Genomic DNA, 72,089 nt, shown 5'->3' with positions numbered 1-72,089 from the left:
GGAATGTGGCTATCACTGTTAGAATCTTCCTTTCCATCTTCAGCCTGTTCATGAAAAATAACATCTCTACTTGCAAAAACTTTATGAGTCACAGGATTATATAACTTGTATGCTTTATACTCAATACCATATCCAAAAAATATACATTTTAGGGCTTTGGGGTCTAACTTCTTCCTATCTGCTTTCGGTATATGAGCATAAGCTTTTGACCCAAATATTCTTAAATGACTAACTGCTAGCTTGAGTCCAAACAATGCTTCAAAAGGGGTTTTGAAGCCTAGACATTTAGTAGGACTCCTATTCTTTAAATAAACAACAGTGTTAATAGCTTCTGCCCAAAGACCATTTGATAGACCCTTACCTTGAAGCATACTTCTGGCGCACTCCACAAGGGTTCTGTTCTTCCGTTCTGCTACTCCATTCTGCTATGGAGTGTGTGGCACTATGAATTCTGCATAATCCCATGCTGCTTGCAGAAGTTCATGAACTCTCCTAACCTGTATTCTCCCCCTTGGTCCGAGCAGAGAATCTTTATCCTTTTTCCTGTTTGGTTCTCTATCATAGATTTAAACTCTTTAAAGTAACAAAAGGCTTGACACTTTTTACTTAGAAAGTACACCCACGAAAACCTAGTGCAATCATCTGCAAACAACAGAAAGTAATATGCTCCTCCTAAAGACCTAGTTTGCATAGGTCCACAAATATCTGTATGCACTAGTTCTAGAATGTCTCTTTCCTTTCTGTTGACATGCAAAGGGAACTCTTCTTTATGCATTTTCCCTAATGCACATCCATCACATTCTAGCTTGACATTATGAAAGACAGGGAGTCCATCGACCATACCTTTCTTCTGAAGTAAGATGAGGTCTTGCAAATTGAGATGGCTGAATCTCTGATGCCAGAGATTTTCCACTGTTGATTCAGCTGCAACCATTGCTTGTCGTGGCATACTCTTTGCATCCAATCTATACAAGTTCCCCACGTGCACTCCTGTTGCAACTGTTACCATCTAGCTATCCTTAATGACACAATTATTCTTAAAGAATTGCACTTGCATGCCCTGGTCTATAATCATTGAGACAAAGATCAAATTTTTCTTAATTCCTGGAACATATAATACATTTTTAAGATGTTTAATGTCACCACTAGGTAGCTTCACAGGAATGTCACCATATCCTTTGATCTCATACCCACTGTCATCTCCTAGATAAATTTTTGATCCACATGCAATTTCTTCAAGAAATTCAAAACAGTCCTTCTTACTAGTCATGTGTGAGGATGCGCCAGAGTCGACATACCATATGTCGTCCTCATCTCCCTTTGATGCTGAAAGAGCACAATCGACTATGAATAGTCGAAGATCATGGCTGTGGTCCTCCTCTTCTCCAGCAAAACAGCCCTAGTGTTTCCTCTGTTTGCTTCTTCTTTCATCCGCCTGCCTCTTATAGCATTCTTTAATCTGATGACCAGGTTTTCCATAGTAAAAACATTTCTTAACATAATTATCAGTGATACCTTTAAATGATCTCTTTTGAAATGTGTTGGCTCCTTTCTGCTACTGCTGCTGCGGTTGCTAGTGTTGATGTTGGTGCTGGTGTTGCTTCCCTCTGTACTGTCGCCTTTTTGCCATCAGAGCAAGATCATTGCTCTGAGTTTTTAGATTCTATTGTCGCTCCTCCTCCTGGAGCAGAATCGCTGTCAGCGCATCAAATGAAGGGGATTTTTCTCTTGCTGACAGTCTTGTGATGAACGTCTGGTATTCATCAGTCATTCTGTTCAATGTGAGTGTGACCAGATCTGAGTCGGACACCTTCTCTCCAATAGCTCCCAATTTGTCACTCAAGTCCTTAACTCTGGCCATGAATCCAGCAACGGACTCATTCTCCTCCATCTTCAATGCAAATAGTTTTCCCTTGAGTGCCAGAACACGATTTGTATTCTGAGTCTCATACAAGTTCTTGATCGTTGTCCAAATATCAGCGACCGATTTGGATTCTCTGATATGTGGGATAATATTGTCCTTGACGGACATCTTTAATATAACCTTTGCTTTCATTTCCCTTTTATCCTAGTCTTGTTCTTAGGTCGTTGTTCCAGATCTCTGCTCATCTCCCATGATGATCGACCATTCATTTACGCTCTCCAGCAAAGTTTGCATTTTGAACTTCCAGTTGGAGAAATTCGTTCCATCGAGTTTGCCAGACTCGTGGAGATATGATTCTATACTGTTATTCATTTCTATCCAACTGAACACTTCAATCGACCACCACTGGGCAAGTCCAATCTGTTGCCACCAAACAGATCAGGAACTTCAATGTGCCACCACCGGGCAAATCCGATCTGCTACCACCGAACAGATCAAAAACAACTCCAATGCGCCACCACTGGGCAAATCCGATCTGCTGCCACCAAACAGATCGAGGAGCTGCACTGCGCCACCACCGGGCAAATCCGATCTGCTACCACCGAACAAATCACAGAGCTCTAATTCGCCACCACCGGGCAGGTCCGATCTGCTACCACCGAGCGGATCACAGAACCTCAATTCGCCACCACCGGGCAAATCAAATCTGCTGCCACCGAGCAGAAATCTCCACGTGCCACCACCGGGCAAAACTAATCTGCAAAAGATTGCAGATTTCTCAAAGAGAAAAAGGTTGGCACTTTTTTCTAGTCAAAGGCGCTTCTTCACAGCGAAAAATCTGTGCGAGGCAAGTTTTCTGGCGCAACTATCAGCTAAAAATCCGTGCCAATGTACCTTTCTGGCGCGTTTATTCTCGTAAAAAACCGCACCAGCCGCTTGTTCTGTTTTTTATTGGCGCGACTGTCTGCAAAAAATCCGCGCCAACTGCTGCTTCAACCCTTTCTTCGGCTCAGAGATGATCAGTGATCTGAGACCCTTCGCTCCAGGTGTTGCTGCAGTCCACCTGATCTTACAGATTCTCCTAGCATGCTCTACTGCCACTACAACTATGTAATTAATGATGCATCCCTAAGAAAAAAAAAATTAAGGCTACCTCTACCCTAAGCTCTGATACCAAGATAAAAATCAGACTTTGAATTAAATGAAGGAGTTGCAGCTCACAGGTGTGCACTGCACCTGGAGACTGCACTCAAACAAAGAGGAGACTCTCTCTTTCGTTCACTCTACATCACATCAAATGAATATTACAATATTAAATACATCACTAGAAATCAGGTAGTTGTAAACAAACTCCTAAACTCTAGAAACAAATCCTAAACTAAGGAGATACGTTACAACTATGTAACCATTTCTCCATTAATACAAAATAATATTGGTTACTTTTAATATCAGTGAACTGCACTGCTCATCATTGGTGTCTGCCACTCCTCAATCCCACAATTTAACACGCTAACTTCCCCTCATGAAAGATGTTTTTGCTGTATTCAGTTGATGTAACACACAAAGAGACATGTCTCTCGAATCTTCGCAAAATCGACCTTTTTGAAAAAGCAAGGCCTGCGATTTACATTTACCTTTATTAAAAAAATATGAGCTGTGGACCCTCCTCGTACAGAAAGGTTTTGGTATGTTATAATTTGCTTATTTATTTTTTTAATGTTGCAACGTCAATGAAAATATATAATATATATTTTTATTGGAAAAATTATATATTTATAAGAATGTATAATATTAATTTTATGAAAAATAATTTGATATTTTATATGAATAAGAATACGTATGTTTTGATTCCTGTGGTATCGTTTAAATTTACTAATAAGTTTAAAGGTATTATAATAAAGTATTTTTTAAATTTAAATTTAGAAAAATAATAATTATTTTCCAACTATTTTTAATATATCTAATTAAAAGCAAATATAATATGTAGAATTGTTATTTGTATTTAAGTTTTATGTAAAAATTAATTAATTTTACATTTAACTTTTTTTATTACATAAAATAAAGTTGAGACATTATTATTATTATTATTGTTATTATTTTTAAAAATATAATAAGAAACTGTGACCATAGCAATCTAGGACGATTATTGTTTTTTTCAAAAAAAAAATTGATAGTTTTTCAAAGTGTTTAAAAACATAAATTTATGTTTAGCTACCTTATTGATATCAAAAGAAATGTACAACATGTTTGTGATGGTTTTTGTTACTCCTCCTCTCTCCTACCGAATATAAACAAAGGGGTTTAACTCGGTTGCCCATTCTACCAATATCAGTTATCCCTCTAATCATCATATTCCTCATCTAATGAAATGGTTTTGAGGGATTACCTACAGTAAGATTCCTGAGACAAAATATGGTAGAATAGAAAGAAAATATTCAACTCTTTAACACCCAACCTTTTTATTTTATTTTATTTTAATTGTAATTATGATAAGCATTTAATAAACCGCTATAAAACCATACAATGGACTATAATGCAACGGCATCAAAATTTATTTGACTATGGCAACCCACTACGCCAATCCAACAATGGACAAATGATATAACATTAACCACTAATAATTTCACCAGAACATATGAACATTCGAATGGCTAGATTTTGTGATGCGTTCAATCCGCTTACTCCAAATAAGGATCAACCTTTGCTGGGCAATGTGGTAGATCTGATAAATAAGGGCGCCATCATCTTACCTCCCACAATAGATGGAGAACCTTTGGCTAAATGGCCTCTTCGCCCTCGCTTCCGGTGCTTCACGACTACACAAATCAATGGATGGCCTTTTAGCCTCTACAACCCAAATTTATGTATGGAACGACCCTTTATTCATACGTTGTGTCTATGAATGACCCTTTATTCATACGTTGTGTCTATGTGGCCCTCACAATAGAGAAACATGCTTTAGTGGGTTAATGCACGTTAATAAAGCATGATGGCCCCACCCTCCAATGACCAGAGTGGTCAAAATCTCAGTAAATGGCGACCTTATGCAACATGATCCACTCCTTAGCGATGGGCTCGTGGCCTTCCAAGCATGTATGGAAAATGCTCCCTAATACTAGTGCAATGTATATATGGCTCTGCATCCCTCAACGTATTAGATCTTAGACCCAACCCTTACGCAATTCGTCAACATGATAATTCACAGATGCAATCTTTTTGCAGTGATAACGAACATGCCAAACTTCTCTGCGATTAACCTTGCCACCTTATGTCGATGCTTTTAACCAATGGCCCAATAATAATAATGTATTTGTTTCTTCAATAAAAAGAAAGGAATTAATATCTGCAAAAGATCTAGATAAGTCTTCTCGTCCTTTACAACTTACATGAACAAATCTCATAACCCTTCGATGAAATCAAAAAGATGGGAGAAATTGAACCAGCTAAGGTGGTATCTAGTATCACTCAAGTTGGGTATCCAACTAGGGTGAGATAGGATCCCATCGAAGCTAGCCTGAGGATCTCACCTAAAACCCTCACTTGTAGAAAACTCGTCTAGCTTCCAAATCAAATGCCAAGAGAGAAAATCAAATTACATACCTTCCCTTCGTCCTTCCTTGTTATAGATTTCGATTGGGTTGTTTCCAAATTTATACAACTGACCATAATACCATCGACTAATACCACCGACAAATACCATCAAAAAATACGTTATGAAAATACCACTTCTTACCTAATTATTTACTAAAATCCATTATTTTTCCCTTTTTTATTATAAATCAAGGATCCCCTTTTTCCAAAACTATCCCTGTCACTAGACTAAGGGAACAAAGGGCTAGTAAGGGTGACATATTCCAATAATCAGTTGGTTGGGGATATTATATTCCTTGCCACCCAAAATTGCTTTCCCTTAAGTAATTTAAGTGTTGGATGCTACAATATATGCTCTCCCTTCTACTTCAAAGTGGGTTGTCAGTAAGGCTGCATACAGATATATACTATATCTCCCACTTTGAAACTCCTCTCCACTCTTTTAAGCTGCTCAAATGCCTCTTGTGCTTCCTTTGACCATACAAAGGCTCCCTTCTTAGTGGGGTCGGTAAGCGCGACTGTCAGCTGTGAATGCCCTTTGACAAACCTTCTATAATGTGTGTAGATACCCAAGGAGCCCCACAACTTTGTTACATTCCTAGGAGTGGGCCAATTAGGGATGGCCTCAATCTTCTCCTAATGCACTTTGACCCTCTAGCCTTCGATCATGTGCCCTAGATACAACATCTATGTCAAGAAATGCTCACATTTGGAGCTTTTAGCATAGAAATACTACTCTAAATGTCATAGGTACATCCAACTATAGATCATGATGAGTGCTTGGACCCCTTCCTCTAGCTCAAATCCCCTATCCGGTGGCATATCTCTGAAAACCTTTTGGTGTGTCTGTAATAATGCCATGTTGTCAATATGTTGTTATGTTGTCTTCCCCTACATAACTCAATATTCTATTGTCCATGGGATATCCCCATGTCAATGATCTACCTCCACCCTGTTGGATGTCATGATCTTGGGCAAGTACTAATGGATCCTTTTTTGCATCACCTTCTTACCATATGGCCCTGTAAATCCATATTCAATCTCTTGATAGTTAGTTATATGTGTCCCAATTGAATATAGCCATTGGACCCCTAATACCACATGGGAATCTAGGCAATCTACTACAAAGAAGTTATCAGTAACTATGTAATTTCCCATAGTTAGACTCATGTTGGGAACTATTTTGGTGCAGGACATGTGGTTTTGTTCCTTCTTTCCAAGAATCAAGGCTGTAAATCCTCCATCAATTGTCAACCCCCTTCTAGCTTCAAACTCTGCATCAATGAAATCGTTGGAGGCCCCACCATCAACTAACAAATTCACCTTTTTCCCATGAATGATACCCTTCATCCAAAGAGTGTGATACCTCATAACTCCTGTAAGTGAGGAAATAACTCCTTCATGGGTCTCCTTTGGTAACTGCTCTACCCCCATTCCTTGTGATTCTCCCTAATCCTCCTCTGGTACTTCTCCCTCATCCTCGCTATTAGAAAATACTTCAATATAGTGGGATTTCCCTTTGAGATATCGATGCCTTGGCACCCAAGTTTCCTGAGAGGAGAAGCATAGTCTCCTCCTTCTGATGTTTCACCTGGTCTCATCATCCATCTAGTTCTTCCCTAACCATTCCTTTTGTGACTATCTAATATCTTCATCCTTCTGAGAAAAGGTTGTTTTGGGAGTGGACCTGGTCTTTGGTACTGCATCCTACATATCCTTTGCCCTGCTAATTTCACCTTGTAAGTTTTTGTGCTTATAAACTCTTACCCATCCATGCAAGGGTTCTGACAGACCTTCTATGAATAAAATAATTTTCTCGCCCATTAAAATATTAATGACCATTACAACCAATCTCTAAAAATTAGTGATATAGGCTTTGACACTTCCTATCTGTCGAAGCTGAGTTGAATCCCTAGAGTCCAACTCAAGGTCCTTCCTATCGAATCTCTCTATCCTCTTGTTGATGGTGTTGGACCCACCAACATTCAAGGGGATCTCCCAGGTAAGAAGTCCCAACTAGACCTTGGACCGTTTGTAGTAGGAGTCCCAGTAGTGGGTGGTAATGTAGTGCCGTGACCGTGGTAGTGCGTAGAGATAAGTATGATGACTTTCGTCAGAAGCAAGTGTGTGACCTTTTAGCGAGTCAAGTGAGATGCATGGGGGTTCTAACACACGAAGGTGAAAAGGAAGTGTGCCCCTTAGAAGCCTATAATAGTACACAACCTGAAAGGAACACACGAGCGAAATGACATCGCAAATTGAAATGCAGAATAGTCCACAAAAGAAAGTGACAGGTTAATCCAATAACAAGCATTTCAATAAGATTCATACAATTGCATACAAAGAAGTCCATAAGAAAAATCGTAAGTTAAACAACATACATTGTTAAAGAAACCAGAATAGTCCAACTACAATAAAAACATATGCATTAAAGTGTGTTGGATCAGTTATTATTCTTATAAGTGAAAGGTCCATCCATACATACACCATTGACAGCTACTAGCCCCAATAGTGGAAGATTACAATCAAGAACACCTGCTCCTCCAAAGAGGTATACTCGCTCTATGTTGTGGAGAATCCAAGACTCGTCACAATACTCCCAACCCTTCTCTAAGCCTAATCCTAGGCAAAATTTTGACTCCCAAAATCCAATTCTATGAGTTATGAGGTTCTATTTATAACAAAGGGTGGGGTGACCCTTGACATTCCCCGTGTGACTCTTTGACTACCCTCGTGACTCTTAACTTCTTTACAAATAACTCATTACATTACATAGTGATTGTTCACATTCCATTAATGACACTTGGAATTTCACTTACAACATATTTACAAATAATATACATTTTCCACACGTACCCATGTGAGACAAAATAGGCTAGAGAAAACCTAACAAGACAAAACACTATGACTCAAAAGTTTGGGGAAATACCAACTCGGCAACATCCACTTGATGACTTTCGGTGACATATTGATACCAAGCTTGGTAATGTGCTATGGTGTCCCCATACTGCTTGATAATGTCTTTCTCATAACGGACTCTTACCTCCATAGCCTCTGGGTATATAGTCTTGGAAACCTTATCTAACTCATCCTGAAGCATGCACAACATGGTCTTGACTACAGTAAGACCACAAATGTACTTCTCCATGTTTTCTGCGCTCAAATCCAAGTCATCGTTGGTGGCCTCTCGCTTTATTTGCTCCATGTACCTGTCAATCTCTAGCTAGACTTGGTTCTTCTTCTTAGCATCGATGAGGGAACCAATTGATAGGATCTTGTGTGTTCTCACCATGACATCCAAACTCTTATACAACCGTGCATATGAAGCTTGTATGCTATTGATGAACGGAGCGAGTTGCTCATAGTTTTGGATCAACATCTAGATCCTTTCTTTGTCTAGCTTTGCCTGCAACATAATCATCTTTGACAAGTGAAGCGCGGCTCTCTTGTACCTCATTGTCCATTCTTACACATGGGCGATGGCAGCATGTATGTCCCTAAGAGTCTGGACAATATTTTTGTGCTGCCACTGGAATATGAGTTACAATATGAGTTTATTTTTTGCTTTATATTCAATTTACCTTTACCCCTTTGAACCATTACTAATAATAAATATCTTCTATTATAACTTTTAATTTCAACCAAAATGTAGTTAACACTAACACATCCCGTGGGACATCAAATTCCAGGCAAACATGAAAATATCTAAAGACATCTATTCGTTTTTAAAGGTTGGTGAAACGTTCGTCCCTTCCGGAAGAATCGTTGAATGAAAAGCACAAAGTGTGAGAGAATATTTAATAAATAAATGTGTAACTTTTACATTTGTGGCCTTGGGAGAATGATAAATTGATTGATTAAAGAGAGTATGACATTGAGGATACTTGAAGGAGACGGCAGAGCCGAGTGGAGGAACACTACGAAAGCAACCAACCAGCTCTGTTTTCTCACTGCGCCATGCCGATAGTCGACCTATTGTCATCATACAGGGGCGCATCAATAGGCTGCGATATCTATAGAACCTATGCATGTCAGTTTTAACTATTTCTCGCCACGTTCCCCCTGTTACACTTACCGACAGTCGAATCTTGTCTGAACGTGGCGCCATATGCATGGCTGCATTGTGACTCGCTCATGCTCTTTTACACCTATTATAGTTTGCCTGCATAGTTTTCATTTTTTTTAACACCTTATCAGAAGCTTTAATATTCTATAAATCCTCATCTCCAACAGTTTTAGAAGGTTTGGCTCGGCCTTTCCTACTCTGCGCACTTTAGAGCGGGGTTGGCTCTGCTCATTGGCTTGTTTTATCTCACTCTATATCCCCCATGCTCAGAGAGTCATGTTTTCATTGTCCTGAGTTTTTTTGACGATTTATGCACCTGGTTCAAGCCTTCTGTTTCAGGTTTGCTAGCGTTCCTGCGGCGCTCTTCCCTCGGCTCTTGCTTGGTAAAAGGTCAGTTTTCGAATATCTCGTTTTATATATGGTAATGCTAGATACATTGAAATACATAATCCAGAGTTATATTGCTATCAAGAATGATAGTGCAGTGCTTATAAAACGTTCCTTTAATTCCTTTCCTGGATTTTCTGTTGGCTTAATGTGCAAGGTATAGGCTATTCTTGGTTATTTTTACCTTGATGAATCTTGTTTAAATTTGTGAACGGGCTATCTGTTGTTTGTTTCATAAATCTTATTCGCCTCCCATGTTCTGGTCTATCTCTTCCGAATGGTTTTGGATTTCCATGAAAAATTTCAGGAAATATTTTGTTATTACGAGACCATGCTCAAATTTTCGTTTTAAGATAGGCCCTTGGTGGTGCATATACGAAATTTTTTGTTGCTGTATTGTATGCCCGGGTGCATCCTCATGAATTGTATACATCTCCTTTCAATGTTTCCTTCCAATATCCTCTGCTTTTCGTACTTTTAGTACTGCCGAACCTCATCTCTTCTTTGACTATTTATGGTCCTTTTTCTCAAACCTTACCTCTTTCTATTAATACCTGGAGATATCTTGTCCTGGTTTTTTTTTCTCCTCGGTATTTGTCCTGCTCTCACGGGGATCTGAGTCGACCTTTTTCATTACTCTGATTGATGACTATATCCCGAGGTGGCTATATTATCTGAAATTAGATATATCTATCCTTTTGGCCCGTGCCTATTTTAATTCCTTAATCTTGTCGCCCTTTGGGAAGTTGGGCTATTACTGTCTGCTGAGATGGAGATACTCCACGTGGAATCCGACACGTCGGATTTAGTAAAAGCTGCCATGGAGGTAGAAGCATTAGATTTTGGCACTATTAAATCATCATGCTGGCACTCCAAGCTGGTGGATCACTTGCAATCTTCCCTACATGTTCCTAGTCTGAGCGCATGCAAACCATGAATGAAAGATTCACCAAACAGATCAACGTGCATGTGGGTGAGGCAGTTCGTCGGTTTGGTGAATGTCTGTGAAAAGCAGTTTCATGCATGTGACAGCAGTGAGATAGCAATGAAAGCTAAAACAGAGCTAGGAAAAGCTAGTATATATGTAAACGACAACAAGCGTTCAAAGAAATCAAGCAAACAATAATCCCACAAGCGAAAACACAAAAAGTGACAGAAATGCAACAGAAGGCATGGGAAGCGGTCTTACCCCAAAACCGCTGAGCTGAATGTGCCAACTACTCCTAGATATGATGTAGGATGTTAGAGCTGCAAGGTTGATGTGAGGAATGAGCTCTGCAGCGTCCGGTTGATGAGTTTTGATAACATCGAGGTTGTGATGCGCATGACACGAATCTAGGGGAAGCGACACTTGGTGGGAGGTTTCGGAATTGCTCCTTGCATGTACCCTCCATTTGCTAAACATAGATCTCTGAAACAAGGGATGCCTTTGCATGCTGTCTTGGGAGAAGCAAACCATGCATGCAAGTTTGTTTTGCTCAGTCCTAGAGGCAACCGGTCAACGCAGATGCACATGTAAGAGATTGCTCGACTCCTCGAGAAAAATGTCCATTTCTAGCTGGGAGATAGGCTGGCCGCCCAGGAGATTTGCACAATTTTTGGGCAGAGCAGCTCACTACTGCCCAGATTTATGAAAATTATGGGTTGAGCAACCTTGCTGGGGAAATTTGCACAAATCCTGCTGGGAGTGTTGGCAGGAAAGATTGTGCAATCCTGGAGCCCAATAGGTTGCCAAAGAGGATTGCACAATTTCTGGAGGGAAGGCTGGTTACCCTCCATAAATGCGTAATTTTCAAGGGGAATATGCTCAGACTGTAGCTCGACCAAGTCTAGGTGAACAGCTTGTGAGGGGAATGGATCAAGCTGTGACCGACAGGCTGCCTTTGTGCAAGAAAGACACTGAAGCTTGTGAACTTGATGAAGCAAGGAAAGCTGCTGTGAAGGTTGGAAGGGAGGCTCCTAAACGAGGCTAAGGAAAAATTTTGGAGGGTGGTTGTAGCTGCTACAATAGGGCACAAGTTTGTATGTGTGTTACAGAGAAACCTAAAGCTTATGTGGGAGAATTGGGGTGTTGATATCTTGGCATGTTTACATTGAGGTCATTTACTTATATATCTCAGTTTTCAGTATATATCACATTATGCTGAGTTTAAGCAAAATGGTTAAGTAGTAGCAATAGTAGAAGGGCCCTTGGCCTTCCTGTAGCCACTGATTCAATTTCATGCAGTCATAGTATAAATTTAGTTTTGAAAAATTGGGTTTGCTCTACTGGTTCAACAAAGCTAAGGTTTCTTCCATTGCACTATACTCGTCCAATTTCCATTGAGTTATCATAGAACCCTAACCCTACTAGTAAGATGTAGCCATTCCAAAAGTGAGGCCTTTAACAACCTGATTCATACTGGCATCTAGCTTATTTGTCAGTTTTTCAAGTTGCGATGCTCAAAAGTAATATGTTTGTGCATTTCTTCCCCGAACAAAATCACATTCTATTTTCCATATTTGCCAAACTTTCTTGTCAAGATATTTGGTTTAAGGAAGCTCGTGTTGACCTCCCACGCTATGTTGAGAACGTGGGGCTAAATAAGCACCAAGAAATATTTGAGCCCTGATTTTCACTAGATCAAAATGAATAAAGCTCTTTTCTATGCCACTCTGAAGCAGGTTTAAAACATAATCCGCAAGTTTTTTCACTTTCTCTAGTAGCTGAAGTATGTAGGAATTGCATCAGCAAGTGTTCTAATGCTAAGGACTCAAGAATCCAAGGCCACCACCACCAGAGAAGACAATTTTTCTAATATAAACATGGTGTGCTTGGCTTCATGATAAAGAAAGATATATTCTGGGAAATTCTATACATCAAATGCTCATTCTGTTGATCCTAATGGTGTTGCATCATTTCCATACACAACAATACATAATTTCTAATTCCAGAGAGGGATTTGCGTTAGTAAAGAAATTGGGGGTATATGGCGAGCTTGCTTAATGCAAGGGCTTATATAAAAGTTTTTTGAAACAATAAAATCTACAAATTATATCCTTCTAGAGAGTAGTTCCATACTTTGTGTCAGCATGATTGAGGTTTTTCGGGTCGAACTTGAATTCCAATTACATCTAGATGGGAAAACGGTATTGACTAGTTTCTTTCAAATTTACAATTAGTGCAATTAGACCATCATTGTTCACGCCTATGCTTGACATGATACATGAAGTTTCAACGGAACAAATGCATGCAGGATGAAGTTGAAGGATTCATAAAATTAGTATCCAGTAGGAATATGAAGGCCAATGTAAGCTGGAGTATGCTTGATATTTTTTTCTATGCCTAACAGCAAGGTAACCCTAGGCCTACCCTGTCCTGAGTTTCAGAGCAGCAAGGAATGGGGAAGCAGGCTTTGAACACACTAGGAAGTTTCCTCTTTATTTACATCCCTATTTTTCAAATATGTGTCATCATGCATGCAGAGTCTCCTTTGTATATACCTTCATTTTTCTTTTGAGATTATTTTGTCTTCACTGTCATTATTCATGAAACTGCAACAAATATAAATTGTTTTTCTTACTGTTATCTATGAAGTAATTTTGTAAGATTTCCATTATTAATGAAGATGAGTGATTAATAAATTCATCGCTGAAGGATTCTATCTTGATATGCAATTCAATATCCTTCTAACATTTTTCTCTGGTGATGTGCATAATAAAAAAAAAACTTTGTTCGTATTAAAATGAATCCTCGATGTTGCGTGAGGAGAGTATTGTCTATCACGCTATTTAGGTCCATGATTACTGAGATGTACTAGCGAAAAATTAGAGTTTTTCGCCATGTGAATATTTTATGAGATTTTATGAGAGCTAACGAAGTTGTTAAGATTAAAACATTCAATTTCGAAGAATGACAAAGACCATCGTAAAAGTCATTATCACATAACTACACGAGTCATTTTTCAGTTACTCAAAATACGGTGATCCTTCATGGGATCATGTTGAACACCAAGATTGAACTGTCATTTATGTATTTTGAGCATCATATTCCTAATTGAGGCTTTCATGTTGTTTCTCTCGCGAATTAAAGTGAACCGGAAGATATGAGTTCTATCTTAGGTTTCAGTGTATATGAATGGTATGTTTCGATGTAGTTTTTGATAAATGAAATTAGCAAGGGAAGTGGAAGTTTAGGTTAAGGTTAATTTTAATGTTGGATGGAAAAATAATTTATGATTTTATCAAAATTTCATGAAAATCTATTTTAAAATATTATTTGTTAACTAATAATCACTCAATACAGAAATTATGGATTACATGCATTAATAATTATGCTGAGAATGGCTTAAAACTTCATCCACTATATTATTATTATTATTATTTTGATATTGCTTTCTCCATCATATTATTATCTTTTATTATTGCTTTATTTCTTACCATATTATTATCTTTTGTTATTGCTTTATTTCTTAACCTAATGTCAGTGCACATTCTAAATACTTCTTGCATATAGTTGCTTATGTTGTTGGCAAGTTGAGAATTCACAAGCCTTGAACTGATGTGTTTTAGATGTTAGTGGGAAAAATGGGGCATAATCACTCAACTACAACCAACAACTTAGACTTTAGAGGAATTAATGACACAAACTAGAATAATTTTTCTGTGGTCTATTTTATCTCACCAACAATATCAAGAATCACGCAAAATAACACAAAAGCCATTGTAATAGTTCGTCGCCCATCTTTCACAAACAAAACAAGAATTATAATAAGAAATATATCATTGGTGAGTCACAGACATGGTTTCTTTCACAAACAAAACAAGAATTATAATAATAAATATATCATTGATGAGTCACACACATGGTTTCTCAAAATGACAATGCTATGGAAATGTTTACTTATTGTAAATGTCTTTCGTAAATGTGATGGTGGCTTTTCAAATATAACGTCAATGGCCTCGATACACATCTCTTAAGGCCCTTCCGTGACTAGCACACCAGTGTCAAAGAAACCCTGGAGTATGCATTCACACTATGTAAAATTAAACGGGGTGAAATGTTCGCATGTAAAATTGTGAAAATTTTGATTATTATTTTGAAATTCTATATTTAAAATTAAACAGGGTATAAGATTTAGAGTTTTTTTTATTACAATTTTTTTGTGCATGTAAAATTTTAATAAAAATGAATATTTGCTTGTCATTGTTATGGTGCATGTAATTAAATTTATTTAGTTATTTGTATTTTATAAATAAAAATTTATGATTATTTGTATTATTAAAAGTTTTTTTTTTTTGAAATGATGTAGTTGATTTCAAATTTTAAAATTTAATTATGAGTTTATTTTTTGCTTTACTTTTGGGGAGATGATTTTCCCAAATATTCTATTCCTTCGCTATACCTTTACCTTTTTTAGACCATTACTAATAATAAATATCTTCTATTATAACTTCTAATTTCGACCCAAATGTAGAGAACACATCCCATGGGAAATCAAATTCCAGGGAACGTGAAAATATCGAAACACAGTTATTTGTTTTTACAGGTTGGTGAAACGTCCGTCCCTTCCGGAAGAATTATTGAACGAAAAGCGCGAAGTGTGAGAGAATGTGTAACTTTTTACGTGGATAGCATCCTCGTCTCAATCACGGGCCATATGCCCACCTCAGATTAAACCATGGTCTGATCTGTTTTCTATACTTCGTCTTCTTGGTCCTTTTTCGCACAATGTCGGTGTTTTTATAGGTATTTGGCGTGCTGTTCTGTCTAAGTGATTCAATAGTTTTCAATTCAGTTTTTGATCCATCCCCTGGAGGCGTAATAGGTCCGCTTCCCCTTATGAAGCGCTCTGTCAAGTTTTGATCCATCCCCTGGATGCGTAATAGGTCCGCTTCCCCTTATGAAGCGCTCTGTTAAGTTGATGATGGTCTTCAAGCGTTTTAGTTTCACTCAGTTTCGCGATGGGTGATTTGTCATTTTTGCTGGTTTTATTATGATTGGATGCAGGGGTTTATATGCTGTCGCAACAGCCAATCTTGCTGGTTTTGTTTTAGCTGTTTATCTCTGATTTTGATATGTAAACAGATCATTATATTTCCGGAATATAACATATTTTGATTTTTCGTCCGAAAAAAAGCATTGCGAGAATGATAAATTCATTGATTAAAGAGAGACCAATTATTTATGGTTATGATTGTTTTGTTTCTTTGAGTGTAGGGTCAACCCTGTGCCGTAAGGGGAGATATGGTGACAACTGAGACACATAAAGCTTTACTCCTATCTTCTTTAATTTAAATATTTTAATTCTAATTTATTAACCGTTATGTTTTTTTTTAAATAAGAAAATTCATTAACACAAAGTATTTTGTAAGAGTAAATAAACCAGTTTGACTATGTTATGTTTTTTTTAATTTTTGGGATCTTAATATTGTGATTTTTTATTATTCTTTACAGAATAAATCAGTTGACTATGCTGTGTTATTTATTTTTTGGTATCTTAATGCCAAAAAAATTATAATTGTGATTTTTTATTATTTTTACAAAATACACTAGTTTGATTACGCTATGTTTTTTCATTTCTATGGGATTTTAATAAAAAAAAAAAATATTTTTAGTTTTTTATTATTCAAAATGAAGTTTAAAAAGTGTAAACTTATTATTTCTAGAAGTATAAAATTTACATAAAAATATTATTGAAAAAATTAAAAAGATGTAATAATTAAATAACATAAAAATTTAAATAAATTATTTCATTTGATATAGTTTTTTTTAATAGTGATGATTTTATATTTTCATTTTTAAATAATACACAGTAATAATTATTTAATATTCATCTTTTTACTATTTAAAAATAAATTATAATATATATATTTTTTTTAATTTAAAACTTATATTTTATGTAGAAATAAATTAAAATAAAGGAACAAAAATTATGAGGCAGCTATAAAGATTTTAATAAATTTTTTTGGCTGTACTTTTATTTTGATATTGAGTTTAAAGTGAAAGTGGAGAAGATAGGGGAGAAATTTTATAAAGTTGTTTCCAATATTTTGGAATAGTATAATTTTTTTAAAGATTATTCTATTTTGATATTGAGTTTAAAGTGAAAGTGGAGAAGATAGGGGAGAAATTTTATAAAGTTGTTTCCAATAATTTGGAATGGTATAATTATTTTTTAATGATTATTATTATATAATTATCATTATTTTTTTTGGAAAAATTAAACATAATTTATATATTTTTAATTATTTATTAAATCAAATATTATATTATATATTTATTTTATTTAAAAAAAGGTAAATATTTATTTTTTATTATTAAATTTAATTAATTGATTTTTTTTATTATTAAAATCCAAAATTTTATTATATTTTAATAATCAATTAATAACAATAAATTTAAAAATTTTACATTATTATATGTTTTTAAATATTAAATAATTAATTGTGAATAAGAAATATTTTTAATTAGTTAAAAATAATATTAAATATTTTTCAAGAATAAAAATAAAAGATATTTTTATAATAAATTATACAAATTTTGTTTTTTTATAATAATACAGATTATTTTAAACATTATAACATTACTTTAAATAATAAAAATATAATATTAGTATTACACATTTTAATATTATATATAAAACTTTGTTAATATTTAAATAAGTTTTATGGTTAAATATGTGGGGATGTTAAAAGTTTAAATTCAAAAACAAATAGAATAGGTTTACTTTTACAAAAAATCATCGTGCAGAGGGTCCTACGAATAATTCCCACCCTAGCAAAGCAAAGCAAATTATTTAAAAGCCTTTTTTTTCTAAATTAAATAAGATTTGTTTTTATATAATAATAAAGCTGAACTGTGGTGCTCAGAAGACCTGAGGTAATATAATATAAGTAAGGCTCACTTGTCCAAGCACTTCGATTGTATTCATTGCCCAAATTCTGCATTGAAGCGCTTGCCATACTGTCCCTTGGTATACAGTCTGAAAACAGGTTGCTAGTTGATGCAGACATTTAAAGAAGTAGAGGTGGACACTGTTATGGCGGAACCTGTTGCGTTTCGTAGTGAGTGGGTTGTTCAAATTAAAGCGATGCTCCATGACGACGATGATGAGAATTGTGAAGCAAATGGTAATGGGATTGGCCGAGCAAAGGCGGATGCGATCCTGCGAGTGCCCACGCCTCTGCTGAAGACGAAACCAGAGGCTTATATTCCGCAGTTTCTGTCGATTGGGCCTTACCACCATTCCAGTCTGGAGAAAGATATTGAATCTTCATGTGCTGAACGTAAGATCTCAACGGCGGAGATGTACAAAGCCAAGTCCGCGGCCAGGCTGTCGCAGGAACTGCGCCAAGGTGCAGGTAAGGGTTTCAATTCTATAGTTGACATGATGGAAGAGATGCGGGCAGAGATAGAGCGTTTCTATCACTTGCCACCCAGTGAGAGTAGAGACGCGGAGAATTCCCAGAACTTCGCTCTGATGATGGCGATAGATTCATCCTTTCTCTTACATTTCTTAATCTTCCTCTCGACTAAGACTTGTGATGAGAAAAAGAAAATCTTCCGCTCTACACCTCGTGAAGAAAATGAAATGATCGAATCAGCTTCCAGTCTCATGATCGAATTAGGTCCGCTTCATGAGTGTATAAAGTGTGATATTCTGAAGCTGGAGAATCAAATTCCGTTGGCAGTCCTCAAAGGAGTTTTCGAGAACATCGATGGAAGTGATTTCGATCAACTGTTGCAGAAGACGACGATGGAACTGTCTCCTTTCTGGGCACACGTTTGTAATGATGGTGACAAAGCAAATAATGATGAAAAGCATTTACTGGGTTACATGCACGGCAGCGCCTAACGAGCCATATATCAAGTATTAAATGCACCCGGAGATGCACGCGATATAGCTCGTTAACACGCAAAATGCCTTTTTTTATTTAGTGACGAGTTTTGCATTTTGCGTGTTAACGAGCTATATCGCATGCATCTCAGGGTGCATTTAATACTTGATATATGACTCGTTAGGCGCTGCCTTACATGCACGCATTCATTGCGCCAATTCTACAAATGCCAAGTGAGGATGAGAAGCAGAAGCCGCGAACTGCATTGCAAAGTTTACAGTTCATTCTGGATTTCCCTATTATAGCGCTCGCTTATTTTCTCCCCACTGCAACCTTTGAACGCAGGTATGAAATCGCACTGAACGCGGAGAAGTTGGCGAAGGGTAGGATTCAATTCAAACCCTTTCGCAAGTGGCCTGACAAGATTCGTTTCGACGAATACTCAGGTACGCTGTACCTTCCAGAGATAAATATATGGGAAACCCACATGGAAGTGTTGTTGAGGAACATGGTTGCCATGGAATTCAACGATCCCAGTCGTGGAAATGCCGTGATGCGTTACGTGAGTTTGATGAACTGCCTCATCCAGACTCCTCAAGATGTTCGCGTCCTCCGGGATTGTGGTGTCATTCGTACCAACACAGATGTTGGCGTCATAATGAACCGCCGCGCTGTTCGTACGAACATGTTAACAGACGAATGCATAGCCAAGATGTGGAACGAGTTGGGTCAGCCCTTCTTTACTGGTCACTTGGGACCTAAATCCGACGACCTCGGTAGAGGACTGTTTGCTGTGCTCAAAAAAAACGATCGAAAAACCAAAATCAAAAGGATGATTTGTGGACTTTTCGACTACTTATCGAGCTGGAACTTTCTACTTCCTACCGCTGGGTTCTTGATTTTCGCCATGACTGTCATACAGACCTACTGTGAGTTGTACCAAATAAACAATACTCCACCTTCGCCTCCTTCTCCTGCTCCTCCTTAGTTTGTAATCACCCATTTCAGCTTTTAAATTGACCACTCTATTTGACATGCTAGATTGGCCACTCTGTGTATCTTTTCTATTATCCACCATATATATATATATTTCATGTATGTTTTGTAATGCCCGACGTCAAGGTTGAGCATCTTCATTTCCTTTACCTTTGTTGTAACACAGGTATATAGCTATTTCCATTATTACAGGGAAGCTTTTAATTTGTCATAGATTTCTGTCTCACATATTATTATGTGATGCGAAGGTTTATATACTTATTTTCATTATTGTATATTTTGTTTTAAATTTCTCGGTGCACAGCTTCATCCTTTATTTTATTATTCATGCTTTTTAATTCGCCTATAAGCGTCGACACCTATATTGGAATCGCTCTTAATTTTTCTTATAAATCCCAAAAAAATATTGACCTTAGTGTTATAGAAATTGTAGAAAGAAGTAAACAATTAGGAAAATTACCAATTTGGATTTTTCATGGGCTGAAATTATACTAATTCACACGGAACTATAGTTTTTAGTCATATGTTTTTTATACAAGTTAAATATTTTGAAGGTTGATGTAGTTTATATAATCTTAATAGACAAAATAATATTTTCTTGGTCAATTTTATTTAAAATTGGGTACATATTTTTAAAAAGGATTAGTTTAAATTGCAAAAATTAAATGCCTCAAAGATTTTTTAGTGTGTTGAATCATTTATGCATTCAAAAGTATATTTTCAACAGCAAAAAAATCACCATCTCATAACAAATTGTATTGTTTGATTCCTATCAAGAAAATCATTTCATCTATTTGTTTTTTTTGTAAGCTTGGCAGGACTACATCTTCATCATGTCCAATATGTCATCCAGATCAAAGAATTGAACTGACTTCATATCAAAGAGTGCCTTAACAGAGACCCCATAAACCATTTCATCTATTTGTTAACCTACACCATTAAAATTATTTACATAACTAAAAATACAATTTAAACAATAAAACATATAATCTCATACATAATTATATCATCAATTTTTATAATAAAAAATAATCAAAATATAAATCACTTAACGTAAAACATTACAAAATCATAAACCAAAATTAATTAAAATAAGTATATATCTTATTTTACCAAATTAAATAATTTCGCTGACACAGACCTTACCATATCTCAGCGCATCCTTATTATATTTATATTTTCTTCAGTATCCACGTCATTGTTGCAACTTGCAGTGTATCATTTAAAAGGTTAAAAAAAATTAATTTATGCAACAGATAGCATCACCATCTTTAAGTTTGTTACAATATTTTAGGAATATGACATTCCTGCTATTTAGGGGAGGAGATTTTGGTGGGAGTTGTCTTTAGTGTGATTTTTTGGAGATTCTGTCGGTGGAAAAAATTGAGGTTAAATCTTGATTTGTATTATTTAAAATGGTTTTTTAACTGCATATTTAGATTCAGCACCCTGAAAAACCCCTGGGACGCTTTGATTGTGCAGAAATTAGCTATCAAACTTACGATTTCAATAAATTGTTGCCAGATTTTGACCGGAAAAACCCATTAAAAAAACTTCCAAAAAATCTCTTTAAAGACAACTCCATTTCGATACAATTGCCTGCACATTCCAAGTTCATTTCTGAGGTGATTTCTGGGAATGTGGTGCCGTGCTGCCCGAAGTGTTTGTACCGCATCCCGCGTGCTCACGGGATCTTCGTGGGTCCCAAAAGAGGACGGTAATATGGTGTGAATAATGAATGGATGGACTCTCCATGTGGACAAATGGGTGTACAGGTACCACAAAACCGGCTAGCCCGAAACATTTTTCAGATATTTGTATTGTCAAGGTATTAGGTAGGGAACTTTGCATTGTCAAGGTATTAGGCAGGGAATCTATCACTTCTTCACAGTACAATGTTTTGGACTCTACATTTTTTTTTTAAATTTTTGTAATTTTTTAGCATTTGAATATGTACCATGTACAAATAAAAAAACTATGCCCACTTGAAAGAAAGCTATGCCCACTTGTAATTTATATGGGGATGGGCTTTCACCCCTGCCAAATGCCTCTAGGTCTTGGGCCATTAACCTATTTCCTTAAATCCTAAGAAAACAACTTTTAAACGAAGCAAATGTAATTTTAAAGCATACTTTCAACCATAAATTGATGCAACTTATAAAATCCCCATCCTAGATCTATCTTAACTTTGGATCTACCAACGGCCGAGAGGGATCAAATCTCTTTTCACTCTAAAAGAGGTTTGCATCTCAAAATATTTGATCCCTCTAGGCTTTGTAGAGTCAAAGTTAAGATGGATTTAGATTGGATTAATTATTAATTATAAATATAATTATTAATTTTATGTTTTTTTATTTTAATTTAATTTAATTTAATTTTTCATTAATTTTTATGTAATTTGACACAATCTAAATGTTAAACAGACATGACATTATAACATCTCTACCATACTAGACTCTAAAGTGTAGCAATAAGATATTCGATCCCTCTAAATATTTAAAAGTGTCAAGATATTTGATCCTTCCTTCTAAATATTTGATCCCTCTCAATACTTATAAAATCTAAATTAAAATAAATATTATTTATTTTTTACTTTTAACTAATTTTTATATAATTTAATCAAAATAAATATTAAACAAAACATTTCATTATATTACAACATCTCCACCATTGAATTAAAGAAATTCTGTAAAGATTTGTATTATTGACCGATGTTTTTGCTGTATCCAGTTGATGTAACACACAAAGAGACATGTCTCTCGAATCTTCGCAAAAGCTACCTTTTTGAAAAAGCAAGGACTGCAATTTACATTTACCTTTATTAGAAAACTATGAGCTGTGGGCCCTCCTCGTACAGAAAGGTTTTGGTATTTTTTTGTTTTTGAGTTTATCATAGGAGTGGTGATAGAGGCTCCAACAGTTTGTACATTATCATATTTGCATGTCTGTGCAGGTGGCATAAATGAAATTATAAATAAATAATGCATGTACAATATATTTAATGTTGCAATGTTAATGAAAATATATAATATATATTTTTATTAGATAAATTATATATTTATAAGAATGTATAATATTAATTTTATGACAAATAATTTCATATTTTATATGAATAAGAATACGTATGTTTTATGTAAAAATTATATATATATATATATATATAGATATTAAAAATTAATATTTTTAGTAAGAATTTAGTTATATTATGTGGTGTTAAAATGATAATATAAATATTACATTTGAATAATATTATGGTTTTACAATTAATTTATTTTATTACATAACAAAATTTTTATACAATTTACAAAATAAAAAAGTTTTATTTTCACTAATTAAATGTTAATGAAAATAAATAAATGTATAATAATACCATATGTTAGCACACTTATCTCATATAATATTAACATCCACTATAATATTAACACCCCTATATCTTGTGGTGTTAAGCTATACTTTCAAATAACATTGTTGTCTTACGTTTAACTTTTTTTATTACCTAAAATAAAGTTTATACATTGTATATAATACAATAACTTTTCTATTATATGGGGTTAAAGCAATAGTATAAATACCACATGTGTGTAACATTATGGTATTACAACTAATTTTATTTTATTACGTAACAAAAGTTTTATATAATTTACAAAATAAATTAACTTTATTTTCAATAAATTTGATTATTATATAAAACACGAGTAACGACTCTTTAAATTTTATACATTTTACATAATAAAATAACTTTTTTCTTATTTATCCCTGCCGCAAGTAGAGGATAAACGCATTCGATTCATGGTCAAACGAGGTATTAATCCATTGTTTACATCAAACAACTATTTATAAAATTAACCTTATAAATATAATAAATTTATTTTTTTCAAATATTTTAAATTTATTTATTTAAATCATGATTGGTTAACTGCGTTTTATTGTTATTGTCTAATAATGGTTTTTTATGGATACAGAGCGTGAACTTGCATTTATTCCTTGGCATGTGTGATTACAGCTTCCATTTATTCCGTGGCATGTGTGATTACAGGTTCAACGAACATGTTGCCCTGTTGTTACAAACTTGTTGTAAGAAGCCTCAGCTGAGAATGGTGAGATGCCGTTAAAATGAGGGGAAAGCATTAAAGATCGAAATAATCCATTGATTTGACAAGGTATTATGGATGTCAGGTAAAATGGACATGAATAGATGGAAAATCAAATTATTTATGTTATTTTATTATTAAATTTTATTTTAAATAAAAAATATAAAATAGAAAGTAACACTCCAAATTCTTACTTCGCATCAACGTTGAAACTTTAAAAACCATTCACGGTACAAATTAGATTATAACACTTTCATCAAATTAATTGTGAAACCATTAATATCGATATCTATTTAAATTTATTAATTATTATAGTTAATATCTATACAAAACTATTAATTATATCAACAATATCAAAATGATAGAATCTATAATTACATAGATATGTGATATAATGGTTTGCGAAGAGGCTTTTAATTGATGTTACTTATGTATAAAGATGAAATTTGACAATCAAATTATTTATTTTAATAATATTTAAATTTAAACATTTTTCAAAATTAACAATTATTTAATTAAATAAATATCAAAAATAATAATACTATTAAATCTAATAAGTTATTTAGTTTTAAAATTCCAACCCTCCAGGATATAATGTCTAATATTAAAGTGAATTAAAAATGTGAAAATTCCACATGTTCTTTGAATATTAGTAATATCCACATACTCGAACATACACGCTGTCACACACTTTCGGTGAATTTTGAGGGCTGGGGATTTAATTGCCAAATTACATTAATGCTTACATTTTTATTATTGGACCGTGTTTTGTATCTGATTGAGTTGATGCCAAGTTGTGCTTTAAAACTGGAAGAATATTGGATGAAGAGAAAGGCTAATTATAAAAATAATAATTTATTTTTTATTTTTTATGAACTCGAAAGGAATGGAATGTTTTAGAGTAAGATTAAGAAGAAAAATAATGAAAAATATAATAATTTTGAATATAGACTTCAATACTTTTGCTTCACCAACTTAATTTTAAATATAAATGCATTTTTATTTTTACAAACTCAAGCATTTTTGTTTTTACGAAAAAGAAGAAAATATATTGTAATTATTGAAAATCTTATTGGAATCTTTTTAGAGACACGTCAAAATCTTATTTGAAGTTTTTAGTAATGTGTTTAAATTGCAAGTAATTCTTTCTTTTATTTCTCAATGATTTAGTAAAAAATCCAATATTTTTATATCAACTTATAAATTGCTTTTTATATCTGTAGTCTTTCATATTATTTATTTTCATCTTAATTAATACTTAATCATGATTACACTTTGAATAAAAAAATATTCAAACAAATAAAATAAAATATGTTACTTTTAAAACATATTTTTATTGTTCTTTAAAAGTGTTACAACTTACAGCATGACCATAGAAAATAAATCTTTTGTTATTTAAATATTCATGACATAAAATTAAATTAGTTATCACTATTCAACATCAATAGCCTAGTGTTATTGTTTTAAAAGTTCCTCTTCATCCATGCATAATCTTCCATTCACATCCATGGATGGGGTTTGTTGAAAAAAGTAGAGATTTTCCATACAAATTTATACATATAATAAATTAAAATGAACAAATATGGCATTAAAGTTTATAAAAAAAAACCATACACAAATAGAATTCTTAGTATCTCTACCTTGTCAAAGATAATGCAATTATGAACTATCTTGCTATAGAGCTTACAAAAATACATAAACACTACTATACAAAAAGTTCTAAAAAAAAAACTCACATTGTATTTTTCCCAATGCCACCCAAGAAAAGCACTAAATTTCTTGAACCAATTGGCTCCTTAGATGACACATTAAAAGAAAAAGAGAAACTGTTATATAGCATCTTGGAAAAGAAGCAATATGACAACAACTATACTTTTGACCAATTTTTAGACAAATTACATTTAACCAAAACTAATTACATCATAGTAATACAAAATAAATTAATAGCTAAATCTATGCGGCCTTGTATTCTTGTATTATATGGTGTTAAAGCGATGGTATAAATATTACATTTGTGTAACATTATGGTATTACAACTAATTTTATTTTATGACATAACAAAAGTTTTATACAATTTACAAAATAAATAAAGTTTATTTTCAATAAATTTAATTAAATAATTGTATATTAAAATAATATTTTAGCACCACTCACTTATAAAATGTGTGTCAAAGTTGTGATATTAATGCCACTTATATCTTCAGTAGTGTTAAGTGGTATTAACACAACACTTTCCAATAACATCATTTTTTTACATTTAACTTTTTTTATTACATAAAATAAAGTTGAGACATTATTATTATTATTATTATTATTAAAAATATAATAAGAAACTGTGACCATAGCAATCTAGGACGATTATTGTTTTTTTCATAAAAAAAAATTGATAGTTTTTCAAAGTGTTTAAAAACATAAATTTATGTTTAGCTACCTTATTGATATCAAAAGAAATGTACAACATGTTTGTGATGGTTTTTGTTACTCCTCCTCTCTCCTACCGAATATAAACAAAGGGGTTTAACTCGGTTGCCCATTCTACCAATATCAGTTATCCCTCTAATCATCATATTCCTCATCTAATGAAATGATTTTGAGGATTACCTACAGTAAGATTCCTAGACAAAATATGGTAGAATAGAAAGAAAATATTCAACTTTTTAACACCCAACCTTTTTATTTTATTTTATTTTAATTGTAATTATGATAAGCGTTTAATAAACCGCTCAAGTGTATAAGCCAAATAACCATACAATGGACTATAATGCAAAGGCATCAAAATTTATTTGACTATGGAAACCCACTACGCCAATCCAACAATGGAAAAATGGTATAACATTAACCACTATTAATTTCACCAGATCATATGAACATTCGAATGGCTAGGTTTTGTGATGCGTTCAATCCACTTACTCCAAATAAGGATCAACCTTTGCTGGGCAATGTGGCAGATCTGATAAATAAGGGCACCATCATCTTACCTCCCACAATAGATGGAGAACCTTTGGCTAAATGGCCTCTTGGCCCTTGCTTCCGTGCTTCACGACTACACAAATAAATGGATGGCCTTTTAGCCTCTATAACCCAAATTTATGTATGGAACGACCCTTTATTCATACGTTGTGTCTATGTGGCCCTCACAATAGAGAAACATGCTTTAGTGGGTTAATGCCCATTAATAAAGCATGATGGCCCCACCCTCCAATGACCAGAGTGGTCAAAATCTCAGTAAATGGCGACTTTATGCAACATGATCCACTCCTTAGCGATGGGCTCGTAGCCTTCCAAGCACGTATGGAAAACGCTCCCTAATACTAGTGCAATGTATATATGGCTCTGCACCCTCAACGTATTAGATCTTAGACCCAACCCTTACGCAATTCGTCAACATGATAATTCGCAGATGCAATCTTTTTGCAGTGATAACGAACATGCCAAATTTCTCTGTGATCAACCTTGCCATCTTATGTCGATGCTTTTAACCAATGGCCCAATAATAATAATGTATTTGTTTCTTCAATAAAAAGAAAGGAATTAATATCTGCAAAAGATCTAGATAAGATCTTCTCGTCCTTTACAACTTACATGGACAAATCTCATAAGCCTTCAATGAAATAAAAAATATGGGAGAAATCGAACCAGCTAAGATGGTATCTAGTACCACTCAAGTTGTGTTTCCAACTAGGGTGAGATAGGATCCCATCGAAGCTAGCCTGAGGATCTCACCTAAAACCCTCACTTGTAGAAAACTCGTCTAGCTTCCAAATCAAATGCCAAGGGAGAAAATCAAATTATGTACCTTCCCTTCATCCTTCCTCCTTCCTTGTTATAGATTTTGATTGGTTTGTTTCCAAATTTCTACAATTGACCATAATACCATCGACTAATACCACCGACAAATACCATCAAAAAATACGTTACGAAAATACCTTCTTACCTAATTATTTATTAAAATCCATTATTTTTCCCTTTTTGATTATAAATCAAGGGTCCCCTTTTTCCAAAACTCTCCCTGTCACTAGCCTAAGGGAACAAAGGGCTAGTAAGGGTGACATATTCCAATAATCAGTTGGTTGGGGTTATTATATTCCTCGCCACCCAAAATTGCTTTCCCTTAAGTAATTTAAGTGTTGGATGCTACAATATATGCTCTCCCTTCTACTTCAAAGTGGGTTGTCAGTAAGGCTGCAGGCAGATATATACTATATCTCCCACTTTGAAACTCCTCTCCACTCTTTTAAGCTGCTCAAATGCCTCTTGTGCTTCCTTTGACCATACAAAGGCTCCCTTCTTAGTGGGGTTGGTAAGCGGGACTGTCAGCTCTAAATGCCCTTTGAGAAACCTTCTATAATGTGAGTAGATACCCAAGGAGCCCCACAACTTTGTTACATTCCTAGGAGTGGGCCAATTAAGGATGGCCTCAATCTTCTCCTAATGCACTTTGACCCCATAGCCTTCGATCATGTGCCCCAGATACAACATCTATGTCAAAAAATGCTCACATTTGGAGCTTTTAGCATAGAAATACTACTCTAAATGTCATAGGTACATCCAACTATAGATCATGATGAGTGCTTGGACCCCTTCCTCTAGCTCAAATCCCCTATCCGGTGGCAGATATCTGAAAACCTTTTGGTGTGTCTGTAATAATGCCATGTTGTCAATATGTTGTTATGTTGTCTTCCCCTACATAACTCAATATTCTATTATCCATGGGATATCCCCATATCAATGATCTACCTCCACCTTGTTGGATGTCACGATCTTGGGCAAGTACTAATGGATCCCTCTTTGCATCACCTTCTTACCATATGGCCCTGTAAATCCATATTCAATCTCCTGATAGTTAGTTATATGTGTCCCAATTGAATATAGCCATTGGACCCCTAATACCACATGGGAATCTAGGCAATCTACTACAAAGAAGTTATTGGTAACTATGTAATTTCCCATTGTTAGACTCATGTTGGGAACTATTTTGGTGCACGACATGTGGTTTTGTTCCTTCTTTCCAAGAATCAAGGCTGTAAATCCTCCATCAGTTGTCAACCCCCTTCTAGCTTCAAACTCTGCATCAATGAAATCGTTGGAGGCCCCACCATCAATTAACAAATTCACCTTTTTCCCATGTATGATACCCTTGATCCAAAGAGTGTGATACCTCATAACTCCTGTAAGTGAGGAAATAACTCCTTCATGGGTCTCCTTTGGTAACTGTTGTACCCCCATTCCTTGTGATTCTCCCTAATCCTCCTGTGGTACTTGTCCCTCATCCTCGCTATTAGAAAATACTTCAATATAGCGGGATTTCCCTTTGAGACGTCGATGCTTTGGCACCCAAGGTTCCTGAGAGGAGAAGCATAGTCTCCTCCTTCTGATGTCTCGCCTGGTCTCATCATCCATCTAGTTCTTCCCTAACCATTCCTTTTGTGACTATCTAATATCTTCATCCTTCTGAGAAAAGGTTGTTTTGGGAGTGGACCTGGTCTTTGGTACTTCATCCTAGATATCCTTTGCCCTGCTAATTTCACCTTGTAAGTTTTTGGGCTTATAAACTCTTACCCATCCATGCAAGGGTTCTGACAGACCTTCTATGAATAACATAATTTTCTGGCCCATTAAAATATCAATGACCATTACAACCAATCTCTAAAAATTAGTGATATAGGCTTTGACACTTCCTATCTGCCGAAGCTGATTTGAATCCCTAAAGTCCAACTCAAGGTCCTTCCTATCGAATCTCTCTATCCTCTTGTTGATGGTGTTGGACCCAACAACATTCAAGGGGATCTCCCCGGTAAGAAGTTCCAACTAGACCTTGGACCATTTGTAGTAGGAGTCCCAGCAGTGGGTGTAATGTAGTGCCTTGACTGTGGTAGTGCGCAGAGATAAGAATGATGACTTTCGTTAGAAGCAAGTGTGTGACCTTGTAGCGAGTCAAGTGAGATGCATGGGGGTTCTAATACATGAAGGTGAAAAGGAAGTGTGCCCCTTAGAGGCCTGTAATAGTACGCAACCTGAAAGGAACACACGAGCGAAATGACATCGCAAACTGAAATGCAGAATAGTCCACAAAAGAAAGTGATAGGTTAATCCAATAACACGCATTTCAATAAGATTCATACAATTGCATACAAAGTAGTCCATAAGAAAAATCGTAAGTTAAACAACATACGTTGTTAAAGAAACCAGAATAGTCCAACTACAATAAAAACATATGCATTAAAGTGTGTTGGATCATTTATTATTCTTATAAGTGAAAGTTCCATCCATACATACACGATTGACAGCCACTGGCCCCAATAGTAGAAGATTACAATCAAGAACACCTGCTCCTCCAAAGAGGTATACTTGCTCTATGTTGTGGAGAATCCAAGGCTCGTCACAATACTCCCAACGCTTCTCTAAGCCTAATCCTAGCCAAAATTTTGACTCCCAAAATCCAATTCTATGAGTTATGAGGTTTTATTTATAACAAAGGGTGGGGTGACCCTTGAGATTCCCGATGTGACTCTTTGACTACCCTCATGACTCTTCAACTTCTTTACAAATAACTCATTACATTACATAGTGATTGTTCACATTCAATCACTATGGTATTGTTAAGACAATACCATGATGGTGATCCAAACTATACTCCTAATTTAGACCAATAAGGTTTAGTTATGTGCCATTATTAGATTCCAAATCGTGCTATTATAAGGTTCTGAACTACCTTCATTGAACCACAAAAATCACCAAAAGGGTATCATAGGGATGATTGAGCTTGAGTGTCATGATAATCCTCTAAGAGATCCAAACTTATCTTGTCAATGCAAGACATATCACGGTAGTGTATGGAATTACAAACTTTGTATCTACTAATCATTTCTTTTTACATTCACACATATACCATGAAGGTTAATATTCTACACATAAGCAATTGTCCTTGAAGGGTTCTTAAGGGATTTCTTTATAACTGCATACAATTTGTATGGCATTGACACATTCCTCTAATGTATTTTCATTTTTCAAGTATTTTAAACAGACCTTTGGTATATCAGAATATTATGATGCAAGCCTTCAGACTTATGACATAGCTTCTCTTATGATGATAAGAGATTATCTAAGAATACTTTAAACTAGATTGTAGTGATGATGCATACCTGTCATTCCAATGATTCGAGAATTCATTGATATTTAAACTTAATTATCACATTATAGTGGTCACAGAGGTTGGTGAAACCTCTGTGAAGAATGGTAAAGCGCGAAGTGGGAGAGAATATTTAATAAATAAATGTGTAAGTTGTAGGTTCATAGCATTGCGAGAATGATAAAATCATTGATTAAAAGAGAAAGCAATTATTACCTTTTGATCATCACGGGAGCAGAAGCATAGAATCTATGCTTTCTTTTCTTTTCTCGTCATCATCACGGGAGGGGAGGGGAGGGGAGAAGCATAGAATGTGTTGCCAGAAAGAGTCTTTGCTTTCTTTTCTTTTCTTTGAGAGTAGGGTCAATGATGTGCCGTAAGGGGAGACAAGGTGACCAACACAAAATAAAGTTTTATTCCGATCTTCTTTAATTTAAATCCCAAAAAAATATTGACGGTGAATATTTAACCTTTACAGAATATTTTTGGCAGTAGTCTTCCCAGGTGGATGTTTAACCTCTGCAGAATATCTTTGGCAGTAGCCTTCCCATGGTTATAGTTAAAATCTGAAACAAAACTTAATCTTGAACTTTAATTTAATAGGATGAAATTTTAATAGCATTCTTTCTTCCTCACGAACCGTCCCTTTCCATCCGCAAGTAAAATATTTAATTATAACATAAAATTCAGTTACATAGTTAATTTAATAGAATGAAATTTGCACCTATAATAACTTCTATTCCCTCACTAATAATAACTAGCATTTGCACCTTATGTTGCAAAGGAAACGCCGTAAGGCATAGAGTGATGAAGAATAGCATAGAGTGGGGATGAATAAGGACATGTATAGAGTAGGGAAGAATAGGGACATGTGAAAGGACATTGTTGAAAGCAAGGGTGGATGATAATGAGTTACAATTGCAATAGTTAGTTATGTGTATTCTGAAAATGGATATTTTGTAAATAATAATAGTTTGTGAAAGAATAGCGACATGTGAATGGACATTGTTAAAAAAAAAGGGTGGATGATAATGAGTTAGAGTTGAAAGTAATAGTTATGTGTATTAGATATCATTTTTGGGATTCAACTGCGTTAAGTAAGTCATTCAAACGTATGACCATTTCCATGAGAGGTAGTCGTAACTGACTAATTTCTCATGATTTTTGAATAGTTCACTTAGCACTCATTGCATCGGGTGATGCTCACAGGGGTGAAGAAGTGGGATTGAAACTAGTGAAATGTGGAGAACGAATCACATAGCATCAATCATCACTTCCGGGGCTTGCACCCGGTAACCAGGACTTCCCAGGAGGTCACCCATCCCAGAACTCCTCTGGCTCAAGCGCGCTTAACTGTGGAGTTTTCCCCACAATCAAGCCCACTTAGCTTGCTACCCCATTTGCAAAACCTTAGCAAGTATTGTGCCTCATGAACCATTCAAGTAGAGATCCCTTGACTCTTTTTGAATTTAAGTATGGGGGATTTACGCAGTGCATTATATTAGATATCATTTTTGGGATTCAACTGCGTTAAGTAAGTCATTCAAACGTATGACCATTTCCATGAGAGGTAGTCGTAACTGACTAATTTCTCATGATTTTTGAATAGTTCACTTAGCACTCATTGCATCGGGTGATGCTCACAGGGGTGAAGAAGTGGGATTGAAACTAGTGAAATGTGGAGAACGAATCACATAGCATCAATCATCACTTCCGGGGCTTGCACCCGGTAACCAGGACTTCCCAGGAGGTCACCCATCCCAGAACTCCTCTGGCTCAAGCGCGCTTAACTGTGGAGTTTTCCCCACAATCAAGCCCACTTAGCTTGCTACCCCATTTGCAAAACCTTAGCAAGTATTGTGCCTCATGAACCATTCAAGTAGAGATCCCTTGACTCTTTTTGAATTTAAGTATGGGGGATTTACGCAGTGCATTATATTAGATATCATTTTTGGGATTCAACTGCGTTAAGTAAGTCATTCAAACGTATGACCATTTCCATGAGAGGTAGTCGTAACTGACTAATTTCTCATGATTTTTGAATAGTTCACTTAGCACTCATTGCATCGGGTGATGCTCACAGGGGTGAAGAAGTGGGATTGAAACTAGTGAAATGTGGAGAACGAATCACATAGCATCAATCATCACTTCCGGGGCTTGCACCCGGTAACCAGGACTTCCCAGGAGGACATTGTAACTTGTTGAATAGTTCAGTATACTAACATAGTAAATTCTGATATACTATAGTATATACCATATTGCATTTCCAACAGATAGGAGGCATTTGATTGAAATAAAATTTAAATACTAAAATCTGAAGCATTCATAGGAGACAAAATAGTTCAGAAATAGCCCACATTTTGATTGAAATAAATAGTAGAGTATACACATTTATAAGAAGCATAACATTCCAATATTGGCATTATATTTCAGTCAGTTTTGAATTTAACCAAAAATACGTGGATTACATTCATCTATCATGAATGTATCTGAACATTGGTAAGTAATACCTTCAAACATTTTATAAATTGAAATATGATATATCAATGCACCACTCACTATAAGATGTATTGTGATTCAGAATATTTTTTCATAATTATTTAATTTATAGTATTGCCACTCCCAACCTGACGTTTCTTGTAAATTTGGAAGGAACTTTAATGTTCTAAACCCTCATATCCACATTCCCAATGTTCCTGTATTCTTGATACTTGTGCAATGTGAAGAAAATTTGATGTTATAAACAATCATATCCACCTTCCCAATGTTCTGGCATTCTAGATGCTTGTGCAATGTAGCTATTATTTTATAACAACAATATTTCAAAGTACCATTTGGCACTACCAAGAGTGTCTAAGAGTACAAAAATAAAAAGGCCATCACATTTCCCTTGCAAGAATGTCTAAAGAGTACAAAAATTATAAAGCTATCGCAGCCCATACAGTGCACAAAATATGCAAACGTATGACAAATTTGGATGAATATATTACTGTAAGTGCTAGTATGTGGTTGGGCACATCATCATTTAGAAAGAAGAAACAAACGACACAGCAAAAAGAGTCAACATCCGTTTAGTTCCCAAGGTTGAAGTTCAACAAATTAGATGTGTAGCCAGCTCATTGAAATAGGATTTAAGTTTGGAACTCATAATTTTAAGCCAAGTTCCCCAATTTGAAATAAGCACCACCTTCAACATGCACATAAATTCTATGGTGGGCTGGGAAAAATTACAAGAAAAATGTGTATGTATTAAGAATAATTAATGATATAGCCGTGGGTTGTTCTCAATGGTGATAGTCAGCAACATTTCATTGTATTATTACCATACAAGGGGAGGCCACACTTGCTGCCGAGTTAATAAAAAATTTGCTGGTATAATCACCTTACTTACAATGACAATAACCACTCTTACACTAGTAGCACATCAAATCATATCTAAACACCAGTACACAAGAAGTTTATTATATCAAAGTAAATGTAACCTGCATGTCTAATTCAACTCCATTACCAATAGTTCATTCTATCAATTTGTGATTCTTATATGACATATATTGTCTAAAATGACGCAAGCATAAAAGTTCAATGCAGTACTGCAAGCCTCCTAGTCTGGTTGAACTCATTATGTCAATTTGTGATTCTTATATAACATATAGTCTTTAAGGAAGCAACCAAGAAAACTTTAGTACAGTCTCGTAAGTCTCCTGCTTTAGTTGACATTCCATGGAAAATTGTAAAGTTATAACTAAAATTGTAAGTTGGTTTGGATGGCCTAAGACCCGACATATCAAATCAGCAAAGGTAATTACTAAAATTCAGGTTATAAAGTCCCAAAGCCATTGGCATTGCTCCATTATGAAAATTATTGATCTTAGTGAAACCGCATATTTATGATAACAAAGAAAGTGTAGATACAATATGATCTTTGGATGATAAGCCTTCACCTAAAGGCTAAAGAGTCAACACATCCTTAGCCTCAGATATCTCTAAATAGAATGGACACAATAAGTTTTAGAACATGACATTCACTAAACTCGTACTTTGAAACCAATTTCAAAGTATTCTCAGTTATTAACTTGCATATCTACAAGCATACAATGCAACAGGGTAAGTATAAACAAGGCATGCCACAGCAGAAAAGGTCTAAAGCTGATGCAACTTCCCCTGGTTAAAGAGCCTCTCTTCACTTTGTTTGTTGTATGATAAGTGAATCTAGAAAAGCTAGCAAATTGATCAATTGGAAGTCGAATAGTTTTGTTGGCGCATCCTGGCACCCCAAGATGATGCTTGACCCGCATCTCTAACATTAGCTCTCTGCTTTAAATTGTAGAGTTGGTCTTCCCATCTTGATCTCCATTCTTCTTTTGCAAGTTCCTTCCAGAGGACAAGTAAAATAGTCAAAACAAAATAGCAATCATTGTATGTGTCAGCCACACATTTACCATGCTGAAGCAACCCCTGGTTAGCACATTATACAAGTCATGGATCACAACACAATACCAAACGACACCCACGTCATGACATGCATAAAAAAGAGGTGAATGAAGTTTTTCAGTCATTGTTTATAATACAAACCTAACATAAGATAGTTCCAGATTTTGAGATCCAAAGATACACAAATTCAACATCAAACTAAGCCTCACCAAACAAATATTTCAAATGCAATCCAGCATACCATTATATTTCCTCGAAGAGCTATTTAATCCTAATCCACATCCGAAACCATTACCAACTCACAACCAGTGCAACATAAATGTTTGCCAAATCATGGAAATACATGTAAACAAAGAAAACTACTATGCTAGGCATACTAAGAAACTTGGAGTGCTTTGATTTTTGTTCACCTTAAAAGTGTTAGCAGTTTGACAAAGTGTATTCAAAACAATAGAATGAAGATGTTTGGACAATACAACTTGTGCCTATTTCCATACAGATCAAACTCTATGAAATTGACACAAGCAGTCACAAATGCTTTGCTAAACAGAATACAGTCTTCACCAATTAAAAACCAATGTAGCTTAAGACAAAGATACATCATCTTAGATGCATAACTTACGATTCTCACATCCTCATCTTATTTTATTTTTGGCTATGCTATGCCTAGCCCTAGGCTAGCCCATTTATTGGATGGAAGAAGACTGATCCACCCACAATGGGATGCTTATCACCAAGATACAAGTGCGGGACTTGGCCGAGCCTAGATGTCCCTTCGGAAGTTTAATTCCCCCGAAGTGGCCTCCATCCTCAAGTGCTCCCCATGAGGTTTGAACTTGTGACTTGTTGGGAACTAAATCTCATGCAAACTAATTGATCTACACCTCATGCATTCTCACATCGTCATCTTGAATGCATAACCTATGATTCTCATAAATAATTAGAGAACTTAAGTTTCATAACATCATTGAGAGAGGGTAAAAGACCCCTTATCCATTCCACATAAATAATAAAATAGAGCGTTCATCCATTCCATACAGACAATAACAGTCTATTGAAAGGTGGGAAAAGAACTTGCATCTACTTTATTTCAAATCCCAACAATAATCAATCCACCAGACCCATTTTGGTTCAAATAGGTGAACCATTTCCAAACTTGCATCATAATAGAAGGAATTGTTGATTTGGGGTAGCATCAGATGTGCTCCAGCCATGAAAATTGGTGGAGAGGCTGAAACACATGAGATCTCCAAGACCGAGAATTGGTTTGGGGAAATTCCACCCAGTTAGAAAGATATTAAAATAATTAATAGTTTTAATGGAGTTCCTAAGTCTAAACTTAGGAAAATTAAAATATTAATGGGTATTAATATAAAATTGCGTGAGAATGTTCTAAAAGACATGGATCAAGCCCAATCTAATCTTAACCGTTGATTAGAGATTTAATCTCGGCCGTTGAAAACTTGACATAAAAAGTATAAGAGGAGGCTTGAGGGTCAGTTGGAGATATACCAAGATTTATTAGTCAGTTTGATTTTCTAGAGCAGGGTTTGCTGAGAAAATTCGAACAAGTAAGCTAAGTTGCAGCGAGGGGCAATGAGTGCATAGCATAGAGGCAGAGATAGTGCCAAAGGACCAAGACAAAAGCAAAGGAGGCTACGCAGAGGGCCAGAGTGATTGCACAGAGGCTCGCAGGGCCTGCGTGGATGACACAGAGGGCTAGAGAGCCAGCGCAGAGTAGCAGAAGGCTGACGCAGGGGGCTTCTGAGTGACACAGAGGCCAGGAGGGCTGACTCAGAGCTTCTGAGAAGCGTCGAAGAGATTTTTGTGGAGCAGACTTGCTGAATATCTACTTCCGAATAGAGGTATGGTTGCCAAATTGATTTCTCTATTGAGTGAGCCAGTTTGGCACCCTAGTTGTACTCAAGAAGCGCTGCTTAGTAATAAAACCCTCAGAATTGCTGCACCAGTTTTCCCAAGTTGGGTTTTTCCAGGGAAGATTGTCCAAAAATAATGGTGTCACTTGTGTGTTTGTCTATTCTTTCTGTTGATGATTTTTAGATGGTTGAGACTGCATTTGTGTTTATTTTCAGTATTTATATGGTTAAATAACTTGTTAAAAATTTAAACAAGTAGGTGAAATAAACCAGATAGTGCAGGAAGAATTTCTAACAGGTTAGACTTAGAAATTTCAACAGAGACTTTTTCAGGCCCTTGTGCACAAAAACACATTGTTCAAAGTATTTTTTTATGAACGAAAAATTCAGGTTGCAACAACATATGAGTTAATTTTAAACAACTGGCCTCCCAGATTTTCGTAGACCCGTCATTTTGATCGTTGTTACAATGAGATCTTATCTAACACGAGAATACATCAATTGAACAATAAGGTCACCAATGCTACAATTAGCCCTTCATGCAAGAGTTAAAGCATCGACCAAAGATCTCATGATCTGGGCAGAGAGACGGAAAGGTTATTCATTTAGTGCTTGTTGCATGAAGAAGAGCATTTGATGTGTGGGACCAATACTCTATCACAAGCCTTCCAAATAACGATCCTTCCCTTTCCATCAGCTTCAATGGATGATCACACTCCACCATCTCACCTGCATGAATTCAAATCAAAAGCATTCAAATTAGGTAGAAATGGATAGACTCACTTTCACTACTGTCCATTTCCTCAACTGCAACAAATTCAGTTGAAACCAATCCATGCATACAACACAGGGATAAGATATAATTACAGGGCCTTACCATCACTGATGGAAACCACCATGTCACTGTCCATAACAGTCGGTATCCTGTGTGCAACGGTAATTACAGTGCAATCTGCAAATTCCTTTCTAATTATTGTATGGAGAATGGCATCTGTATCATTGTCTATTGATGTTGTTGCTTCATCTAGAACAAGGATTCGACTTTTCCTTAGCAATGCACATCCGAAACAAAATAATTGTCTTTGTCCTACACTCCAATTCTCTCCATCGTCCCCCACTACATTTTATTGATCTTTTAGTGCCACGAAAAACTTTCAAATCTAACAGCCAAATTCTTGGCCTCATGTCAAAGAATTCCATGACATTTAAAAATATATATTTAATACAAAATTTACCTGGTGCATCTAGGCCATCCACCTTCCCTCTTACAATGTCTCCAAGTTGACACTCGTTCAGAACCTTAATAAAGAAAGAAAATAAATTCAAAGCATTATTTACTATTGTCATTCCACATATGATAAATTCAATGAGATGTTATGTTGAATAACATTTACATACTTCCCAAATTGTCAAATCTGAGTGCTCAGATAATGGATCCAATTTGAAGTGAACAGTTCCTCAAAAAAGAGTTGGTTCTTGAGGAATAATCCCAAGGCACGACCGCAAATCATGAAGCCCAATAGAGGTAGTATCCAAACCATCTATAAGGATTCTACCCCCTGCAGGTTCCACTAATCAAAAAATAGCACTAATGAGAGTGGTCTTCCCACTTCCTGTTTGCCCAACAATGCCAATCCTTTGCCCTCCCTTAAATGTACATGTAATGCCCCGTAAAACAAGGGGGTTGTTGGCTCTATATCTAATCTGCACACATATCAAAATATATTCGACTGCAAACATCATAAACCATTCAAATTTTAGTTAAAAAAATAAATGTTAACGCATTCATCTTGTTGGAATGCACAACTCAGGTACCTTCAATTCTTGTAATTCCACCTTCCCATGCGAGGGCCAACTATCTGGTGGTCTGCAATATTCTATAACAGCTGGTGCCTCACTAGGAATGTGCATGTACTATTTGATTCGTTCTACAGAAACAATGTAGTTTGCAAGTGTACATTGGATGTGAATACTGGAAACCAATGACATGTTCAATGACAGACCATATGATAGTGCCATCCCAACAAAACCTGCACCAGTTCAAATGTTAGGCATCAGCATCGTATACATAAAAGCATCCAGTAATAGCAGATATCTCCCATAGACAACCCTTAGTTTCATCGTTCATTCCAAGATTGAAGCTGCCCTTTGGGAGTAGAACCATAGCAAGAGCAGAGGAGCAAAGAAAAGTTGCAGTTAACATCTCTAGACGCTAAATCAACCATTCATTTGCCGAGAAACTGCAGAAAAAAGGGGTTCAAATTTTTATCAATAAGGTCTAAGTTCTTCTTTAAGAACTGATCCTCAACCTTGAAAGCCCTAATGGTCATTGTTCCTGCTATGGACTCGCCAAAATGATTTGCAATAGGTGATTTCGTTGTACCATTCAGTCTCATCAGTTCTTTAGCAGAGGCAAAATAGTATTTTTTATTAAATTGAACAAACGAAAAATCAATTATAGCTTCTCTCACAATATTCATAGTGAAGTATAGAGTCTTCTCAAGAAACTTGCGTGAAGTGGCGTTTTACCTGGAGTTGAAAGGTCAAATAAATCATTGGAATGGCTACAAACAAAACTTGCCATGTTACAACAGCCACAACTCCAAGACTGCTATAAGCATTCATGGTAGACGACATGGCAAAGACAAAAGAGAAAGGAATGTCTACATCGAGAATGCTGAAATCTGAAGAAACCTGAAAAAGGAGGTGGGGAAGATAAATGTCAGTAGTTTACTACCCTGATGTACATCAAATTTCACTTTTTGTTTTAAGGAGCGAAAATAAAAGAAGGAAGCCCATCGTGATTACATAAAAATACTTACTCTGCTCAGAACTCTTCCCAATGGAGTTGCATCAAAAAATTCCATTGGTGCTCGAAATAAAGAACTCAGAAGCTCAAAAAAGAAGGACTTTGATGCCTCAAGCCCCCAAATAACACAAAGCAATGACTGAAGGAATAATACAATATAGATGTGAACCCAATGGCTGAGTACACTGTTATTAAACTTAATACACTGACTTGAAGACTTTTCACCTTTGCAGCCATCCAAATATTTCCTGAAATCTACCCAATCAAAAATATAAGATGACCGAGACCAGCACAAGAACAATATAAGAAACCTTTATTCTGTTTCAAATAGTCAATATATGGCTTCAAACCAGTGCCCCCAACTTCCTTCTCTTCCCTTTTAACTAGCTGATCCCTCTTGGGAGCTCTATTTGAAATCAGTCGTTCTTTCTGTGATTTGCTCCTTTGAATTTCTCTCTCGTCATTAATCGGTTCATCTTTTGTGGATGGAATCGTGGCTGCTGATTCATTGGAACCAACAATATTCTTGTTTGCATTCACAAGCTCTCTAAATACCTCACTCGAGACCAACAGTTCCTGATATTTCCCAGTTTGATGAATCTCCCCATCTACCATCAACTACAAAAGAGAGAAACTTTAGTGTAGAAATTCAAATAAAAATTGCCAAAGCTATGAGCATTAGATATGTTAAAATTACAGGAGTTATAATTATGTGCAATCTGTTAAAAAACTTCGTCAAAATGGTGTATACAAGCAAACAAACAGCTTCCACATGGCTAGGACAACTGTTTACTAACCAGAATAGCATCAAATGCCGGGAGAAAATCAACTTGGTGTGTTACAAGGATTACTGTCTTGTTTGACAGTGCTCCCATTATGTATTCCTACACATCAAAATCCGTGATTAATAGGATCTGCGTAAGCTAAATAAAATGAAAATCATTGCTGTATAAAGGTGCAAAAAGCAAATTAGTAACAAGTACATAATAACTTTAAAAACCTTTATATTAGAAGGAAATCGCCATATTAACCTTAAGCAGGCTAGTAGTTGTATGAGCATCAACAACACTGAAAGGATCATCCAATAGATGAATATCAGAATATTGATATAAGGCACGGGCAAGCTGTATCCGCTGTTTCTGGCCACCACTGAGATTGACACCTCTTTTTACTATTTCAGTCTGATCATTGAAGGGAAGATTCTGGAGGTCTTTATCCAGCGAAGACTTGAGGATAACTTCCTGATATTTCTGCTCGTCCATGGGACACCCAAATAATATGTTGTTTTGTACTGTTCCAGTTTGAATCCATGCAGTCTAAGAAACATATGCGAGGGTACACAGACTTGCAACTGCAGAGGTAGGGTTGAGAACAATAAGAAAGAGAATCAATCAATTTAAATGGTTGACAATGTTAAGGTAAGGAGGTAAGTAATTCATACTCACAACGCCCCTTAACTTTGGAACTTCTCCAAGTATTGCAACTAAAAGAGTTGATTTTCCAGACCCAACTTCTCCACAAATTGCCAATTTTTAGCCATGTTTAACCTCCATATTTATGTTTCTCAATGAGGGCTTTGATGAACTGGAATCCCAAATTAGTGTTGCAAAACTGATAAGAAGAGGGTGGTCAGAAGAAATACACGCTCAACCACCCGATCCTGTAATTCAGCAGCCTCAAGAAATTTGATGATACGACTTAATGAGACCTTTGCTTGAATGATAACAGCAATTACATCAGGCATTAGTCGAATTGGTTCTTGAGCAAGGCCCAAAGTGGCTATGAACGTGAAAACGTTTCTTGGAGTAAGAGTTTATGTTTCTCAATGCGGGCTTTGATGAACTGGAATCCAAACTTAGTGTTGCAAAACTGATAAGAAGAGAGTGGTCAGAGTTCTGAAGAAATACACGCTCAACCACCCGATCCTGTTCAGCAGCCTCAAGAAATTTGATGATACGACTTAATGAGACCTTTGCTAGAATGATAATAACAATTACATCAGGCATTAGTCGAATTGGTTCTTGAACAAGGCGCAAAGTGGCTAGGAACATGAAAAAGTTGCTTGGAGTAAGAGGAATTAAAAAAAAATAGCAGGTTATAAACGTTACAGTCGAAACCAAAACGGGAGATGACCAAAACAACAGCGAATTATAGGCTTTCCGAAACTGAACCGCAGATAGCCATTTGAACTCTACCTTGTGCAGATTCTCAATACTTTCTTTGAAGCGTTCCTCCCATGCATGCAATTTTAGTACTTTCATATGCACCAGAGCTTCTGTGGTAGCCCTTAACCGCTGATCCTGGGCTGACATGAGTTCAGTTTGAAACTTATGCTGTAACTTTGCCAATGGAGAGTTAAAAAGAATGGTAATGATGATAACTGCCAAGGCCGAAAGTGTGGCCCATCCAATTGCATGGAAGAGGATGCCTAAAGCAAATATAAGATTGAGTACTGTTGTCCAAGTCTGATGAAACCAGAAAGGAAGTTCACCAATACGATAAGCATCTACCGCCATATAATTCATGATTTCTCCGGCTGTATATACCTATTTAGCTTCATTGGACAGCTTTAGTTGTTTCTGATAAATTGCTGCAACGAGTGAAGAGCGCATTTGCAGACCAATCCGTCTAGTGCCAAAATACCATTGCCTTTGAGATATGGACTCTATGGTCTTGGCAATAAAGAGTGTTCCTGCCAAAACAAATCCTTCATATTTGAATGACTGTCTACCTTCTGAAAATCCAATAAAAGCATTCAGTAAATCCAATAAAAGCATTCAAAACAAGTGGTCCAGAAGACAGAGTAAGTATTTTGAGAAAAGCATAGAACCCAATCCTTGCCAGATTTTTCCAGTGACAGCAAACCAAAGCCCAGAAAACTGATGGAGTGCTAAATGGGTTTTTCTGTTTTTGCCTCAACAGTTCTTCTGTAAATGTTGTATAATTATTCTTTGCTTGATCATCTCCACACACACAAGGCAAATCATCTTCTTCTAGAGGCTTCTTCTTTCCTTTGGACAAAAGAGAATTCAACCACCAAAATGTTATCCTGTTGAAGAATCCTGCCTTGGAAAAAGAGTTACAATGGATTTTAACTTATTTTAAACTTATTTTTGGTTTTATTCTTAGGAAGATAATTTTCTCAAATTATTGTTAAGTATTTTGTTTGCGAGAAGTCTTTTTTGACTTATGATAACTTATCTCTTAAAAACTTATTAAATTAAAATTTAAAAAAAAAAACATCAATAAACTAATTATACATTTCTCTATTCAATTAATATATTTACTAATTATTTTAAGAAATAAAATATTATTATTATATAGTAAGCATGATGTATATTAGAATTGGGTTTGAAGAATCTTGTTTTTTATATAAATAAATGAACACGATTTGATTTCAAGAAAATATTCCTCATCTAATATATTATCTAACGGATAATATGAACACTAATTAAACGTTTTTCAATTTCAAATTAAAAAATAACATATTTAATTTAAAAATCATTTATTACACCACATATTAAACACAGAAACACACTGTTAATATAAAAATCATCCCATATTAAACACACAAACACATACAGTTAATTTAAAAATCATTTATTTCATCTTATTATATATTTAATTTCATTTATTTCATCTTCTTGTATATTTAATCTCACACCATGTGTATACACCTAGGTTCACGCTGAGATATAGACACATGGACTCAAGCTGTTATTCTTTATCTCACATCATGCATGTACACCTAGGCTCACATGGGCTCAAACTGTTTTGCTTCCTACCCATCAGAGTTTAGTCTACGTGAGAAACGACCACATGGGCTCAGGCTGTTTTGCTTCCCACCAATAAGAATTTAGTCTGTTTCGCATGAAGCATTAGAGAAAGGGTTTTTGGAGGTCTTGCATGTGACCATGTGGGCTGGCGTGTTATGTCCGTTGTGTATGCCACCTACTTTGCTGGAAGCATATAGCCATTAACCTATAGTTGTATTTTATTTTTAATTGTTGCAAAAAAGTGTTGTTGGTTGTTAGGGAAAATATTTTGGTCGAAATTTTACACATTGTTTTTATTTTAATTCTGAACTATAATATCAAAAACAGACTTGTTCCAAAGTGCTGTTTACTTTGTGCATGAAAATGAATGGATAGTTATAATTGTAGGTTGATTGAAGGTATTATATATGATATAGTCTAATTTATAGATTAAATGGATTTTTATGATATTTTTTCTAATTAGTTTGAATTAAAATTTAGTAGAAATTTTTAAAAACATGAATTTAAGTTGTATAATCTGTAAAATTAGAGTGTTTTAGGGGTTTTTCAGGGTGTTGAATCTATTTATACATTCAAAAATGTATTTTAGATAGCAAAAAATTATGTTTTTTTCTTAAAATTGTTTTGTTAAATCATCATAAAACTAAGCCATTATATATTAGTGTTTGTAGCCGCAGTGTGAGACAAGTAAGTAATTGGTAGCTTGATTTGTGCTTAAAGTTGGATATATATATATATAGAGAGAGAGAGAGAGTTACCGAGGCTATTAATTGGCCCATAAAATAATGGAAATTCAATTGAAACAAAAATTTACCAAATTCCAACAAAAAAAAAACTTTAGAGACAAATTTAGTGTTTGTAGTTGCAGTATGAGACAAGTAAGTAATTGGTAGCTTGGTTTGTGCTTAAAGTTGGATATATATATATAGAGAGAGAGAGAGAGTTACCGAAGCTATTAATTGACCCATAAAATAATGGAAATTCAAACACTCCTATAATCATATTTTTTGAAACAAAAATTTACCAAATTCCAAAAAAAAAATAACTTTAGAAACATATTTATAACCTTAATAAACAATGCTTATATAATTAACATATTAATTTATTAACGTAATGGTGCTAATAAAATAAAAACAGTTAAACAGCATTCCCTACGCTAATGCTTTGATCCTCTATATTTCATATTAATAGATATCTTCGATTATGACTTTTAATTTCAACCAAAATATCTATAACTTTTAATTTCAACCAAAATATCTTGGGACGTCAAATTCCCGAAAAAATCTAAAAAAACAGTTATCGTTTTAAAGGGTTGGTGATTCGTGAAACGTCTGTCCCTTCCGGAAGAATCGCAAAGCGCGAAGTGGGAGAGAATATTTAATAAATAAATGTGTAAGTTTTAGGTTCATAGCATTGCGAGATCATTGATTAAAAGAGAAAGAGTCTTTCTTTTCTTTTCTTTTTACCATCTATGGTTTTCTTTCTTTGGGAGTAGGGTCAATGCTGTGCCGTAAAGGGTAGATAGGGTGACCGCCGATACCAGATAAAGCTTTATTCCGATATTCTTTAATTTAAATATTTTGTTCTAATTTTTAACAAAGTTATGTTTTTTATTTGAGAAATATAAAATCTATGACTGAAAAAAAGTTAAAAAGATTTTATAATTAAATTATATATATATATATATATATATATATATATTTTATAATAAATAAATAAATAAAAAAAAACATTTACTACTATTATTATTAAATTAAATTTATTATGTTTTTATAATTATATTATATTTTAATTATCAATTAATAATAATAAATTTAAAAGATTACATTATAATTTTAAATATTAAATAATTAATTATGATTAAAAAAAAATTAATAATAAAAATTATAATAATACTTTAATTAATAAAAATATAATATTAATATTCCACATTTTAATATTATATATAAAAATGTGTTATATTTAAGTAAGTTTTAGGGTTAAATATGTGGGAAAGTTATAAGTTTAAATTCAAAGAAATAGAATAGGTATACTTTTACAATTAAATCATTGAGCAGGGTGTCCTATGAATAAATCTCGTCCCGTGTAGCGAATCAAATTATTTGAAAGTGTTTATTTATCTTTCCTCTAAATTATATCAAATTCGTTTTTATTATATAATAATGAAGCTGAACTAAATCACCAAGGACTTCGATTGTATTCATTGCGCAAATTCTTGCCACGTCATTGCTCCCAATATGCAGAGATTTAAAGAAGTAGAGGTGGATATCGTGATGGCGGAAGCTGCTGTGTTTCATAGCGAGTTTCTGCAACGTTGAACCAATGAGTTGCTACAAAGGTGAACCAAGGAGTTGCTATAAAGGTGAACCAATGAGCAAATTGTGACGGTGGATATTTAACCTTTGACCTTTACCGAATATTTTTGGCAGTAGCCTTCCCATGTTTATAGTTAAAATCTGAAACAAAACTTAATCTTGAACTTTAATTTAATAGGATGAAATTTTAATAGCGTTCTTTCTTCCTCACGAACCGTCCCTCCCTTTCCATCCGCAAGTAAAATATTTAATTATAACATAAAATTCAGTTACATAGTTAATTTAATAGAATGAAATTTTAATAACGTTCTTTCTACCTCCCGAACCGTCCCTTTCCATCCGCTTACTTTTCCAAAAGTAAAATATTTAATTATAATATAAAATTCAGTTACATAATTAGTGAATTCAGTATCATGAATCACTGACTTCAAACATCTCTTCTTTACCCGTGATTGTCTATCGTATCATCAGTAAAAGCATATGAATCACTGACTTTCTCAGCGGTTGGTCCTTGCAATCATTTGTGTAACACTATGGTATTACAACTAATTTTATTTTATGAGATAACAAAAGTTTTATATATCTTACAAAATAAATAAAGTTTATTTTCAATAAATTTAATTAAATAATTGTATATTACAGTAATATTTTAGCACCACTCGCTTATAAAATGTGTGTCAAAATTGTGATATTAATGCCACTTATATCTTCAGTGGTATTAAGTGGTATTAACACAACACTTTCCAAGAACATCATTTTTTTATATTTAACTTTTTCTTATTACATAGAATAAAGTTGAGACATTATTATTATTATTATTATTATTTTTAAAAATATAATAAGAAACTATTTTTTTACTTTTGACTTTTTCTTATTACATAGAATAAAGTTGAGACATTATTATTATTATTATTATTACTAGTGGCCTTCCAAGCACATATGGAAAACGCTCCCTAATACTAGTGCAATGTATATATGGCTCTGCATCCCTCAACGTATTAGATCTTAGACCCAACCCTTAAGCAATTCATCAACATGAAAATTCGTAGATGCAATCTTTTTGCAGTGATAACGAACATGCCAGGCTTCTCTGCAATTAACCTTGCCACCTTATGTCGATGCTTTTAACCAATGGCCCAATAATAATAATGTATTTGTTTCTTAAATAAAAAGAAAGGAATTAATATCTGCAAAAGATCTAGATAAGATCTTCTCATCCTTTACAACTTACATGGACAAATCTCATAACCCTTCGATGAAATCAAAAAGATGATAGAAATCAAACCAGCTAAGGTGGTATCTAGTACCACTCAAGTTGGGTTTCCAACTAGGGTGAGATAGGATCCCATCGAAGCTAGCCTGAGGATCTCACCTAAAACCCTCACTTGTAGAAAACTTGTCTAGCTTCCAAATCAAATGCCAAGAGAGAAAATCAAATTACATACCTTCCCTTCGTCCTTCCTCCTTCCTTGTTATAGATTTCGATTGGGTTGTTTCCAAATTTCTACAACTGACCATAATACCATTGACTAATACCACCGACAAATACCATCAAAAAATACGTTAGGAAAATACCACTTCTTACCTAATTATTTATTAAAATCCATTATTTTTCCCTTTTTGATTTTAAATCAAGGGTCCCCTTTTTCCAAAACTCTCCCTGTCACTAGCATAAGGGAACAAAGAGCTAGTAAGGGTGACATATTCCAATAATCAGTTGGTTGGGGATATTATATTCCTCGCCACCCAAAATTGCTTTCCCTCAAGTAATTTTTGCTTTCCCTCAAGTAATTTAAGTGTTGGATGCTACAATATATGCTATCCCTTCTACTTCAAAGTGGGTTGTCAGTAAGGCTGCAGACAGATATATACTATATCTCCCACTTTGAAACTCCTATCCACTCTTTTAAGCTGCTCAAATGCCTCTTGTGCTTCCTTTGACCATACAAAGGCTCCTTTCTTAGTGGGGTCAGTAAGCGGGACTGTCAGCTCTGAATGCCCTTTGACAAACCTTCTATAATGTGTGTAGATACCCAAGGAGCCCCACAACTTTGTTACATTCCTAGGAGTGGGCCAATTAAGGATGGCCTCAATCTTCTCCTAATGCACTTTGACCCCCTAGCCTTCGATCATGTGCCCTAGATACAACATCCGTGTCAAGAAATGCTCACATTTGGAGCTTTTAGCATAGAAATACTACTCTAAATGTCATAGGCACATCCAACTATAGATCATGATGAGTGCTTGGACCCTTTCCTCTAGCTCAAATCCCCTATCCGGTGGCATATCTCTGAAAACCTTTTGGTGTGTCTATAATAATGCCATGTTGACAATATGTTGTTATGTTGTCTTCCCCTACATAACTCAATATTCTATTGTCCATCGGATATCCCCATGTCAATGATCTACCTCCACCTCACGATCTTGGGCAAGTACTAATGGATCCTTCATTGCATCACCTTCTTACCATATGGCCCTGTAAATCCATATTCAATCTCCTGATAGTTAGTTATATGTGTCCCAATTGAATATAGCCATTGGACCCCTAATACCACATGGGAATCTAGGCAATCTACTACAAAGAAGTTATCGGTAACTATGTAATTACCCATTGTTAGACTCATGTTGGGAACTATTTTGGTGCACGACATGTGGTTTTGTTCCTTCTTTCCAAGTATCAAGGCTGTAAATCCTCCATCAATTGTCAACCCCCTTCTAGCTTCAAACTCTGCATCAATGAAATCGTTGGAGGCCCCACCATCAATTAACAAATTCACCTTTTTCCCATGTATGATACCCTTGATCCAAAGAGTGTGATACCTCATAACTCCTGTAAGTGAGGAAATAACTCCTTCATGGGTCTCCTTTGGTAACTGCTCTACCCCCATTCCTTGTGATTCTCCCTAATCCTCCTCTGGTACTTCTCCCTCATCCTCGCTATTAGAAAATACTTCAATATAGTGGGATTTCCCTTTGAGACATCGATGCCTTGGCACCCAAGGTTCCTGAGAGGAGAAGCATAGTCTCCTCCTTCTGATGTCTCGCCTGGTCTCATCATCCATCTAGTTCTTCCCTAACCATTCCTTTTGCGACTATCTAGTATCTTCATCCTTCTGAGAAAAGGTTGTTTTGGGAGTGGACCTGGTCTTTGGTACTGCATCCTACATATCCTTTTCCCTGCTAATTTCACCTTGTAAGTTTTTGGGCTTATAAACTCTTACCCATCCATGCAAGGGTTCTGACAGACCTTCTATGAATAACATAATTTTCTGGCCCATTAAAATATCAATGACCATTACAACCAATCTCTAAAAATTAGTGATATAGGCTTTGACACTTCCTATCTGCCGAAGCTGAGTTGAATCCCTAAAGTCCAACTCAAGGTCCTTCTTATCGAATCTCTCTATCCTCTTGTTGATGGTGTTGGACCCACCAACATTCAAGGGGATCTCCCTGATAAGAAGTCCCAACTAGACCTTGCACCGTTTGCAGTAGGAGTCCCAGCAGTGGGTGGTAATGTAGTGCCTTGACTGTGGTAGTGCGTAGAGATAAGTATGATGACTTTCGTCAGAAGCAAGTGTGTGACCTTGTAGCGAGTCAAGTGAGATGCATGGGGGTTCTAACACACGAAGGTGAAAAGGAAGTGTGCCCCTTAGAAGCCTGTAATAGTACGCAACCTGAAAGGAACACACGAGCGAAATGACATCGCAAACTGAAATGCAGAATAGTCCACAAAAGAAAGTGACAGGTTAATCCAATAACACGCATTTCAATAAGATTCATACAATTGCATACAAAGTATTCCATAAGAAAAATTGTAAGTTAAACAACATACATTGTTAAAGAAACCAGAAGAGTCCAACTACAATAAAAGCATATGCATTAAAGTGTGTTGGATCAATTATTATTCTTATAAGTGAAAGTTCCATCCATACATACAACATTGACAGCTACTAGCCCCAATAGTGGAAGATTATAATCAAGAACACCTGCTCCTCCAAAGAGGTATACTCGCTCTATGTTGTGGAGAATCCAAGGCTCGTCACAATACTCCCAACCCTTCTCTAAGCCTAATCCTAGGCAAAATTTTGACTCCCAAAATCCAATTCTATGAGTTATGAGGTTTTATTTATAACAAAGGGTGGGGTGACCCTTGACATTCCCCGTGTGACTCTTTGACTACCCTCGTGACTCTTAACTTCTTTACAAATAACTCATTACATTACATAGTGATTGTTCACATTCCATTAATGACACTTGGAATTTCACTTACAACATATTTACAAATAATATACATTTTCCACACATACCCATGTGAGACAAAATAGGCTAGAGAAAACCTAACAAGACAAAACACTATGACTCAAAAGTTTGGGGAAATACCAACTCGGCAACATCCACTTGATGAATTTCGGTGACATATTGATACCAAGCTTGGTAATGTGCTATGGTGTCCCCATACTGCTTGATAATGTCTTTCTGATAACGGACTCTTACCTCCATAGCTTCTGGGTATATAGTCTTGGAAACATTATCCAACTCATCCTGAAGCATGCACAACATGGTCTTGACTACAGTAAGACCACAAATGTACTTCTACATGTTTTCTGCACTCAAATCCAAGTCATCGTTGGTGGCCTCTCGCTTTAGTTGCTCCATGTACCTGTCGATCTCTAGCTAGACTTAGTTCTTCTCCTTAGCATCGGTGAGGGAACCGATTGACAGGATCTTGTGTGTTCTCACCATGACATCCAAACTCTTATACAACCGTGCATATGAAGCTTGTATGCTATTGACGAACGGAGCGAGTTGCTCATAGTGCTGGGCCAACATCCAGATCCTTGCTTTGTCTAGCTTTGCCTGCAACATCATCATCTTTGACAAGTGAAGTGTGGCTCTCTTGTACCTCATTGTCCATTCTTACACATGGGCGATGGCAGCATGTATGTCCCTAAGAGTCTGGACAATATTTTTGCGCTGCCAATGGAATATGAGTTATAATATGAGTGTATTTTTTTGCTTTATATTCAATTTACCTTTACCCCTTTGAACCATTACTAATAATAAATATCTTCTATTATAACTTTTAATTTCAACCAAAATGTAGTTAACACTAACACATCCCGTGGGACATCAAATTCCAAGAAAACATGAAAATATCTAAAGACATCTATTCATTTTTAAAGGTTGGTGAAACGTCCATCCCTTCCAGAAGAATCGTTGAACGAAAAGCGCAAAGTGTGAGAGAATATTTAATAATTAAATGTGTAACTTTTATGTTCATGGCATTGGGAGAATGATAAATTGATTGATTAAAGAGAGTATGGCATTGAGGATACTTGAAGGAGACGGCGGAGCCGAGTGGAGGAATGCTGCGAAAGCAACCAACCAGCTCTGTTTTCTCACTGCGCCATGCCGATAGCCGACCAATTTTCATCATACAAGTGCGCATCAATAGGCTACGATATCTATAGAACCTATGCATGTCATTTTTAATTATTTCTCGCCACGTTCCCCCCGTTACACTTACCAACAGTTGAATTTCCTGTCTGAACGTGGCGCCATATGCATGGCTGCCTCGTGACTCGCTCATGCTCTTTTACACCTATTATAGCTTGCCTGCATAGTTGTCATTTGTTTGAACACCTTATCAGAAGCTTTAATATTCTATAAATCCTCATCTCCAACAGTTTCGGAAGGTTTGGCTTGGCCTTTCCTACCCTGCGCACTTTGGCGCGGGGTTGGCTCTGCTCATCGGCTTGTTTTATCTCACTCTGTATCCCCCATGCTTAGAGAGTCATGTTTTCATTGTCCTGAGTTTTTTCGATGATTTATGCACCTGGTTCAAGCCTTCTGGTTCAGGTTTGTTGTTCCTGCAGCGCTCTTCCCTCGACTCCTGCTAGGTAAAAGGTCAGTTTTCAAATATCTCGTTTTTATATATGGTAATGTTAGATACCTTGAAATACATAATCCAGAGTTATATTGCTATCAAGAATGATAGTGCAGTGCTTATAAAACGTTCCTTTAATTCCTTTCCTGAATTTTCTGTTGGCTTAATGTGCGAGGTATAGGCTATTCTTGGTTATTTTTACCCTGGTGAATCTTGTTTAAATTTGTGAATGGGCTATCTGCTATTTGTTTCATAAATCTTATTCGCCTCCCCTATTCTGGTCTATCTCTTCCGAATGGTTTTTGATTTCCATGAAAAATTTGAGGAAATATTTTGTTATTACAAGACCATGCACATATTTTCATTTTAAGATAGGCCCTTGGTGGTGCATATACGAAACTTGTTGTTGTTGTATTGTATCCCCGGGTGCATCCTCATGAATTGTATGCATCTCCTTTCAATGTTTCCTCTGGTTTTTCTGTTGCCGATCTAGTAATTCCAGCTCTTTTCTAGCAATTTCGTTGAGGTTGTTCCGTAGATTGTTTAAATCCCTTTCAGTGTCCTAATTTTGCTCCTCTCAGACTGGTCAGGAAGCTTCATTCAATGGGTATTCAATTATCTTGGGCTCCATAGGCCGTCATTTCCTTTTCCTTCCAATATCCTCTGCTTTTCGTACTTTTAGTACTGCCGACCCTCATCTCTTATTTGACTATTTATGGTCCTTTTTCTCAAACCTTACCTCTTTCTATTAATACCTGGAGATATCTTGTCGTGGTTTTTTTTCTCCTCAATATTTGTCCTACTCTCATGGGGATCTGAGTCGACCTTTTTCATTACTCTGATTGATGACTATATCCCGAGGTGGCTATATTATCTGAAATTAGATATATCTGTCCTTTTGGCCCGTGCCTCTTTTAATTCCTCTAACTTGTCACCCTTTGGGAAGTCAGGCTATTACTGTCTGCTGAGATGGAGATACTCCATGTGGAATCTGACACGTCGGATTTAGTAAAAGCTACCATGGAGGCAGAAGCATTACATTTTGGCACTATTAAATCATCCTGCTGGCACTCCAAATTGGCAGATCACTTGCAATCTTCCCTACATGTTCTTGGTCTGGGCGTTGTTCCCCCCTCTGTTCCCCGTAGCAAAAACAATCATCGGCCTGCAAAGATCACCCCTTCCCCATCTGCTATATGTTTGGACAGTGTTATGCTGGCGGACCATATTGCAAGTTTGCAATGTCGTGCATTAATTGGGAAATGGCACTTCCCTGACATGGATGATGTCCAGATTAGAAAATGGCTTGGAGCTAGATGGCGACCTCTCATTGGATACACTCCTACCATTGTTCGTCTGATGAAAGACTGGTACAACTTTCATTTCCTGAAAGTAAAGGACCTCAATACCATTTGGGGCCTCCCATGGGTCCATGGGCGGAGTTCTATGGCTCTCCATAAATGGTACTTAGGGTTCGACCCTCTTAGGAACACCCCTCAAAACAATTTTATATGGGTCAAATTACCTACACTTCCTATCGAACTATGGACGAAGGAATCTCTTTCCTTCATTGGAAATACAATTGGAAAATTTGTCTACGTAGACACCAGATGCCTGGGTGCTAAAGATAAAAGGGTTGCCTGGATCCTGATGGAGAAAGATTATAGGGGTGGCTTTCCTGACCACATTGACTTGTACTGGGGGGAATTATCTACCTGTCAAAGGCTTGATTACTGGGGGGTCCCATTCAGATGCTCCCTCTGTCACAAAACGAGACATCTCAAAGACAAATGTCCTCGGCATCCAAATGGAAAGGTGCGATATAAGGAACACAGGGTGAATCAGAAATCTTAGAATGTGGCTTCACCACACGGTTTCGAGGATGATGAAAAGAACAACTATATAAGAGCATCTCCGATTGCGGATATTTTCTCCTCGACCCACTCACACTTTTTATCCATTTCCCGAGACCTATCGGGGAAGATGCTCCATCGACCTTTTTTCTCCCCCAGGCATCAAAAATCTTCCTCCATATCTTTTCCGAGACCGAATTCAATGGACAATTTACTCAAGGTGGGTGCTAATGTCATTTCCTCTCAACCTCCTCCTCCTGAACCGTCCCCGAGTATTCCTATCATATCGCCTACACCTATTCCTAAAGCATGTCTCCTTTCCCAACTAAATACTGACATTCATATTGTCCCCTATTCCTCTTCATCACCTGTTCTATCTAGTCACGACCCTAAGAAGTTCTCCCCCTCCTCATCTATTAATTTTACCTCGAACCGCTCCCTTAAATCCTCTAAGGGTAAAGCCCCCATGACCTCGGCTTCTCCCCCTGCATCTCCTCTACCATCCCCCACTAACTCTATAGGCAGCGACCTTGACATGCTACTACAGAGGGAATCTCTTCGCCTGCTACCCCTAACCATTCATAAACCTAGAAAGTCTTCTTCTCCTGTCATCAGTCTTAATTTGGCGAAGAATATCACTGTTCGTCGAAAACAAAACAGGGGCAGTAGGCACTTCAGGGGGAGAAAGGGCATTTATAAACTTGCCTAAAGTTTCCAACCTGAAGAAAATTGCCTAAAACAGAGACGGTTAAATGTAAAACTCTAACTGAGATCAACCCTCTTCTTGACAACTTACCACTACTATTACCCTTCTAGAATCCAGATCCTAATTATATAGAAAATACATGTTCTCACTGTTTCTTTTATAATCCTAGGAAGAATTGTATCTCACAGGAATAAACATTTCTAGTTTCAGTTTGGTGCCTTGTACCTGTGTTGTTTCCTGTAAGTGATCCCAAAGAAAGAGGTCACTTCTGTTCACTGCAGCTAGTCAACCACCCGACCACGAGATTGTCTTTCGAGACCAATCTCCCCCATAGCTTGCTTAAAGACTAACGGTCTTTTACAAGTTGCACGCGCTCTGTGCCTTTACCATCTGATCATCACCAGACATAGTAAGCCCCTTTTCTTTTCCTTACTGCATGTCCTCTACAGCACAGTTTCCTCCCCCCCTCCTCCCTTTTCTTGGAAGCCATCCCACAGTTGGGGGGGCAGTTATGGTTTGCAACTGTTTCTTTTTTTATATTCACTTCTCTCCTCAGAAGTTACATGATATCCCTGTTACTAGGAAAATCATTTCTCATTTTCATTTACTAAAAGAAATATTAATTTATGCAACAGATAGTATCACCATCCTTCAGTTTGTTTTTTTTTTAACTATGGTAAATAAAATATTTACAATAATCTAGGGATATGACATCTCCCCCTCCTGAAATTAGACATCGTCCCGATGTCCTTCGGTTATGAACAGCCCTGGGTAAGCCTGTTTCATGAGTTCCTCATCCTCCCAAGTGGCCTCATCAGGCCCAAAGTGCTGCCACTGCACTTTAACTGGGGTAATATCTCGCTTCCGCAGCGTTACTTCTCTCCGATCGAGGATGCTCAGTGGTTCGACCAAGATTTCTCCTTCCGGTTCGACCTACAACATGCAACATCCTCAGTCAGTTTCTTTTAAAAGAAAACATTTAGACCGATCTATCGGAGATAATTCTCACCTATATATCTTGCCATCTAATCACATGTTTAGGGTCATAAATATATTTTTTAACACGGAGACATGAAAGACATTGTGGACTCGTATGTGACTTCGCAGAGTGAGCTGGTAAGCCGCCGACCCAATTCTTGCTAAGACCTAGAACGGTCCACAATATCGAGGTGCCAACTTAGCGCACCCGCTCCATTGTAATGTGCTCTTTTTTACTTGAATTCTCACATACACATGATCACCGACTTGATACTCCTTAAACCTCCTTTTCCGGTCAACGAAGTTCTTTTTCCTATCCTGAGCTGCCTTTAGATTAGAACGTACCTTTTTAACCAGTTCCTCCATCTCCTTAAGCATTTCAGGATCTAACATCAATCTATCTTCCGGTCCACTCCAGCTCGAGGGAGTGCGGCACTTCCGCCCATACAATACTTCAAAAGGGTTCATTAGCAATGATGTGTGGTAGCCATTGTTGTATGCGAACTAAACTAAGTGCAGATAGTCCTCCCACTTGGTTGGTAGCTGCATCACATATGCTCTTAACATATCTTCCGCCACCTGGTTCACCCGTTCGGTTTGCCTGTCAATTTGAGGGTGCTCAGCCGTGCTGAAATTCAGCCGAGTCCCCAATTCTTCAAACAATGTTTTCCAAAAGACTGATGTAAATTTTACATCACGGTCTGAGATTATTGTCTTTGGTAACCCATGCAGCTTAAATATATTTTGCATGAAAACATGCGCGATCTGCACAGCTTTGTAAGTAGATTGCACCAGTGCAAAATGTGCTGACTTACTTAGTTTGTCCACCACCACCATGATGGAGTCGTTATTTTTCTTTGACTTAGGCAAACTCGTTATAAAATCCATAGAGATGGTTTCCCACTTCCATTCCGGGATGGGTAATGGTTGTAATAATCCCGCAGGATGTTGGTGTTCTGCTTTAATTTGTTGGCATTCCAGACATCGTGCCAAATAACCAGCCACATCTTTCTTCATACCCAGCCAATAATATTCTTTTCGAAGTGCAGTGATCATTTTTTGATATCCTGGGTGTCCAGCGTAATGACTCTTATGATACTCATCCAGTATCAAATTTTTAATGTTGTTCTGATTGGGCACGTACAACCTTCTTTTGTAATACAGCATCCAAAGCATAATCCGACTGTTTTTCTTTGTTGGTTGGTTGCTGAATTTGCCATTTTATTTCCTGATAAACATTATCTTGTTCGGCTGCCTTTTTAATAATTTCCCCGAAGGGGCTTTTCCCTTCACTGCAAGAAATCTCGTATAGGCATTGCAATTTCCGACTCAAAGCATCAGCCACCCAATTCTCTTTCCCTTTTAAATGCTTGATCTCAAAATCAAAACCACTTAAGAAATCCACCCACCGTGCTTGCCTTTCATTTAGAGTGGGTTGGCTAAAATAATTGGTCAGACTGTGGTGATCCGTCAACAATAAAAATTTTCTTCCCATAAGGTAATGTCGCCACATTTTCAGGGCGTGAATGACGGCTGCCAACTCTAAATCATAAGCAGAATATTTCTGCTCATGCTCTTTTAACTTTCTTGATTCGTATGCTATCACTTTTCCTTCCTGCATTAACACACCTCCTACCCCTTCCTTACTTGCGTCTGTGCACACCACATAATCTTTATTAGGATCGGCTATGCTCAGAATGGGTGCCGTGGTGAGCAGGTATTTGAGTTGTTCGAAACTTTTTTGACATTCAGGGGTCCACCTGAAGGTTCTTCCCTTTTTCTGTAAGGATGTGATTGGATAAGCTACTCTCGAAAATCCTTCTACAAACCATCTGTAATAGCCTGCTAGCCCCATGAAAGATCGGATGTCCGCCACATCTTTGGGTACCGGCCATTCCATTATGGTCCTTATCTTTTCGGGATCCACTGGGATCCCTTCTTTAGTGATTATATGCCCCAAATATTGTATTTGTTCTTTAAAGAATTCACATTTACTGAACTTAGAGTATAATTGGTGTTCTCGGAGGGTTTGCAATACTAATCTAAGGTGCTCCCGATGCTCCTCCATAGTCCAAGAATAAATCAATATATCGTCAATAAAGATCAGCACAAATTTATCCAAATACTGATGAAATACATTGTTCATCAGACACATAAAGGTGGCGGGGGCGTTGGTCAACCCAAAGGGTAACACCACAAACTCATAATGGCCATACCGTGTTCTAAAAGTTGTCTTAGCTATGTCTTCTTCTTTAATCCTGATTTTGTGATATCCTGATCACAAGTCAATCTTTGAGAAAACTGTTGCTCCTTTCACCTAGTCGAACAGTTCATCAATACGGGGTAGAGGGTACTTATTTTTTATTGTCAATTTGTTCAATTGACGGTAGTCCATACACATGCGGAGGGTCCTGTCCTTTTTCTTAACGAACAATACCGGGGCTCCCCAGGGAGACACACTGGGGCGAATGTAGTTTTTGTCCAAAAGCTCATGTAATTGCATTTTCAGCTCCATCAATTCTGGTATGCTCATTCTGTAGGGTGCACGGGATACTGGGGCTGCCCCTGGCACCAATTCGATGGTAAAATCTATATCTCTTTTGGGTGGAAATCTGAGAATCTCATCCGGAAACACATCAGCAAATTCTTGTATCACATGTATGTTCTCCAATGTGGCTGTTTTATCTTTCGAGTTGGCATAACCCACTTGGATGGTATAAATCTGACATCCCTTCCTAAGGCATTTTGCTAACTGTGAGGCAGTTATGGGCCGAATTTGCACTGACCGCTTAATTCCCTGCATCTCTTGTTTTATTCCAAGCTCGTTTTTATAACAGATGGTCTTAGTTTTACAATCAATTATGGACCAGTGTTTTTCTAACCAGTCCATTCCAATCAACATATCTGTCGTCACTAGCTGTCTTTCTATCTTTAAAGGGCAGTTTTTGACCTTAGCAAGTACCCATCTTTTTGCCCCTATTGCCAACTATACTAGCCAAGGGTCCTTAAAAGCTAACAGGTTGCAATTTGCAATGCTCCACGACCCGAGGACTAATATAACTTAACATAGCTCCAGGATCAATTAAAACAGTTACGGCAAGGCCTAAGAGTTTACCTTCGAATTCCACCATGGTCGGTTGATACTCCGCCTGGCGATCTTCCAAAGCGGCATTAATCTTTGGCAGACTCCGTCCTACATCACCAACTGTAGATGCTTCGTAGACCTGGGAAACCTGTTCGGTTCTTTTTCGTTGGGGACAGTTTTTCACGTAATGGGGTCCACCATAGCCCCAACATTGCACTGGAGGCCTTGCTGTCCCTTCATTGTCTATTTTCCCGGGTTGTTCATTGGTTCTAGACTCAATGGGAGGCTTTAATTGGAGCGGATTCTTCTGTAAGTTTCTGCTATTTTGCCCCTTGGCGAATCCTTTGTTACCACCACCTCGATTACCTTTAGTATTTCCAGCCAGCTTGCTGCTTTTCTTATCGACTGATTTCTTACCCAATATTTCTCCCTTCTGCTTGCTTTGTTGGTAGCAAATTCGGGCTTTACGTATGGCCTCGTCCATCGTCTTTGGGTTGTCAAATTCGATTCTTTCCCTCATACTTAAGGGTAAACTACTGACAAACCTCTGTACTTTAGCTTTTTCCTCCCTAATATAAGGCACATAACGGTGCAAAGAAGTAAAACGAGTGACAAATTCGTCCATAGTTTGCTGCCCCAACCACAGGTCATGAAATTCCCTTGCCTTCTCGTCATAGAAGCACTCGGTTAGGTACCTTTCCTTAAAGTATCTTTGAAATTTTTCCCAAGTGATATTCTGTTCACTCACTCCTCTTACCATCTTAACTTCTTCCCACCACAGGGTGGGCTTTCCCTGTAATTGGAAAATGGCCAAATGCGCCTTGAGGTTGTGATCGTATTCATATAGCTGGAAGTATTTGTTCATATTAATTAACCAGGCCTCAGCTGCTTCTTCCTGTTCTCCATCAAAGTGTGGCGATTTGATTTTACGGAATTCCCCTTGCAACTCTATCCATTGCCTTTTGGATGTCTACTGTTCGGAAGCATTATCAGAGCGTTCCTCCTCCCTTCCTTCTGACTCTTCGGGTTTTGTGTGGTGATTCTACTCTTCTTACAGTCTTTGTTACTCAGCGCTGGGATTCGGTGGCTACTGATTCTGTTTGTCAGATAGGCTTTTTATAATCCTCTCATGTTCCATAGTTAACCTTGCGTTATCCTCCCGTAGTCGGGCCATTTCATTTTTCAACTCTTGTACTATCTCCAAAATTGCTAGATTGGTATTGCGAGCCTCCTCTCCAAGTTGTACCCATAATTCGAGGTTATTTTTAGGACCAATCGCAGGTGCCTGACCCACCACAACCCTGCGTGACGCGCTGTTTGCTCTCCTCATATTGTCAGTCTTCTGTTTTCCTGTGCTTAACATAAGACAAGTAACAGAGGAAGGGTCAACACATTATCTGTTTTTCTTTAACTACTCAATAGAGACAAAATAAATTGTATGTACACAATTTTTCTGGCAGTTTCAATTCCCAGAGGCCACAGTTTTTGTAACTGGGCTCTGATACCACTTGTCATGGTTCCAATCCCGAGTAATTTTTTTTTAATGGTTTTCAAGTTATCGGGGTTTACACGATAAAGTTATAAATTCATGCAACTATTGGAACCCACATAGTTCCATCAATTGCACACCTTGACATGCAGCGTTGAATTTTGTTTATGTACTGAATGTACTGACTATGAAATTTATTTAATTCATCGATTTGGTAACTCGCATGTTTGTCCACGTGGCAAATGGACAAATGGTAGCTTTCCCTTTTGTTCTTTCGATATCACATGGCTTTCCTTATCTGTTTTCGTGTGTAATTAATCTTGCCCACTCTATTCTGTACGAGGCCGGGTAGGCTGTCCAGTCCTCTGCTTGCTTGGTATTTCCCGCCTCATCTACGGTGGTGATCGCCCTCTGCCATCCAACGGTGGCAACCATTCGCGGGTTTTCAACCTAATCTATCGGATGCTTTGGTGACGGTGCTCATTCGGATGGGCAGCTCCTTGCGGAGCCTGCTCTGGTTCGGTCCATGCATTGCAGCTCCAGAGAGCAGACCCATCAGACCCTTACTCAATTGCCGGTGGATTTGGCACCCAATCCCTACAAGTAATCAGGTGATGCAGAGTTTTGTTTGTTTTGTTTCCTTTTAACTAAAGGCTTACTTCGATACCACTGAAAGAACCCTTATCTCGTTCATGGCTCATGCGAGCTGCAGGTATTTGAGGGCTTCCTACAGCGCCGGAAAGAGTTGTTCTTACGCTTGGAGACTCAACCTTAAACGGGTAAGTCCTTGTCAAAACAAAGTTGGTTTCTTCTAAATTTCTACTACAGTTTGCTTGCATACCCACAGTTGTCTAACTATGTTTGCGTGGCTTGCTTTCATGTAGGCTGGGTGCCTGTCCCTCATGTGGTGGCCTAGTCTTGTCTAAAGGAAACCCTCCTTTAGCGTGATTAGGGTTCCAGGTATGAAAAAGCCTTTCGGCCGAGGCCTCGACTGATTGTTCTTCGGAGGTTTTCATGTGTTCGATGAAGGGTAGCCCTTCCAGGTTTTGTTATATATTCAGTTAGATATTGGAGTGGAGGGTATTACGTCCATTCATAGGCTCCAGGTTTCCATTGAATGGCATGTATGACTTATTTATTAATGATAATAGAATTTGGCGTCCTTCTTGAGCTTCACTGTTGGGACATTGTGGTTGTATTATCTTATTGCACAACTGTGCACATTATGCTTGCGGGACATTTTTCCTCTTTACTGTTTTTTTGTATTTACCATGAAGGTCTATTGGTTTTATAGACATAGCTGTCTCTTTTGTTTTATTTATGTTTAAAGACTATAGCACCGCGGACTTGTCTGTGCTGGAAATCTGGATGTAGCTTTCTTTTCTAAAGACTTGGTCTCGACCAGCGTTGATTATATAATGCATTTTGTTTAGCATTCAAATAAATGTACAGTTTCTTGATGATCTATGTATTCGGCTCTTGGGTTGGACATGTTACCACTTGCGTGCACATTCAGATTGAGAAGCTCTGAGACTCTTCTCCTCAGAATCACAGTCTTAAGTTTTTTTTTTTTTTTGATAGCAATTATACTCTACTTGATTCTTATCGTTGTTTTAATATGGAAGAGTTAAAGCTCTGAAGGGTTTCAAGCTCTACCCAACCAAGATACACAGTCTTGCTTCAAACCCCAAGTTTTCTTGTGTTCACTCGCAGTTCAAACGCTACTCAGGGGGCATACATCCTGTCGCACCTATAGTGTTTCTAACCCTATATTTAATACAATAGGAGAAATAAGCCTGCAAACCCTAATGAACTTGCGATAAGCTTCGCATTCGATTGGTGATATCTTAAGGTTGCTCGCCGCTCACAAACGAGATGACCGATGGCTTTCTCTGCTTTATTATTTTAATTTTTTTTGTTCAAGAAATGCTCAGCCTTAGCGTGTTGCATGTCATCAAAATTAGTACTGGAATTTAGTTCTACGTAAGAATAAGTTCTGTTCTCTTTCGTATTCTCAGGTCTGTCTAATATTTCCACGGTGTTTCCACAGTATGGTTTACTATTGATCCTCAGAACAGATAGTCTAATTTCGAAATGTCTCCCTAAGGCTTTATTTTCTTTCATTCTCTAAATGCACGAAACTGATTAATGTAATTAGAATGTTCAACTCACGACAGAGTCACACTGTGAACCCTTAACAATTATTAATAATGCCAGTGTTTAACTATACATGTCTCAGTTTCCAACCGGAAGAAAATTGCCTAAAATAGAAACAGTTAAATGTAAAACTCTCACTGAGATCAACCCTCTTCTTGACAGCTTACCGCTACTATTACCCTTCTAGAATCCAGATCCTAATTATATAGAAAATACTTGTTCTCATTGTTTCTTTTATAATCCTAGGAAGAACTGTATCTCAGAGAAATAAACATTTCTAGTTTCAGTTTAGTGCCTCATACCTGTGTTGTTTCCTGTAAGTGATCCCAAAGAAAGAGGTCACCTCTATTCACTGCAACTAGTCAACCACGTGACCACGAGATTATCTTTCGAGACCAATCTCCTCCCTAGCTTGCTCAAAGACTAACAGTGTTTTACAAGTTGCACGCGCTCTGCGCCCTTACCATCTGATCATCACCAGACATAGTAAGCCCATTTTCTTTTCCTTACTGCCCGTCCTCTACAGCACAGTTCCCCCCCCCCCTCCCCCCTCCCCCCCCTCCTCCCTTTTCCTGGAAGCCATCCCACGGTTGGGGGGGCAATTAGGGTTTGCAACTGTTTCTTTTTTTATATTCACTTCTCTCCTCAGAAGTTACATGATATCCCTGTTACTAGGAAAATCATTTCTCATTTTCGTTTACTAAAAAAAATATTAATTTATGCAACAGATAGTATCACCATCCTTCAATTTGTTTTTTTTTTAACTATGGTAAATAAAATATTTACACACCTGGGAACTCGGGAGGAGATTTTAGTGCAATGGCCCGCACATTCCGAGGTCATTTCTGAGGTGATTTCTGGGAATGTGGTGTCGTGCTGTCCGAAGTGTTTGTACCGCATTCCGCACCGAAAGCTCAGACACCCGAAATCATCGGTATACTCATAAATAATCTTCGTGGGTCCCGAAAAAGGACGTGAATATGGTGTGAATAATGAATGGATGGACTTTCCATGTGGACAAATGGGTGTACAGGTACCGCAAAACCGGCCAGCCAGAAACATTTTTCAGATATTTGTATTGTCAAGGTATTAGGTAGGGAACTTTGCATTGTCAAGGTATAAGGTACGGAATCTATCACTTCTTCACAGTACAATGTTTTGGACCCTAATTTTTTTTTAAATTTTTGTAATTTTTTAGCATTTGAATATGTACCATGTACAAATAAAAAATGTCACTAGATAAGTGTATGTAGTAAGACATCCACACGGAGAATAATTCAATTTATAATTTTTAAATTTTTTATATATTAAAAAAACTATCATAATTTAGTTGTTAAATTAGTTGCTAGGCATTTATATTATTGGTTATTATCTTTAGAATAATTCAATTTATAATTTTTAAATTTTTATATATTAGAAAAATTTATCATAATTTGGTTGTTAAATTAGTTACTAGGAATTCATATTATTGATTACTATGTTTATTTGCAGTGTTATTGGTTGATGTTATTGAAAAAAAATTCACTTGTCAATGTGATTGAAAGAAAGCAATGCCCACTTGTAATTTATATGGGGATGGGCTTTCACCCCTGCCAAATGCCTCTAGGTCTTGGGCCATTAACCTATTTCCTTAAATCCCAAGAAAACAACTTTTAAACAAAGCATAATGTAATTTTAAAGCATACTTTCAACCCAAAATTGATGCAACTTATAAAATCCTCATCCTAAATCTATCTTAACTTTGGATCTACCAAGGGCCGAGAGGGATCAAATCTCTTTTCACTCTAAAAGAGGTTTGCATCTCAAAATATTTGATCCTGAAAATTAAGATGGATTTAGGTTGGCTTAATTATTAATTATAAATATAATTATTAATTTTATGTTTTATTATTTTAGTTTAATTTTTCATTAATTTTTATGTAATTTGACACAACCTAAATGTTAAACAGACATGACATTATAACATCTCTACCATACTAGACTCTAGAGTGTAGCAATAAGATATTCGATCTCTCTAGACATTTAAAAGTGTCACAACAAGATATTTGATCCTTCCCTCTAGATATTTGATCCCTCTCAATACTTATAAATTTTTAATTAAAATAAATATTATTTATTTTAAGTATGGGGGATTTACGCAGTGCATTATATTAGCCCCGGAAGTGATGATTGATGCTATGTGATTCGTTCTCCACATTTCACTAGTTTCAATCCCACTTCTTCACCCCTGTGAGCATCACCCGATGCAATGAGTGCTAAGTGAACTATTCAAAAAATCATGAGAAATTAGTCAGTTACGACTACCTCTCATGGAAATGGTCATACGTTTGAATGACTTACTTAACGCAGTTGAATCCCAAAAATGATATCTATTATTTATTTTATTTCACTTTTAACTAATTTTTATATAATTTAATCATATTAAATATTAAACAAAACATTACATTATATTACAACATCTCCACCATTAAATTAGAGAAATTGAGTAAAGATTTGTATTATTAACCAATGTTTTTGCTGTATTCAGTGGATGTAACACACAAAGAGACGTGTCTCTCGAATCTTCGCAAAAGCTACCTTTTTGAAAAAGCAAGGGCTGCAATTTACATTCACCTTTATTAAAAAAATATGAGCTGTGGGCCCTCCTCGTACAGAAAGGTTTTGGTATTTTTTTGTGTTTTAGTTTATCATAGGAGTGGTGATAGAGGCTCCAACAGTTTGTACATTATCATATTTGCATGTTTTGCGGGTGGGATAAATGAAATTATAAATAAATAATGCATGTACAACGAAAATATATAATATATATTTTTATTGGATTTATATATTTATAAGAATGTATAATATTAATTTTGTGAAAAATAATTTGATATTTTATATGAATAAGAATACGTATGTTTTGATTCTTGTGGTATCGTTTAAATTTAATAAAAGTTTAAAGGTATTATAATAAAGTATTTTTTAAATTTAAATTTAGAAAAATAATAATTATTTTTCCAATTATTTTTAATATATTTAATTAAAAGTAAATATAATATGTAATTGTTATTTGTATTTAAGTTTTATGTAAAAATTAATTAATTAATTATATATATATATATAAAAAATTAATATTTTTAGTAAGAATTTAGTTATATTGTATTCTCACTAATTCATTTCTTTACTAAGATTGAGATAATATATTAAACATGTTAAAAATGTAATCCTATCAAACTTACTCAAAAAAACGTCAATTTATTTTAGAATCACAAATTATAATACTTTATATCATATACGGTTAAGTTGATATAATATCATTTAATGTTAAAGTGGTGATATTAATATTACTTTGTTAAAATAGTGGTATTAATATTACTTTGTTAAAATAGGGTATTAATATTAGTTGTATTATGTGGTGTTAAAGTGATTGTATAAATATTACATTTGGTTAAGTTGATTTAATATCACTTAATGTTAAAGTGGTGATATTAATATTACTTTGTTAAAATGGTGGTATTAATGTTACTTTGTTAGAGTAAGATATTAATATTAGTTATATTATGTGGTGTTAAAATGATAATATAAATATTACATTTGAATAATATTATGGTTTTACAATTAATTTATTTTATTACATAACAAAAGCTTTATACAATTTACAAAATAAATAAGTTTTATTTTCACTAATTAAATGTTAATGAAAATAAATAAATGTATAATAATACCATATGTTAGCACACTTATCTCATATAGTATTAACACCCACTATAATATTAACACCCCTATATCTTGTGGTGTTAAGCTATACCTTCAAATAACATTATTGTCTTACATTTAACCTTTTTTATTACCTAAAATAAAGTTTATACATTGTATATAATACAATAACTTTTCTATTATATGGGGTTAAAGCAATAGTATAAATACCACATGTGTGTAACATTATGGTATTACAACTAATTTTATTTTATTACATAACAAAAGTTTTATATAATTTACAAAATAAATTAACTTTATTTTCAATAAATTTGATTATTATATAAAACACGAGTAGCGATTCTTTAAATTTTATACATTTTACATAATAAAATAACTTTTTTCTTATTTATCGCTGTCGCCCATGGCCGCGCCCCCACCGGGCGGCGGGCGGGCTGCTGGCCGATTCCGACAATCGGCCGGCCGACCGGCCGCTGCCCGGTGGGGGCTAGTTAATTTTTTTTTTTTCTTTTAAATATAAAAACAAAATTTTAAAAATAAAAATTTTAAATTTTAAAAAAAATGAAATTTTTTAATAATTTTTTTTAAATAAAAAAACATAGAAATTTGTTTAGAAAAAATAAATAAATAAATAAATATTTATGAAATTTTTATAAAAAAACAATTTTGTTTTTTGTTTTTAATTTAAAAGGCATATATTTTTAAAATTTTCATATTTTTTTAGTTTTTTTTTCTAGTAATTTCAGTTTTTTTGTTTTTTTTTTTTTTTTTTTAAATGTTTTTACTATTAATTTTGCTAGTTTTTAATTTTTTTTGGGTTAATTCTCTATTTTTTTTTAATCTAGTTTGTTTTTAAATTTTTTATTTATTTTTCCTAGTTTTTTTTAATGTTTTTTTTAATTTTTCTATTTTTAGTTACTTAACTTTATATATATATATATATATATATATATATATATATATATATATATATATATTTTGTTTTTTTTTTCCAAATTATTTTATGGTTTATGAGATAAAAAAAATTTAGCTTTTTTATTTTTTTGGTTTGTCTTTTTTATATATATATTTTTATATTTATGTTTTTTAACTAATCAACATTTAAAAAAAGAAAAATAAAACAACTTGAAAATTTGTTAAGTAATTGTAATTTAAAAAAAAAAAAATTGGAGATAATAAATTTTAAAGTGTGAAAAATAAGTCCTCTGAAAAAAAGGTATGCTTCGTCAACACATTGCATCTGCACATTTCAAAATCAGCATGAAAATCACTAATATTTAAAAACAAATATTTATATTTGATACATAAGAAAATTTAAAATGTCAAAAATATGCTCCCAACAAAAAGAAGTGTATTCTGTTTAACCACTTTTGAAAATCGAGTCACGTTTTTAATACCCCTACGAAACGAGTAATCGTATCGGTTATTTAAAGTGCCAAAAACTATGCTCTAAAAAAAATATGTGTGTTTTGCATCGCCCCTTTTCAAAATCGGGTCAATTTTTTGCTATCTCTACGAAACGGGTAACAGTATCAGTTCCCGTTTCAAAGTTTACATTGTTCTACATAGCAATATGTTATTTTCCCCCCATCAATTCTAACTTCTATAAGAATAAGAATCTAGATAAAACTAACCCTTACAATGGTTTATAGAATGATATTTCTAGCCTAAGGAATGACTGTAATATCCTTTTAATAGGTGACTTTAATGCTCGAACTTCAAACAACCAAGTTATTATTCTAAGCAATCATTCCAACCCTAATCCTCTTTGGTTAGACGAAGACCCTACTCTGGCTAGTAGGTACAAAAGGAGCTTTGAAAACCTCGGGAAAAATTTGTATGGGTTGGAGCTAGTCAAGCTCTGTAGTGCTGAGGATCTCATAATTTGCAACGGTCTAAAGAAGTGGCCCAATTCCAGCAAGATGACCTGCATCCATGGACTTGGTAGCAGCGTGGTAGACTACGTTATTTCCGATCTCCCATTATACAACGAAATAATAAATTTTGATATCTTAAACGACCACGAACCTGACTCTGATCATAGGCCTTTACTTATAACTCTCAATTTTGTCATGCATAGAGTTCCAACAGAAAATAATACTTACAGCCAAAAGAAATTAATATTTGATAGAAATAAAAATGATCTCTTTCTAAATGAATTAAAAACTAATTTGCTTCCTTTATCTAGTATAGACAACATAGAACACCTCTATCATAATTTTACTACAACCCTCTCATATTCTATTAACAAGTCCTCAATTGAAGTTTCAAATAATAAAAGAAATAGCAAAACCAATCCATGGTATGACAAAGTTTGTAAAAGTGCGAGGAGAGCAATTAAGGAAGCTGTTGATGAATCTGTTGATGAAGCTGTATATGGTTTGTGAAGTTTGGGGTTTGGATTCACGGGTTAATATAGCAAGTCGAGTGAAAATTTCCAAACAAAATTATAAATTTTCATTTACCCGTGCGAACCATCTATCCTTCAGAAACTCTTCCGTATTCAGGAAATGGCATAAGGTTACCGCTCATAAATGATAACATTGGTTGATTTTTTATGCAATAAAAATATGTAAAACAAATTCGTTAGCAAGGTTTTAATGAAATTTGTAAAATCTATGACTTTTGGTGTATTCAATAATATGGAATAATATGGAATAGGTTATATAGTAGATATTGGAATAGGTTATATAGTAGATATTGGTAAAATAAAGTAATTTTTAATTTTTAATTTTTTACTCTTATTATATTTAGATAAAAAATTGTAGGCAAAAATTTTTCAAGTATAAATTTATAAATTAAATTTTATTTTAAGCAACTATAAATTTGTAAATTTTGACCTAGGTTATTATATAAAATAATAGATGTGGTTTATATCTCTTATAAACTATAGGTTATTATATAGAATAATAGATGTGGTTTATATATCTTATAAAGTAGAGTTTGGTTTTTTTTTGTTCATGAGTAATTAGAAATTTGTATAATATATGAATTTATTCCAAATATCAAATATTGTTAATGTGGAATTTATATGGTCTATAGTAATGTCCAATTTATATAGAAATTCAATTTATATTGAATATCATATAATTTATGGTCTAGTTGGGTATATGGATGAATACAAAAATTGCCACAATCTTCTATTCTAAATGTAAAACTACATGCTTTGGTCCAATGTAACATTTATAATTAAAAACAATTTTAAAAGAGTTTTTGGAGTTTTCAATGTTATTTTTTCCAAGGAAAAATTCAAACTTTCTATTGAGGCAATAAAAAGTTACATTTGTAGACGCATTTAAGGATTCAGAATACTTTATGTGCACAAAATAAACATAGAGTAATTCATCTTTGGGTGGTAACATAGAACTGTGTACTACTCAAACAAAAAAAGAAAACCAGAAAAACGAGCCAAGTCCAGTTCCCGGACCTCCCCTTTATTGAGGAAAACAACCCAAACAGGAACATACTAATTGTGCATAAATACAAAAATTTAATGTTTCAAATTATAAGATGTTCTTGTCCCCTATAAAAACAAATAGTATCAAAAAAGAGACCATAGCTTCTATAGAGAAGAAAAAAACATTTTGAAATAGGCATTCCCCTCTCGATAAGGAGGTGAAAGGTTGTTGATCCGACACACGGATCTAATCCTTATCAGCTTTTGTTATGCACCAGTTTCCCATAGACAGTTGTAGACCCTCCTTAGAAAGGAGGCCTGTGGCTGAGTTCCACTCCCTGTAGATATGACAAACAGTTATAAAGTCAAAATTTTGTTTTAGATGTAAGACTTCTTCTAGTAACGGAATCAAAATATAATTGACATATTTGTTCTCCATTGAACCATTTAACAACATTCTGTGAGTCTCCAAAAATATGGACCAATCCCACCCTCATGTGAGTAAGCCAACGTAGTAAAAGTTTTAAGGATTGAAGTTTTGCATAATTGTTTGTTCCCGTGCCAAGGCCCACCGAAGCTTTTAAACTTTTTTGGTTGTTGATATGAATGACAAGGCTGACACCACAGATGTCATGTGGATCAAATGCACCATCAAAATAGGCCCATAGTGTATCACCCCTAATTTGTTCTTCTCTTGGTCGCCTGGAGATTTTTACAGGATTTAGTAAGGGGATAAGAGCATAGATTGAGGCACTTTCTACAACAATACGAACGTAAGCAGGGACCAAATCCTTAAAGATGCTCCTATTTCGAGCCAGCCAAATGCCCCATGAAATTATTATAGGGAGATTTTTCATATTTTCCTCCTGAATCTCATCCCACCATCTTTGTCAGGCATCACACATGTTTTCCACATTCCAAGTTTGATTCTTCCCCAGTAATCTCAAAGTTTCAACTTTCTTCCCATGTTATAATACTAAAAGGGCACTTTAAAAAAAGGTGTTGTACTGGTTCCTCCTTACTTTTGTAGAGGGTTCACCAACCTGGACCTTCTTTGTTTCTTTTTAATAGGTTATCCCATGTAGGGATTTTGTTCCTTAAGATACAACAAAATAAATAAATAAATTAAATAAATAAAATAAAATAAAATAAATATAAATTAAATTAAATTAAAAAAATAAATAATAATAAATAATAATAATAAATTAAAAATAAAAATAAAATTAAAATAAATAAATAAATAAAAATAAAAAAAATAAAAAAGGTCTTAATTTTGCGAGTTTTTTTAATTTCCAGAGAGGTTTAAACCACCATTTCAATGGTCCCCGTGCCCTTCTTACCATTAGGTAAGAGTAGCCAGACTTTGGAGAATATTTTCCTGTGGGAGCATGGACCCATCTCAGCACATCTAGATGATCGTGAGATGAAAATTTGTTCTCTGGAGCTCTTTAATAAAATTTAGTCATTCCTCTTTCCATTAAGGTTCCAAATGCACTTCTTTTGCTGCTTTCCATGCTTGTTGCCATACTGTCGTCTGACCTTCCCTTGCAATCCGATTCAAGTAAACTACGCCCTGTGTATGTAAACATGTCATGACCTCTCTTGATAGGGTATATCCCTCGTTGCATCCTACTCACGGGTCTATTCCTAATCTAAGATTCTCTGCATTTCCAATGTGTTAGCCCAATCCATCTTCAATGATCCTAAAGGATTCCAAAGTTTCCTTCCATACTACTGAAGCATGTGGAGACTTCTTTTCAGGGTTCCTCAACCATTCATCCATGGGGGTCGGATCTATATATTTCCTTTTGATGACTGTCGTCCACAGATTGTCCATTGATATAAGTCTCCACCCCATTTTTGTTGCTAGTGAAGATGCAAAGGTTGGTAGGTCTTTAATGTGCCATCCACCCCATTCCTTTGGTCTAGCTACTTTTCCCTAGGCCACCAATGGCAGCATTGAATCCTCCTTTTTTGCAGCCACATGAACCTACTACATATTTGCCTTATTCTTGAGAGTATTCCTTTTGAGATCCATGTCAATGCTGTCTAGTACACAGGGATGGCCACAAAAACCGATTTATTCAAAACCAACCTCCCCACTCTCAACAACCATTTATAACTCCAGTGTTTAATTCAGTTTTCAATTTTAGCCACAAGCCAGTACCAATCTTGTTTCGTGTAAGAGTCTAGTTTTAGATGAAATCCAAGGTACTTACAGCTTTCCTTCATCAACTTAGCCTCAAAAGGGAGGGTCGATGCAATCCTCATGATTTTAGTGCCTTAGAAACCTTCAAGAATAAAAGATGATTTTTTAGCATTGATACACATACCTATAACTACTAAGAACAGATCAATGTTATAATCATCCATGTCATTGTTTGAAAATATTGGAAAAATAATATATTTGAATAACTGTAAAAAGTATACTTCCTAATTTTTTCAATATTAAATTTTAAATGACAAAATTTTCAAATTAAACTTGAATTCTAACTTGGTAACTATGCTTTAACCGCCCTTTATATCCAGTGGTCTTCCCATTTTTATAGTTTAAAATTAGAAACAAACCCTAATCCTGAATGTTTTCATTATGATATTTAATATAATATATTCAATTTTAATATCATTCTTTCCTCCTCACAAACTGTTCCCTTCAATAATTCTACCTCCTCCCTTTTAATTGTTC

At 35.6% G+C, this 72,089-nt stretch overlaps 1 protein-coding gene and 1 pseudogene across 1 annotated transcript; one reads left to right on the top strand and one right to left on the bottom strand.

Annotated features, from left to right (window-relative positions):
• The first annotated feature begins 17,929 nt into the window (after nucleotides 1-17,929).
• LOC149229645 (putative UPF0481 protein At3g02645) lies at nucleotides 17,930-18,745 on the top strand. The gene has a single exon (XM_089381086.1). The coding sequence runs from the start codon at nucleotides 17,930-17,932 to the stop codon at nucleotides 18,743-18,745; it is 816 nt and encodes a 271-aa protein (XP_089237212.1).
• Nucleotides 18,746-37,665: 18,920 nt separating this feature from the next.
• LOC149229644 (ABC transporter C family member 10-like) lies at nucleotides 37,666-58,382 on the bottom strand (annotated as a pseudogene).
• Between the last annotated feature and the right edge of the window lie 13,707 nt (nucleotides 58,383-72,089).

This window comes from Pinus tabuliformis, chromosome J (assembly GCF_031772625.1).
Source record: "Pinus tabuliformis cultivar Carrire ecotype Pingquan chromosome J, CPIR1, whole genome shotgun sequence".
In the NCBI taxonomy this organism is placed as follows: domain Eukaryota; kingdom Viridiplantae; phylum Streptophyta; class Pinopsida; order Pinales; family Pinaceae; genus Pinus; species Pinus tabuliformis.
The sequence above is the reverse complement of the archived record's forward strand: the minus strand, read 5'-3'. Positions and strand labels throughout refer to the sequence as shown.

Coding starts and splice junctions, on each gene's coding strand:
- LOC149229645 (XM_089381086.1), top strand. CDS start 17,930: ATGGCGGAACCTGTTGCGTTTCGTAGTGAGTGGGTTGTTCAAATTAAA.